At 44.3% G+C, this 63,380-nt stretch overlaps 1 protein-coding gene across 1 annotated transcript; it reads right to left on the minus strand.

Annotated features, from left to right (window-relative positions):
- Positions 1-14,108: 14,108 nt before the first annotated feature.
- HAPLN4 (hyaluronan and proteoglycan link protein 4) lies at positions 14,109-55,652 on the minus strand. Its single transcript, XM_070732483.1, has 4 exons — positions 55,547-55,652; positions 49,090-49,452; positions 33,245-33,547; positions 14,109-14,458 (listed from the first exon to the last, which is right to left on the minus strand). The coding sequence occupies exons 1-4, from the start codon at positions 55,650-55,652 to the stop codon at positions 14,109-14,111; spliced, it is 1,122 nt and encodes a 373-aa protein (XP_070588584.1).
- Between the last annotated feature and the right edge of the window lie 7,728 nt (positions 55,653-63,380).

The raw sequence follows: 63,380 nt of genomic DNA on the forward strand, positions 1-63,380 counted from the left end.
TTCTAAATTCCTCCTCCGCTGTATTCCAGAGATGGGCTCATATTTTACACGAAAGTGAAGCTATTTAAAATTAAAAAGTGCACAATGTTTTTATGGGCACCCCGTCTGGAAGTTTCCTTTGCCACAAATTATACTAGCACAAGATAAGATTTTTCCAAGAGGAGTGCAGATGGTTTTCAACTTAACAACCACAACTGGGACTGCAGCTTCCATCACCTGGAAATACAGTCGTTCAGTGAGCCAGACTCATTTATACGTCATTGTATGCCGTGGTTGTTAAACGAATCACCATAGTTGTCGTTAAGCAAACCCAGCTCATGGACTACTTGTTGAAAGCCCCCTGGGAAATTCGCAAAGCACAGTCACATCTACGCCGAGACTATTGTTAAAAACATGGCAGTTGCCAAGCTCCCAAATTCTGATCACGTGATTGTAGGATGGTCTGGTGGTTGTAAGTGTGAGGACTGGTTGTAAGTCGCTTTTTTTCAGTGTAACTTAATTTAGTCATTAAATGGTTTGTAGGTGTAGAACTAGGACTTTCTGTACTCCTTGTATCCAGCTATATTGATTTCAGTGGGACTTCGAAGGCAGTGGTTCTCAACCTGGGGATTGGGACCCCTTTGAGGGTCAAACGACCGTTTCACAGGGGTCACCAAAGACCATGAAAAAAGACAAATTTCCCACAGTGGGAGGAACTAAAGCTTCTATTCTGACCCCTTGGGACATATTTTTACAATCCGACCAATCAGGCGTTTACAGTGGGGGTGTCCCTCTAACCTTCCTGCCAATCAGCTTAAAGCTCTGTTGGGAGAATTGGCGCTTGACTTATGGTTGGGGGTCACCACAACATGAGGAACTGTTTTAAGAGGTCGCGGCATTAGAAAGGTTGAGAACCACTGTTTTAAGGCAAGGCCTAAAGCAGAAGTGGGGAGTGATGGACCTTTAATAATAATAATAATAATAATAATAATAATAATTTATTAGATTTGTATGCCGCCCATCTCCGAAGACTTCAACTCCCAGAATTCCCTATGCTGGCTCAAGAATTCTGGGAATTGATGTCCACAAATCATAAAAGGGCCATCATTCCCCACCCTTGGCCTAAAAAATTAATGTAAAAGATCATTGGTGGCAGCTGCTGGGAAGAAGGGGTCAAAATGGTGGCTACACATGGTTATGCCCTGAAGCCATTTCTGCCATCTTAATTTTTCTGACCACAGGGATGCCCTTGGAAGGGAGAACAAGAGGAAATCTTTTTATTTGTCTCAGTAATTTTTTTCCCAGTCCCCTCATTGAAAAAAGCAGAGTTCTTAAAGCGGTGGACTTGTTTTGGTTGGTGGCTTTCAAAAAACAGACTGTACAACAGTGATAGCGAATCTTTTTTGGGGTGTGCCAAAAGAGCGGGGATGAGCACTATCCCGCATGCGCGAGTGCCCACACCCATAATTCAATACCTGGAGAGGGGCAAAACAGCTTCCCCGCACCCTGGAGGCCCTCTGGAGGCTGGAAACGGCCTGTTTCCCAACTTCTGGTGGCCCAGTAGGTTTATGTTTCGCCCTCTCCAGGCTCCAAAGGCTTCCCTGGAGCGAGGGGAGGGTAAAAACGCCTTCCCCCATCCCCTTGGAAGCTCTCTGGGAGCCAAAAACGCCTTTCCAGAGCTTCCATGTGAGTCAAAAATCAGCTGGCCGGCGCACACATGCACATTGGAGCTGAGCTAGGGCAACGGCTCGCATGCCAGCAAATATGACTCCATGTGCCCCCTGTGGCACTCGTACCATAGGTCACTATCACTGCCTTAGAATTACTGAGTGGTCATCCTGGAGGACCTGTTTTCCACCCCTGGCAGAAGGCTAGACTAGTTGACCCAACAATATTAGAAAGAGGAACAGCCCAGGAACGGGTGATGGGAAATCGAATCCCATCCCCTCAAATGATCTTGCCGAAAGCTTCTGGTGGGTTGTTTTCTATTCCTGAGGTCATCTGCGCAACCCAGAAAGCATCTGTGCCAGCCACATCCTTTTCTGCAAATGCAATCGCTTATGAAATGTTTTTTTCCGCCTGCACATCAAAATACATCACATCTGAAGCTGGGTTCGACTCGTGGGTGTGCGTACAAGTGTGGATGTGTTTGTATGTGTGGATGCGGGACATGCAGACACAAAAGTGTGCGTATGGTGTGTGCCGTCGGCATCTTTCCAACTTCTGCTGTTTCAAGTGTCCAGTCCTCCTATGTATGTAACCCCTCCCTCCTGCCCCTTGGGTGGTTCCCCCCTCCCCAAAAAGGGGGGGAAGTGGGGGGAGAGAAAACAAGGCTCCTTGCGGTTTCTGTACTGCTGGACATTTTAATAAATTTTTTTAACAGTTCCTAAGACCGCCGTCTGCTTTCTTCCATCGTCATCCTCGCTATCTCTTCCAGAAGATTTGAATCCGGGTTAAAAGCGGTGGTTGTGTGAATCGTGCACATAAGCTGGATTTCCTGCAGAAAAGTGTCAGGGTCGTGGACTTAAAACATATAGGACCCTATCCGTCTGCCAGACACAGCTGGCAACGAAACCCGTTTTACCCACCAATGTCCCTTTTAAAGTGTAATAAATGACAAAGAATGAGAAAACAGCAATGCAGCCTGTAAATCATTTTTACGTGGAATTTGAATTAGGGTGACCAATGCAAACGTTACTTGGCATAATGCAGTCCCAGGGATTGGGAGAAGTGAAATGAAATTTTATAATTTTATAATAAGGGTTTTTTAGTTGTTTATATTAATTGGATTGTTCGTGTTGTTTTACCACTGTTGTTAGCCGCCCCGAGTCTGTGGAGAGGGGCGGCATACAAATCCAATAAATAATAATAATAATAAAATTCAAAAGATTGATTAGCAAAAAACTTGGGGAAAATCCATTGAGCTCAAAAATTGATTGATGGGCGGGGAGGGGAAGAATCTGAAATCTACTGAAATCCTCTTTCATAATAATAATAATAACAACAACAGAGTTTGAAGGGACCTTGGAGGTCTTCTAGTCCAACCCCTACACTACTTCAGACAGATGGTTATCTGTTCTGCCGGGCTCTCTGGTAGATTCAAGGGTACAAATTTCAGACACACACACGTTTGAAAATTCAAAACAATGTTCTTTATCCCAAAATTCAAAATAAACTAAGCACTCTTTATGTATTGCAAAGAGCACTCGTCCCAAAACAACCAGGTAGTCTGTACAATTTCCCTTAAGCAGTCATTAAGTACTTAGCTAGCAGCTGTGAAGAAACTTCATACCCCTTCTTCTTCCAACGAAGTGAGACACACACACACACACGTTGCTCTGCTTTGTTTTCAAAGGCGTGAAAAATCAACAAACTCCAGAAACCAGCAACACTGGATTCCTGACGAACTGCAATCAGATACTCTTCCACAACGGCCAAACCCACACGCTGCTATTTATAGCAGCAGCCCTAATTACTGGAGCCCCACCCAAACACAGGTGGCCGCTCTTATCTCCTGTAATATGTCCTTACTTGGTCTCTTCTATGCATAATTCTGCGCTTGCGTGGATCCAAAACGTCTTCATCCGAATCAATGGAAGATAAGGGAGATTGACTGCCTGGGCTGTGTGCCAAGCCCCCCTCTGCCGAGTCACTCCCACCTTCTTCTTTGTCCGAGGAAACTAAACTCTGAACTGACTCTGTCGGCAATAACACAGGCCTGTGACATGTTGAAGTTTCCCCTGCATCCAGCTCCACATTCCCTGGGGCAGGAGCTGGGCCAGAGCCGACCACAACAGTTATCCAACATCTGCTTAAAAACTTCCAGTGTTGGGGCATTCACAACTTATTGAAGCAAGCTGTTCCACTGATTAATTGCTCCAACTATTAGGAAATTTCTCCTTAGTTCTAAGTTTTATTTATTATTTTATTTATTTATTTATTTATTTATTGGATTTGTATGCCGCCCCTCTCCGCAGACTCGGGGCGACTAACAACAACAATAAAACAGTATATAACAAAATCCAATACTAAAAATAATTAAAAGCCCATTATATAAAAATCAATCATACATACAGACATACTTCTCTCCTTGATTAGTTTCCACCCATTGCTTCTTGTTCTGCCCTCAGGAGCTTTGGAGAATAGCCTGACTCCTTCTTCTTTGTGACAACCCCTGAGATACTGGAACACTGCTGTCTTTCTAAGGATCCACAAACGTGAACCAGTTTTTGAGCCTTCCATCACAAGAAGAGGAGAGTGCAAATGCTGGCTTGAAACTCAACATTTAAAAAAACTAAGATTGTGGCATTTGGCAAATAGAAAGGGAAGGAATGAAAGCGGGGACAGATCTTATTTTCTTGGGCTTTAAGATCACTGCAGACCACAGTCATGAAATTAAAAGATGTTTGCTCCTTGGGAAGAAAGCTGTGGGACACCGAGGCAGCATATTAAAAAGCAGAGACATCACCTTGTTGACATAGTCAAAGCTGTGGTTTTGTATGGCTGCAAGAGCTGGGTTCATAAAAAAAAGCTGAGCGCCCAAGAATGAATTGTGCTTTTGAATTGTAGGGTTGGAGAAAACTGTTGGGAGAGTCCCATTATTATGCCAGCCTTCAGTTTATCAAAAGAAAAATATTGTACACATGCACTTTAATCAGCCAAAGTGCTTTCCCACAAACCACAAGCCTGAAATGCTGTGAAAAGGAAAAACAAAAGCAGAGCAGATAAAGGCAGCTGTGAAGATGTCACAGCCACCCCGCTTCAAGAGTCCTCAAGCTGTACTTAACTGTGAAATATTCAAAAAGTCTTTGTAAATCCTGAAGCAGTCCAAAATCAAACAACACTTGTCTCTCTCCAAACAGGTAATCTCCCACGCACGCTCTCAGCGACACTGGCAATTTATCAGCAGCCCCATTAGCCTAATTGCCCCAGCCACAGGTGTTCTCCCTTATCTTCTATAATACTTGTGCAGTTGTTCCCTTCTCGTCATAAACCTGCACCTGCGAACATCTATGAATCCCTCTTCCTCTGAATCTAATGATGATTCACTAATGGGGTCATTAGCTAATGGGCTGCCTGTAACTACCTCATCATCCGATCCTGCTTCACTCCTAGTATATGCCCTTGACACAGAATCCTCACTGTCCGAAGCTGTTGGCTGCAAAACTGGTCTAAAGTGAGGATTCTCCCAAACCAACACCCACAGTCCTCGGAGCAGGAACTGGCCCACAGCCAACCACAACACCCATGAACTGCAAGGAGATGAAACCAATCGATCCTAAAGGAAACTAACTGGGAGGTTCTGAGGGACTTGGTGTTAGAACATTGTTGTGAGTGGTCCACATCCGGCTCAGCTGGTCATGGATTTTGAGCACCAGGAGATGGAGGAATACTTGCATCACAGGTCAGTGTCCTTGCCATCTGAGTCTGAGAGGGAGAGTGAAAGAGAATTGGAGACTGGGGGATCACCAGAGACAGTAGAGCCTAATAATAATAATTAGTAGTAGTAGTAGTAGTAGTAGTAGTAGTAGTAGTAGTAGTAGTAGTATCATAACTGTTGTGGTTAACTCTGGCCCAGCACCTGCCCCAAGGACTGTGGATGTGGGGGAGACATCTACATGCTGCAGGCCTGTTTTGCCCCCGGTGGAATCTGCTGATGAAGAAGACATGAGTGACAGGGAGGAGGAGAGTGGGGCAGACAGCTCAGAAGGAGATCAATTATCTAGCTCCTCCTTGGATTCAAAACAAGAGTTAATGATACAGCCACGCATGCGGAGAGCGATGCATAGGCAGCAACAACTGAGAGATTATTATCAAAGAAAATGAGGCCACCTGTGGTTGGGTGGGGCTGTGGTAATTAGTGAGGCTGCTATAAATAGCAGCCTGTGGGTTTGGCCATTGTGGAGGATTAGCTGATCGTTGTGTTTCATGACTGCTTTACTGACTTTGACCTTTTGTGTGCTGATTTTTCCCCACTTTGAAACTAAACCGGAGCAAAGTGTGTTTCACTTTGTGAAAGAAGAAAGAAGACTGTGAATTACCTCACAGCTGCAAGCTAAGTATCACAGAACTGATAAGGGACTTGTACAAATTACCAGTTTGTTTGGAGACGAGTGCTCTTTGCTATAACAAAAGAGGGCTTAGTTTAAGTGAATTTTCATTATAAAGGACATTGTTTTGAATTTTCAAACGTGTGTGTGTCTGAAATTTGTACCTGTGAATTTTTGGGAGGAGTCTACCAGAGAGCTCGACAGAACAATAACACACCAGACATCCTGATTGTGGAGAGAAAGAAAGTATGGATCATCGACATCGCAATCCCAGGAGACAGAAGAATTGAGGAGAAGCAGCTAGAGAAATTAGTGAAATATGAATATCTAAAAATCGAGCTGCAACGACTCTGGCATAAGCCAGTGAAAGTGGTCCCAGTGGTACTTGGCACGCTGGGCGCAGTGCCAAAGGATCTCAGCGGACATTTGAAAACCATCGGAATTGACAAAATCTCCATCTGTCAATTGCAAAAGGCCGCTTTACTGGGATCGGCAAACATAATTCGCCTCTACATCACGCAGTCCTAGGTGCTTGGGAAGTGCCCGACTGGTGATGAAATACGAAATACAGCAATAATAATAATAATAATATATTAGATTTGTATGCCGCTCCTCTGATCCTGGGCTGCATTGACAGTGGTATATAATTTTGAAATCATGGGACTCTCCCAGAACAGAGTCCAACTTTAGTCACTATGCTACAAGAAGGATGTTGAGGAAATGGAATTATTCTCTGGATCCAAGGATAATTTAAGAATTAACAGACGGGAGCTTGATAGAAGGATAATTTAAACTCCTGGTCTATAAGGGAGAATTTCCTGACTGAGCTACTGGAGGTTTTCAAGCATAAATTCAGCAGGCATTGGTCTGTATTCCTCCCAGGGCAGGGCTGGAAGGTTGAAAGACCTTTATAGTACCTTCCAGAGTCCCATTATACTATTGTCCCATTATACCCATAATACTATTGTTCTCCGATTGTTGCTGGGACTAATCAGGTTTGGAGTCTCATGGAGCCATGAAGAAAGTCCCTGGGTTCAGGAAAATGTGAGGAAGCAGCCATTTCGACATTAGACCTGGAGGAGAACTGATGCATACCTGGTCCCAGGTTGTTGGCTGTTTTCAACTGCTTCATTTCATTTTCATGGGAGGAGCTGAACATTTGGATGTTCACACAGGCATACCAGAATAGAATAACTTAGCGTACCGCTTGAAGGTTAATAAAAGCTACAAGCACCTTTTCCAACACGTTTTATTCAAGAGCATCGGCTTTTGTGAGCTGCAAACTATAATAAAACGTGCTAGTTGGAAAAGTTGCAACCAAACCCATTTCTGGGATTGTTTGATAATAGAGATCATGTGGTCTCAACCTTTTTTTTTTTTTTAGCTGTGGAAGTTGTTAAAAATATTCTTGGAATCTCTAATTAAGTAGCATGTGCTTAGAAATTGATTGTGTAAAAACAGTAAAGTACTTTTTTTTACCATATGAGGAATTGGAATAATTATTTTCTGGTCCAGATGTTAAATTGTAAGGAGGTGGCATTGGTTAATCTGTGTATAGCGAAATTGTAAAAATGATATACTGTAAATTAATTTGAAATTAATGGTATCCTTTTTACTGTACACGTGACTGGAGAAGAAAAATTAAAAAAAATTCACACACACCCCAAAAAAAGAAATTGATTGTGTTTGGGAGGTGGATGGAGAGAGGGTATTCCCTCCGTGCCTTAAAAGACAGCGATTGATTGACTAATGTAGAAAGTTAGCACCCACCACTCTCCTAAAAGAATGAAATATTTTGAGAAATATTTAAAAACAGACAGGAAAAATATTTTTTCCTAAAGAGAAATAAAAATCTTATGGGAAACAGACACTCCAATCCTCAGCTCCCTGCCCCCCAAGTAGATACTAAGCTGAGGCAGCTTTCAGAAATGCAGATTTGGTAATAGAAACATAGAAACATAGAAAATTGACGGCAGAAAAAGACCTCATGGCCCATCTAGTCTTCCCTTGTACTATTTCCTGTATTTTATCTTAGGATGGATCTATGTTTGTCCCAGGCATGTTTAAATTCAGTTACCTCTACCTAAGAACGCCTCTACTTACGAATTTTTCTAGATAAGAACCGGGTGTTCAATATTTTTTTTGCCTCTTCTCAAGAACCCTTTTCCACTTACAAACCCGAACCTCCAAAACTGTAACTGGAAAAGGCAGGGAGAAGCCTCCGTGGGGCCTCTCTAGGAATCTCCTGGGAGGAAAGAGGGCCAGAAAAGGCAGGGAGAAGCCTCCGTGGGGCCTCTCTAGGAATCTCCTGGGAGGAAAGAGGGCCAGAAAAGGCATGGAGAAGCCTCCGTGTGGCCTCTCTAGGAATCTCCTGGGAGGAAACAAGGCCTCCACCCTCCCTGTGGTTTCCCCAATCGCACGCATTATTTGCTTTTACATTGATTCCTATGGGAAAAATTGTTTCTTCTTACAAACTTTTCTACTTAAGAACCTGGTCGTGGAACGAATTAAGTTCGTAAGTAGAGGTACCACTGTACATGTTCTTCCCCAGGAACAGGAAGTTCAAGTGCGAAGGCCAAGAGAAGGCATAAAAAGACACCTGACTCTCAACTGCAGGTGATCAGTTAGCCAGAGCCACAAACCCACCCTGTGGTTCAGCTTCATCATTAAACCATCTTTCCAATCAGCCTCCAACGTTTCCAGTGTCGTTATCTCAGCTTGGAACTGAACCAGATGGATGTTTCTTCCAACAGTAACAACAGTGCAGGCGAGAAGCAGACGCTGGGAAAGGGAGTGCATGAAAACCTCTCTCCTCCTCTACCTGTGGCCACTTGCCCAACATGTAGATACAAAAGGATGGCACAAAAAGAAGAGGGGGGGAAACAGGGAAGCAGGAGGGAGAGGAATAAAAGGGAAACAAGGAGCTAGGTCAGTGATGGCAAACCTTCCTTCCTTCCTTCCTTCCTTCCTTCCTTCCTCCCTTCCAATCCTTTCCTTTCTCCTTTTCTTTCTTTCTTTCTTTCTCCCTTCCTTTCCTTTCCTTTCTCACTTCCTTCCTCTATCACTTTCTCTTTCTTTCTTTCTTTCTTTCTTTCTTTCTTTCTTCCTTTCCTTTCTTTTCTTTCCTTCCTCCTTTCCTTTCCTTTCTCCCTTTCTTTCTTTCTTTCACTCTTTCTTTCTTTCTTTCTTTCTCCCTTCTCTCCTCTATCACTCCTTCCTTCCTTCCTTTCTTCCTTCCTTCCTTCCTTTCTTTCCTTTCCTTTCTTTTCTTTCCTTCCTCCTTTCCTTTCCTTTCCTTTCTCCCTTTCTTTCTTTCATTCTTTCATTCTTTCATTCTTTCTCCCTTCACTCCTCTATCACTCCTTCCTTCCTTCCTTCCTTTCCTTTCCTTTCCTTTCTTTCCTTCCTCCTTTCCTTTCCTTTCCTTTCTCCTTTCTTTTCCTTTATCCCTCCCTCTCCTGAGCACAACCTAGAAAGAGAGAGCCATATGCCCACACCCATATTTCCATGCACACACACACCCCATACATGCGTGCATGACCCGCCCTGCTCCTGGCACACAATGACTTGCTTTCCTCAGGCTTCAGCACCTTTCTAGGAGCCTAGGGAGGGCAAAAATGGCCCATTTCCCAACTTCCAGAATAATAATAATAATAATAATAATAATAATAATAATAATATTACTACTACTACTACTACTATTACTATTACTATTATTACTACTACTACTATTACTATTACTATTATTACTACCACTCTATAGAGTGGCCCACACTGGGAGCAGCCCATTCCTGGAAAGAGGAAAAGAAAAGGGAGAGTGGAGAAGGGAGAAAGGGAGAGAAAGAGGGAGAGAGAGACTGCAGAAGAGAGGCAGAAGGAGGTGAAGAGATACGATAGGAAGGGGACGGAAAGAGAGGGAGAGGAGAGCTGTCTCCCAAGCCAAGTTGGACCACGATCGGCTTTGCTCCCTGCCTCTTCCAGAGTTCAGTGAACTTCCCACCGTAGTTCTTCAGAGAAGCCTGCTAATGATGCTCAGCTGTCAAAGAGGTTGCTGGATGTTTTATAGGGATGGCCGTTAACCAAGCTGGGCTCATTATGCCGTGGCATCCTCCGAGCAGGAGGCAGCTTTCCTGGTGCATTAATGAACTCGCCCGCTACCAGCCTGCATAAAACATACTCAGCTGCTCCGGCACGTGGGATGAATCTTGCCAACCCTTAGAATGTGACATTAGCCCTTTTTCTCAGCAAAAGAAAAGAAAATTTCCCTGGAATAGACATCGTTAATTGGCCCATCACTCTCTGGTCAGGGTGGGTTTTGGGTTTGTTTGTTTTTTTGCAATCTCTTTAAATTAAGGTTGCACATTTATTACAACTCTGCTGCATCAAAGGGCCAAGATTGGACTAGCCAATACAGGGAGGCGGTTACCCTTTAAGATTTAGCTGTTTGTTTTCTGTGAAAATTTATAGCTATGGGGCTCCTGAAAGTAATTAATCTTAGGGTAAGGCCGTTGAACTCAGCTTGAAGAAATCCTGCAATTGCTAATCTTCATATCTTGGTGTCTGCTGCCTTCTTTTCTGCCACAGAAAAGAGAGGGGTGGGTGGGAAACACTACTAAAAACAATATAGAAACATAGAAGTCTGACGGCAGAAAAAGACCTCATGGTCCATCTAGTCTGCCCTTATACTATTTTCTGTATTTTATCTTAGGATGGACATATGTTTATCCCAGGCATGTTTAAATTCAGTTACTGTGGATTTATCTACCACATCAACAAAAATCTCAAAAAGTGTGGCACTGGCTTCATCAATCAATTGAAAAATGTCTTCTTTTCTTTCATCTAAAAGCAAGGCTCTAGCCCTAAAGTTATCTTAGCTTCTACTTAATGATTCTTAGTCTTTTTGTAATGAACATTTTGTAAACTCCCTTTTCTGCCCTTAGAAACAATTACCATATTTTTCGGACTATAAGATGCACCCCTGTATAAGACATGCCAAGATTTAGTAGTAGTAGTAGTAGTAGCAGTAGTAGTAGTAGTAATAATAGTAGTAGTATTAGTAGTAGTAATAGTAGTAATAAATAATAATTAATAATAATAATAATAATAATAATAACAACAACAACAACAACAACAACAACAACAACAACTGGAACTTGTGCCGGAACTACCATTTGCCAGTGGCAAAGAACTGGTGGGATCATAAGCCTGAAAAAGTGGTCGAAAATGAGCAAGCAAAACTACTGTGGGACTTCCGACTTCCGACTGACCGAATTCTGAAGCATAACACACCAGACATCCTGATTGTGGAGAAAAAGAAAGTATGGATCATCGACATCGCAATCCCAGGGGACAGCAGAATTGAGGAGAAGCAGCTAGAGAAATTAGTGAAATACGAAGATCTAAAAATCGAGCTGCAACGACTCTGGCATAAGCCCATGAAAGTAGTCCCAGTGGTACTTGGCACGCTGGGCGCAGTGCCACAGGATCTCAGCGGACATTTGAAAACCATCGGAATTCACAAAATCTCCATCTGTCAATTGCAAAAGGCCGCTTTACTGGGATCGGCAAACATAATTTGCCGCTACATCACGCAGTCCTAGGTGCTTGGGAAGCGCCCAACTGGTGATGAAATATGAAATCCAGCATAGTGATCTTGTTTGCTGTGTTGTACTGACATAATAATAATAATAATAATAATAATAATAATAATAATAATAATAATAATAATAATAATAATATCAGTAGCAGCAACAACAACAGCAACAGCAACAGAGTTGGAAGGGACTTTGGAGGCCTTCTAGTCCAACGCCCTGCTTAGGCAGGAAATCCTACACCACTTCAGACAAATGATTATCCAACATCTTCTGAAAAACTTCTAGTGTTGGAACATTCACACCGTCTGGGGGCAAGCTGTTCCCAGCCCCTAGGAGCAAATGGGGGGTTTCCTCATTTTCTTGCAAAACCAGAGGAATTTTCGCTTTTGCCCAGCCCCCTGGAGCAGACTGCAATCCTTCCAAACTCTCCACGCACCGCATTTTTGCGAAAAATTGTCCCATTTTTGCGAAAAATTGCCCCATTTTTCACAAAAATGGGATGTGGGGTGTGTTGTGGTTAGCTCTGGCCCAGCTCCTGTCCCAAGGACTGTGGATGTGGGGGAAACATCCACATGCCGCAGGCCTGTTTTGCTCCCAGTGGAATCTGATGATGAAGGCTTATCTGACCAAGAAGACAAGAGTGACAGGGAGGAGGAGAGTGTGGCAAAAAGCTCAGAAGGAGATCAATTATCTAGCTCCTCCTTGGATTCGGAACAAGAGTTAATGATACAGCCACGCATGCGGAGAGCGATGCATAGGCAGCAACAACTGAGAGATTATTATCAAAGAAAATGAGGCCACCTGTGGTTGGGTGGGGCTGTGGTAATTAGTGAGGCTGCTATAAATAGCAGCCTGTGGGTTTGGCCATTGTGGAGGATTATCTGATCGTTGTGTTTCGTGCCTGCCTTGCTGACTTCGACCTTTGTCTGCTGATTTTTCCCCGCTTTGAAACTAAACCAGAGCAAAGTGTGTTTCACTTTGTGAAAGAAGAAGGACTGTGAATTGCCTCACAGCTGCAAGCTAAGTATCTCAGAACTGATAAGGGACGTGTACAAATTACCAGTTTGTTTGGAGACGAGTGCTCTTTGCTATACCAAAAGAGTGCTTAGTTTATTTGAATTTTCGGTATAAAAACATTGTTTTGAATTTTCAAACGTGTGTGTGTGTGAAATTTGTATCTGTGAATTTTCGGGAGGATTCTACCAGAGCCCGACAGAACAGGGCAGAGGGGCTTCGGGAGGAAAAAAATAGCTGTATTCAGTGTACAACATGCACCAACCTTTCCACTCTCTTTTATGGGGGGAAAGGGTACATCTTATACTGCAAAAAACTCGGTAAGTAGTTAGAGAAGCAAATACCACTTCAGAATGTTCATCCCAACACATTACACATAGGTTTTATTTCAGAGCACCAGCGGAGTACAGGATGGCTTACGGAGTGGACGCAAGCAAAGCAAACATAGCAATAGAGGGGTTGGGGCAAGTCTTTATGGTCCAGTTCCACAACCAACCGCTGATGGGGGAGTCAGCTCACCCCGCAAGATTTCAGCATTGTGGCTCGAAACAAGGCAGTCTTGAAGGGCTTTCAACCAAGAGCTGGTGGTGGCAACGACGACATGAGACAGCGGGGTGACGGACAACTTAGGAGGTGGGGAGAGCGAAGGAGATAAATCTGGCTCCTCTGCTGAAGTCAATGCCTTCAGGATGAAAACTTACAGATATAGATTAAGAGAGTTGAAAGGGACCTTGCAGGTCATCTAGTCCAACCCGCGGCCTAAGCAGACCTTATTTGACAGATGGCAGTTCAAGTCTCTCCTTGAAAGCTTCCAATGATGATGTTCCCATCCTAATGAAGCTCAGGATGATGTTGCCGGAGAGGAGAAGTAGGGTTGGTGGTGGAGGTCCTGCTTTTCTGGATTTTTCAACTCGCTTTTGGGACACACCACAGCCGCCCAATATCGTGCAAAAGAAACCAAGAGAATTCTCAGTCTCCTCCAAAGACGTGGCTCAGGGGAACATCAGATGAGTTGCGAAATGCAGCCCTTCGCCCGTCCACTCTGCTCCAAATAACCCAGGGTCTCCTTGACCCCCACCCATGACAATCCCCCAAAGCATCAGCAGCAGCAATGTAGCAGCGAATGTGAAAGGTTAAAGCGACACTAATCTTCTTCCATGGATGCTGAAGAAGAGTCCGATGAGTGGGCAGGGGTCAGCTCCAGCCGGGCAGTTGATGCAGCACATGCCAAAATTTCCAAGGTTTCCAAAACAATTCTGGACGTTCCCACTAAATTGCTGTAGAAGCGAGTGTCCTTCCCTTTCAGTTGAGGACTACGCAACCAAACCGCCACCCTTTTTATTATTATTTTTTTATTTTTGGACACAAATAACAATTCCCTAAAAGAGGAGACGGAGACCCATCAGGTCTCCGTGGCTCCAACAGCAAATACAACAGAGGTGGTGAACTTTTTGGCTCCCCCCGCTTTTATTTATACGTGGAAAGCTTTCCATTTCCCTGGAGCATCCTTGCCCTTTTTCGGGGACTTCTCCCCGCTGGCCTCTTTGAAGCAATAGACCCCAAAGAGTTTGTATTTCTTGTCAGGGAAGCCCAGGTTGCGAACGCCGGGTTCCCGGCCACCACAGCGAGACCTGGGGTTGACGATAGGATAGCGGACGCTTCCATCCCCGACCCAGCCGGCTTCACATTTGTCCAGCAGCTGGATCTTCCAGGCGGCGTAGAGTTGGCCGACTTTGGCCACCATAGCTCCGCTTCGCTTGCAGGCCAAGACGGCTTCGGGGAAGCTGAGTTTGCGGTAGGTTTTGAGGAAGAAGACTTTGCCTGAAAGAAATCAGGAGGAGAAAGCATCAGGAAAAAAGGTGATCGACGAGGTCAGATGTCTTCAAATTTGGCAACTTTAAGACTAGTGGACTTCAACTCCCAAAATTCTCCAGCCAACTGAAGAATTCTGGGAGTTGAAGTCCACAAGTCTTAAAGTTGCAAAGTTTGGGAACCTCTGGATTAGGCCTTTCCTGTCCTACAATCTACAGCATATATGTGGACCTTTTACAAGTAGTCCTTCACTTATAATCATTGGATGGTTCAGGGTGGGAAATTTGTGATAGGTGGGGCATTTTTTAATTATTATTATGTGTGTTGGGCAATGATAACAATAATAATAACTACAACAACAACAATGACAGCAGCAGCAGTAGCTGCAACAGTGTTTGTTTGTTTGTTTGTTTGTTTGTTTGTTTGTTTGTTTGTTTGTTTGTTTGTTTGTTTATTAGATTTGTATGCCGTCCCCTCTCCGAAGACTCGGGGCGGCTAACAACAGTATAAAAAGACAATGTAAACAAATCTAATATTAAAAATAATCTTAAAAACCCCAATTTAAAGAACCACTCATACATACAAGCATACCATGTATAAATTCTGTAAGTGTTGAAAGTGTGACTACACATACAATGACAATAAGGTATTTATTTATAATATTGATTTGTTTAGTAACTGTTCAAAGTTTCGACAGCACTGAAAAAAATGGCACGACCATTTTTCACACCTAGATCAATGGATGCTTGTCAACTGGTCCATATTTATGATGGCTCCAATGTCCGGGTGGTGGTGGTGTCACATGATCACCTTTCGTAATCTTCTGACAAGCAAAATCAAAAGGGGAAGCCAGATTCATTTAATAACTGTGTTGCTAACTTTAACAACTGTAGTAATTCACTTAGCAACTGTGGCAGGAAAGATCTATAAACTAATCCTAGGACCTGCATGCAATAGGAAATGAACTTCCACTTTCTGGTGCAAGCATGCACACCAGCCAGCTAGTCTTCCGGTTACTGGCACGTATGCACACCAAGAAAGGGGTCCCTGTCGCCACCACTACCGGTGCAGTGGAATGCGCAGCTTTGCCTGACAAGAGGGCAGGCGCCCATGTCCGCATGAGATTTGGCTTCTGTGTATGTGTAGGAAGCCAAATGTCACGTGGGGACCATAGTTCCCTCTAAGCTGAGCAGTGAGCAATCGCTCACTTAAAAATCATCATCAACTCAGAGTTTTCCAAACCTGCCCAGAAGCCGAGAGGGAAAGAGTGAGAGGGAAGGAGAGAGAGAGGAAGAGAGAGAAACAGAGAGAAAAAAGAGAGGAAGGAAAAGAGAAAGAAAAAGAATGGGAGTAAGGAAGAGAGAAAGAAAATCAAAATCTAGTTTGAAACTAGCTCAACTATTTAAGTGGCATTTTGATATTGATAGAGTTGCCCTATTATGAGCTCACTGTTATAGACACACAGTACAGTACTTTATTTTGAAATTCTCTGAGGCAAAACAGGGTGGGTTTTTTGTTTGTTTGTTTGTTTGTTTTGTTTGTTTGTTTATTATTTATTTATTTATTTATTTATTTATTTATTTATTTATTTATTTATTTATTTATTTATTTATTTATTTATTATTTCTGTGCCGCCCAGTCCCGAAGGGACTGCCACTCAGACACTATACTTTTCCGCCCACCCCCCCAAAAAATGAGAGGGAACACTGGTGACAATCCAATAATAAAACAACTAAAAACCCTTATTATAAAACCAAACATACACACAAACATACCATGCATAACTTGTAATGGCCTAGGGGGGAGGAATATCTCAACTCCCCCATGCCTGGCGGTATAATTGAGTCTTGAGTAGTTTACGAAAGACAGGGAGGGTGGGGGCAATTCTAATCTCCGGGGGGAGTTGGTTACAGAGGGCCGGAGCCACCACAGAGAAGGCTCTTCCCCTGGGGCCCGCCAAACGACATTGTTTAGTCGACGGGACCCGGAGAAGGCCAACTTATTTAAGTGGCATTTTGATATTGATAGAGTTGCCCTATTATGAGCTCACTGTTATAGACACACAGTACAGTATTTTATTTTGAAATTCTCTGAGGCAAAACAGGGTGGGTTTTTTGTTTGTTCTTTTGTTTGTTTGTTTATTTATTTATTATTTCTGTGCTGCCCAGTCCCGAAGGGACTGCCGCTCAGACACTACACTTTTCCGCCCCCCCCAAAAAAAAAATTAGAGGGAACACTGGTGGGGACACTCACTTGTGCGAGATTTCAGTGATTTTCAGTGGTTTCTTTGCTTCTGTGCATGCACAGAAATAGAAAAACACACAAATTGGCAAAATCTCATACGCAACAGAATCCTCGCTTCTTATCTTTCCCCCAACTAACATCAGATTGTGCCTCCTTGTTCTTCTGTTCACTTTCCTATTGAAAACACTTCCCTCGTGGACCTTATTTAACCCTTTAACATATTTAAATGTTTCGATCATGTCCCCCCTTTTCCTTCTGTCCTCCAGACTATACAGATTGAGTTCATGAAGTCTTTCCTGATACGTTTTATGCTTAAGACCTTCCACCATTCTTGAAGTCCGTCTTTGGACCCGTTCAATTTTATCCATATCTTTTTGTAGGTGAGGTCTCCAGAACTGAACACAGTATTCCAAATGGGGTCTCACCAGTGTTCTATACAGCAGGATCACAATCTCCCTCTTCCTGCTTGTTATACCTCTAGCTATGCAGCCAAGCATCCTACTTGCTTTCCCTGCCGCCTGACTGCACTGTTCACCCATTTTGAGACTGTCAGAAATCACTACCCCTAAATCCTCCTCTTCTGAAGTTTTTGCTAACACAGAACTGCCAATACAATACTCAGATTGAGGATTCCTTTTCCCCAAGTGCATTACTTTACATTTGGAAACATTAAACTGTAGTTTCCATTGCTTTGAACCATTGTTTTTTTGCCTGAATACAGCATTTTCTTCTGATTTGGGACAAAAATGAAATTGCTTCAAAGCAGGTCATAAATTGGGTTGGTTATGTTGGCTTTATGGACATCATGACTTATGACCATAATGAGAAGGCTTCAATACAGCCATAAGTTGAGGACTAACTCTAAGGAGTACAGTCAAGCGAAGATTCTCAGAAACAAAGAATATCTTTCCCCCAAGCTTATTATAATTTATGTTTGGTATGTATGTGCTGTTTGGTTTTTAATTGATAGGGTTTTTAGTTTTTTTCTTAACATTAGATTTGTGCCTGTACAATATTGTTTTATCACTTGTTGTGAGCCGCCCCGAGTCTTCGGAGAGGGGCGGCATACAAATCTAATAAATTATTATTAATTATTATTTATTATCTCCGAGACCGCCTTCTGCCGCACGAATCCCAGCGACCGATTAGGTCCCACAGAGTGGGCCTTCTCCGGGTCCCGTCAACTAAACAATGTCGGTTGGCGGGCCCCAGGGGAAGAGCCTTCTCTGTGGTGGCCCTGACTCTCTGGAACCAGCTCCCCCCCAGAGATTAGAACTGTCCTTACCCTCCTTGCCTTTCGTAAACTCCTTAAAACCCACCTTTGTCGTCAGGCATGGGGGAACTGAGATATCTCTCCCGGGCCTATACAATTTATGTATGGTATGCTTGTATGCATATCTGTTTAATAATGGGGTTTTTAAATATTTTAAATTGTAAATTATTAGATTTGTCATGAACTGTTTTATTGTGTTGTGAGCCGCCCCGAGTCTACGGAAAGGGGCAGCATACAAATCTAATAAATAAATAAATAAATAAACCCAAGGTGAAGAAAGCACGGAGGGAGAAAGTTATCAGGGATAATGACGAGGAACAAAGACATCTGGAGCTGTTCCGATTTTTGTCTTTAGAAGAAAAATCTGTCATTTGCTTGGGGAAAAGTTTAAATTTGGCAAAGCGGCACTATCGAGCCTGGGCATGCATCCAACACACAGGGGAAGATCTCAGCCGTTAAACCTTGCGGGTGTGATCCAAACGGCCAAGATGCGAGATGAGCCTGCAGCATCCCCAGGGATCGAGTGTGAAGCTGCGAGTTGGATCAGGAATGACAGGAAAGGTGAAAATTGAAATTCCACACCCTTAAAGAGCTGCATCTGTTTCTCACAAACCCTCCACACCCCACATCCCAACCAGGAATTAGTGCAGTGTTTCATAACCTTGGCAACTTTAAGACGGGAGGACCAATCAGCAGTTGATTATTATTATTATTGCTGTTGTTGTTGTTGTTATTATTATTATTATTATTATTATTATTTATTAGATTTGTATGCCGCCCCTCTCCGAAGACTCGGGGCGGCTCACAACAATGATAAAAAACAGTATTATAATGAAACAAATCTAATATTAAAAAGAAAATATATAAAACCCTATCATATTAAAACCAGACAACACATACATACCAAACATAAAATATAAAGAGCCTGGTTGCTACTGGTACGGCCTGGTTCTTACGAACTGGTAGCAAAGGCAGTTGGAGGCTCCGCCCACTTACCCTGGATGCTTCTGCACATGTGCAGAAACTTCTGCAGATGCACAGAAGTGTCGTGCGTGCATGAACCAGTAGCGATGGGATTTAGGACCCATCACTGACTTCAATTCCCAGAATTCCCTAGCCAGACTGGGTGAAGTCCACCGTCTTTAAAGTTGCTAAAGTTGAGAATCAATAATCTAATGCCACGACTCCTTAATACAGTGGTACTTCCATCTACAAACACCTCTACTTATGAACTTTTCTAGATAAAAACCAGGTGTTCAAGATTTTTTGGCTTCTTCTCAAGAACCATTTTCCAGTTACAAACCTGAGCCTCTGAAACAGTAACTGGAAAAATCAGGCAGAAGCCTCCGTGGGGCCTCTCTAGGAATCTCGTGGGAGGAAACAGGGCTGCAAAAGTCAGGTAGAAGCCTCCGTGGGGCCTCTCTAGGAATCTCCTGGGAGGAAACAGGGCTGGAAAAGGCAGACAGAAGCCTCCTTGGGGCCTCTCTAGGAATCTCCTGGGAGGAAACAGGGCAGAAAAGATGGGGAGAAGCCTTTTTGGGGGCCTCTCTAGGAATCTCCTGGGAGGAAGCAGGGCCAGAAAAGATAGAGATAAGCCTCCATGGGGCCTCTCTAGGAATCTCCTGGGAGGAAACAGGGCCAGAAAATATGGGGAGAAGTCACCGTGGGGCCTCTCTAGGAATCTGCTGGGAGGAAACAGGGCCAGAAAAGATGGGGACAAGCCTCTGTGGGGCCTCTCTAGGAATCTGCTGGGAGGAAACATGCTGGAAAAGCAGAGAGGAGCCTCCATGGGGCCTCTCTAGGTATCTCCTGGGAGGAAACAGGGCAAGAAAAGGCAGGGAGAAGCCTCTGTGGGGCCTCTCTAGGAATCTCCTGGGAGGAAACAGGGCCTCCACCCTCCCTGTGATTTTCCCAATCGCACGCATTATTTGCTTTTACTTTGATTCCTATGGGAAAAATTGCTTCTTCTTTCAAACTTTTCTACTTAAGAACCTGGTCACGGAACGAATTAAGTTCGTAAGTAGAGGTACCGCTGTAGTTCGAAAAATGTGGTATCTCATTCTTTCTCACCCACCCACCCACACTCACACACATATGCAAACACACACACACACACACAGAGAGACAGAGTTTCCTTCCCCTAATCAAGGCGAACAACAGGAGATTAAATGCCTCCCATGCAAAGATGGATTGAATTGATGGAGGCATTTCAAGGCTGATGTGCTGCTACTTAGCTGGCCTCTGATTACAGTAATGAAACCTCCTGCCCGCATCCCCCCGAGATAATGTAATTTACACTCTTCGGGACAAATCCCATCAGAGTCTTACATCATATTGCCATCTCCAAGCATAATTACCACCTTTTTTTATTTATTTTAACATCCCTCGTGGGACTCGAAGCCCAAAGGTGCAAGCTCATAAACTGCCAGAGATGGGCCGAGCTTTCTCTTAAATGTGTTGCTATGATTTGTGGGAACTGGCTGTTTCGTTTTTTCTTGCATCGGCTCGTAAATTAACTTTCCCCGTGCTGCTTCGTCTGGACCACTCAAAATGGACCATCCATTAAAAGCTCTGGGAAACATAAACCAGCCAGCGCTGTAGAAAATGGTGGCGCACACACATTGATTAATTATCTCCATCAAGTCAATCTTGATTCTTTAAGAACCACAATAGATTAGATTCTCTCTTGGATGCTCCGTCCCTAAAGTGGTCCTTCGGCTGTTCTAAGAGTGGGTGCATCCATCACTACTGTAACTGAGTCTATCTATTTTATTTTATTTTATTTATTTATTTATTTGCTTTGTCCAATACACAATGAGAGTTTTACTGGGTATATATCTATATACACATAGTAAAATGCATGATGAAGGTTATAGAGGAGATACTCATAGTAAAATATATCTAAGAAATAATAGAAAAGAAGATATAGTAATAGAACATATCAATGAAAGAATAGAAGAAGAGATATAGGAATAGAAGAAAGGAATAGGAGATATAGGAGAGCAATAGGACAGGGGACGGAAGGCACTCTAGTGCACTTGTACTCGCCCCTTACTGACCTCTTAGGAATCTGGATAGGTCAACCGTAGATAATCTAAGGGTAAAGTGTTGGGGGTTTGGGGATGACACTATGGAGTCCAGTAATGAGTTCCATGCTTCGACAACTCGGTTACTGAAGTCATATTTTTTACAGTCAAGCTTGGAGCGGTTAATATTAAGTTTAAATATGTTGTGTCCTTTACTTTATTAAGTTTAAATCTATCTGCTTTACTGCAGTTGTCTTTGACTTCTCATTCCTTCCAACTTTCCCAGTGTTGTGGCAGGATTGAGGGGTGGGATGGGGTGGCTCAAGATTGCCATCTGTTAAAAACTCGAATCCTATGGCAGTGATGGTGAACGTTTTTTTCCCCTTCAGGTGCCAAAAGCACATGTGCGTGGACTATAAGAACATAAGAAAATAAGAAGAGCCATGCTGAATCAGGCCAAAGCCCACCGAGTCCAGCATTCTGTGTCCCACAATGGCCCACCAATTGTCCATGGGGATTTTGAGCAGAAAGAGAAGGCAAGACCCTCCCTTTCCCTTGGCCCCCAACAAATGGGACCCAAAGGAACCCTGCCTGCCTCAACCAACATAGAGGCGGCACATGGACATCTGTTTCAATAACCACCGATACACTTGGCATCCATGAACCTGCCTTGAAGCTATCCTGGCTGACAGCTGTCTGGACCTCTTCTGGAAGGGAATTCCATAAACCAAGGACCCTCTGGGTGAAGAAATATTTCCCTTGATTTGTCCTCACTTTCTTACCTATGAGCTTTAGGAAGTGCCCCCTTGTCCTAGTATATTTTGCCATACTAATATGCTGACTAGTGTACATCCATGAGTGCCCACACCCATAAAAAACATAGAAACATAGAACCTAAAAACCTAAGAAGAGCCATGCTGAATCAGGACAAAGCCCATCAAGTCCACCAATTGTCCATGGGGATCTTGAGCGGAAAGAGAAGGCAAAACCCTCCCTTTCCCTCGACCCCCAACAAATGGGACTCAAGGGAACCCTGCCTGCCTCAACCAAAATAGAGGCGGCACATAGAAACACAGAAGATTGACGGCAGAAAAAGACCTCCTGGTCCATCTAGTCGGCCCTTATACTATTTCCTGTATTTTATCTTAGGATAGATATAAGTTTAACCCAGGCATGCTTAATATCAGTTACTGGAGATTTACCAACCACGTCAGCTGGAAGTTTATTCCAAGCATCTACTACTCTTTCAGTAAAATAATATTTTCTCACATTGCTTCTGATCTTTCCCCCAACTAACCTCAGATTGTGCCCCGTAGTTCTTGTGTTCACTTTCCTATTAAAAACACTTCCCTCTTGAACCCATAATTCAATGTCTGAGAAAGGCAAAAACGGCTTCCCCTGGCCTCCGCAGAGGCCCTCTGGAGGACGGAAATGGACCCCGTTTCCTGACTTCTGGTGGGCCTAGGAGGCCTGTTTTTTGCCCTCCCCAGGCTCCATAGGCCTCCCCAGAGCCTGTGGAGAGCGAAAATGCCCTCCCCCGCCCCTGGAGGCCTTCTGGAAGCCAAAAACACCTTCCCAGGCCCTATGCATGCGCCGAAAATCAGGTGGCTGGCATGAACATTCGCGCTGGAGCTAAGGCAAGGCAATGGTTCGTGTGCCAGCAGATATGGCTCTGTGTGCCACACATGCCATCGGTTCGCCGTCACTGTCGTATGGCATCTCAGGTCCCCTTCATGATTGGATAACTGCATTCTTGTCAAACAGACAACACGTGGTTAAAATAGGGAGTGCCTGAAGAAATTCTGCCCCTGTCAACAGGGATGACCCTCAAGGCAGCGTTCTAGGACCACAACTATTCATACCTTTGTGACCATATTACAAGCAACTGCGTCCTCTTTGCTGACATGATTAAATGATTTAATACCACTGACAATAGTGCTACCCTTCAAAAAGACTTTGACGATGTGTCAGAATGGTCAAACAACTGGCAACTTCAAATAGAAGTTATTCTATTCTCTCTCCCCACTTTTATTCCTACCATCTACCTACCTACTTCTATCATCACTCTGTCACTCTATCTACCTACCTCTACCGTCTCTCTCTCTCTCCATTCATCCATGATCCATCCATCCATTCACCATCTAACTACACTGCTCAAAAAAGTGGACAGTTTGATTTCACAGAAGTTTGATTGACTTGGAGTTATATTGTGTTGTTTAAATGTTCCCTTTATTTTTTTGAGCAGTGTATTTCTATCCCATATGCCCCTTAGCTACTATGGTTTTTTATGTATGGTTTGTTAGGTTGTGTGATTGTTTTTTATAATAAGGGTTTTAAATTGTTCTTTTAACATTAGATTTGTACATTATGTATTGTTGTTGTGAGCCGCTCTGAGTCCTCAGAGAGGGGTGGCATACAAATCTAATAAATTATTATCATTATCATTATCATTATCATTATCATTATCATTATCATTATCATTATCATTATCATTATCATTATCATTATCATTATCATTATCATTATCATTATCATTATCATTATCATTATCATTATCATTATCATTATCATTATCATTTGTGGTTAGCTCTGTCCCAGCTCCTGCCCAAGGAATGTGGAGGTGGATGTGGGGGAGACATCCACATGCCGCAGGCCTGTTTTGCTCCCAATGGAACCTGCCGACAAAGCCTCCTCTGACCAAGGAAGCGTGAGTGACAGGGAAGAGGGGAGTTTGGCAGACAGCCCAGGAGGAGATCAATCATCTCTATTATCCCTGGATTCTGAACAAGAATTAATGACACATCCACGCATGCGTAGAGTGATGCATAGGAGACAACAACTGAAGGATTATTACAAGAGAAAATGAGGTCACCTGTGGTTGCGTGGGGCTGCTGTAATTAGTACTACAGATAAAAGTGCAACCTGGTGTTTTAGCCTCATGGCAGTTTATCTGATTCATTGTTTCATCAAGATCGTGGTTTTTGTGCTGTTCAAGATTGTGTGTGGACTCTCTGGACTTTAGAATTGGACTCAATTTCCCAGTTATTGGGTGAACAATTGGATTGCATTTAACCTGTGCCTTGTGTGTACCAGAAAATCCCTTTGACATTTAAAAAGGGAGCTGTTTCTGTTTTTCTGTTGATAAAAACTTTTGGGTTTTCCTTTTATTGTGTGTTGTGTGTCTTCCTGGACTAATTACCCTGTAATTACAGGCAGTTGAAACACGCCAGCAGAACACAACGGAACTGCAAAGAGCAAAATTTTCAGTTGGATCCTTGTTCTACTCTACTTCTATTCCTAATCTCTTTGTCTCAACTCTGCTGGAGAGGACGGTTCTAATAAGTTTAATGAAATAAATAAAATGGCTGTTTCCTACAGTTTTTCAGAGGGTCTTCCAGTCTTGTAAATAGGAGAACATGGCTGCAAAAAGATGATAATCCAGCTTAGAGCAGTGTTTTTTAAACTTGGCAACTTGAAGATGTCTCTGAACTTCAACTCCCAGAATTCCTCAGCCAGCTGGCTAGGGAATTCTGGGAATTGAAGTCCAGAAATGTTCAGGTTGCCACGGTTGAGAAATACTGCCTTAAAGGGACACAATTCTTCCAAGTTCCAATTGATTAACAGAGCCTTGTGGGATATGAACTGTGGTCAAACTGATTCTAACTTTTCCTACAGTTTCCCACCCAGGCTAAGGTGCATCCTTCATCCCCACACCCTCAAGTTTATCACGTGGACCACTCCGGTTCTCTGAATGTCCACAGTCTTCCCCTGTACTGGCTGATGCAGAACAAAGGATGACCTTGAAGCTTCTGGAAATAATTTATTCAAATTAGGCCATAGAGATTGTACATAGTTCACATTATAATACAGACTTGTCGCGCAGTCGCCTGTTTTTTGTGAGTTTTAACTTTTTATGTCTATGTTACATTTGTAATACAGTGATACCTCGTCTTACGAACTTAATTGGTTCCAGGATGAGGTTTGTAAGGTGAAAAGTTTGTAAGACGAAACAATGTTTCCCATCGGAATCAATGGAAAAGCGATTAATGCATGCAAGCCCAAAACTCACCCCTTTTGCCAGCCGAAGCACCCGTTTTTGCGCTGCTGGGATTTCCCTGAGGCTCCCCTCCATGGGAAACCCCACCTCCAGACTTCCGTGTTTTTGTGATGCTGCAGGGGAATCCAGCAGGGGAATCCCAGCAGCGCAAAAACGGGCACTTCGCTGGCAACAGAAACATAGAAACATAGAAGTCTGATGGCAGAAAAAGACCTCATGGTCCATCTAGTCTGCCCTTAGACTATTTTCTGTATTTTATCTTACAATGGATATATGTTTATCCCAGGCATGTTTAAATTCAGTTACTGTGGATTTATCTACCACGTCTGCTGGAAGTTTGTTCCAAGGATCTACTACTCTTTCAGTAAAATAATATTTTCTCATGTTGCTTTTGATCTTTCCCCCAACTAACTTCAGATTGTGTCCCCTTGTTCTTGTGTTCACTTTCCTATTAAAAACACTTCCCTCCTGGACCTTATTTAACCCTTTAACATATTTAAATGTTTCGATCATGTCCCCCACTTTTCCTTCTGTCCTCCAGACTATACAGATTGAGTTCATGAAGTCTTTCCTGATACGTTTTATGCTTAAGACCTTCCACCATTCTTGTAGCCCGTCTTTGGACCCATTCAATTTTGTCAATATCTTTTTGTAGGTGAGGTCTCCAGAACTGAACACAGTATTCCAAATGTGGTCTCACCAGCACTCTATATAGCGGGATCATAATCTCCCTCTTCCTGCTTGTTATACCTCTAGCTATGCAGCCAAGCATCCTACTTGCTTTCCCTACTGCCTGAAGTCCAGAGGCGGGGCATCCCAGTGGCGGCAGCTTGGGTTTGTAAGGTGAAAATAGTTTGGAAGAAGAGGCAAAAAAACCCCGGGTTTGTATCTCAATAAGTTTGTATGACGAGGGGTTTGTAAGACGAGGTATCACTGTATATGTATGTAAATAAAAATTTCTAATTAAAAATTAAAAAAGAAGCTTCTGGAACTAATTTGTGGTAGCTAGTATCTTTCCCCCTCATGCGACCACCCTTCCCCGATTCCCACAGTACTATTTATGGCAAGTACTTGTACTTGTGTACAAGTAATACTTGTCTACAAGTATTGTACTTGTGGCAAGCCAAAGTCTCTAACTCAAAACGATGGCTTCGGCCTGACAAAATACTTTCTCCAAGCACCAAACCATCATTAAAACAGCCCCATCTATTATGGATTATAGGCATATAGAGACCACATCCCATTTTCTTATGAACTAGCACAGGCAAGCTGTGGCTCGCTGCTTTCCCACGGCTAAAATCAAGAAGGCTTTCCCTCACGCTCTCCCCTTCACTTCTAATTACAGTTTTTATGGCTCAGACAGCTTGATTCATAGCTGCTCAAGTGCGGCTTGCTCTAAAAATCCAACCGGCCATATGGTTCCACCGGCGAGAGAATAGCTGCCCGCAAACGATCCAAGATTCCCACGGTAGAGTTCGGAGATCAGGGCAGGGAGCAATAAACGTCCAGACCAGAAGGGTGGAAGCATTTATCCATGTGGCGGAGAGGTTTTGCTCCATAGCAGAAGCCACCGGGATCTCTTCATAATCCATTTGGCAAGCCAAGAGGGGTTTCGTGACCTGTATCAATTATGCAAAGGGAGGACGGCGTAGAAATCTTCCCTTGCATAACTTATTATATATATATATAATAAGCAAAAAAAACATGTGACACATACAGATAGAATTGTCGGCTATCAATAAAATTAACTGCCTTGGAAATGGCCCTGGGTTGGGCCGAGAGGCAAATAAGGAGCTGTGATGTTCCTTCAATACACCAGGGTGATTCGACACAAAAATATGTAACCCTTCCCTGGTGCAGAGCTGAAGGGATTGGATACTGTAGCCCAGAGGATAATTCTCTGCCTTACAAGGCAAAGGTTGCAGGTTCAAATCCCAGTGGGTATGGCTAGCTGATGAGGCCAAAATAAGGCCGAAATAGATCTATCCTAGTCTCCCTTAATTTTCAATTTCAGCAAAAAAACATGTGACATATACATATATATACAGTGGTACCTCAAGATACGAACCCCTCGTCTTACGAACAACCCGAGATACGAACCCGGGGTTCAGAAAAATTTTGCCTCTTCTTACGAACTTTTTTCGTGTTACGAACGGCAAACCTGAACTTCCGGGTTTGGCGGTTCGGGAGGCTGCTGGGAAGCCCCGCAGCCCGGCTGTCACCTTTTAAAACAGCCAGGGGGCTTCCCAGTTGCCTCCCGGAGCCAAACCCGGAAGTTCGGGTTTGGCGTTCGGCTTGGAGAGGCTGCTGGGAAGCCACCCGGTTGTTTTAAAATGTGACAGCCAGGCTGCGGGGCTTCTCGGCGGCAGCGGCAGGTACGTAAGACGAAAACGTTCAGGAGGCCACTTTGGGTTTTTGGCTGGGAGGGAGGGCAGGAGGTCCGACGCTGGGGGAGGGAGTCAGGAAGGTCCTCTTGCTCCCCCCCTCAGCGAAAAACACAAAGACGGTCTGCCATCGCATGACAGGCAGGGCGGAGCAGCGTGGAGCAAAGGGAGTCTGAAACCGCCAGCAGCTTCAGTTTCCCATTGCTCCGCGGGCGGCGGCAGACCGCCTTTGTATTTTTGGCTGGGGGGGAAAGCAGGAGGCGCAGGATCAGGCCGGCGGCGGGCACGGGAGAGGCAGCAGGTCTGCATCCTGGGCGGGTGGGCGGGCCGCGGGCGAGGAGGCGCAACCGAGCGGGCCGGCTCAGGCTCTGGCTAGGATGGGGCGGGCAGCGGCTGGGCGCGGCAGCGAGGGTGCGTCTGACTCGGGGCTGGCGGCGCCTGACGCAGCGGGGAACAACAGCGTGGGAGGCAGGAGAGGACCAGGCAACCGGAGCAGCGTTGCCGCTGCTCCCGGCTTGGCTTCCCTGGCCGCCTTGGCTTCCCTGGCCGCCTGGCGCTGCGATCTTCCAATCTTCCCTTGGCGATCTTCTGATCTTCCCTGGCTTCCCTGGCCGCCAGGGAAGCGGCCAGGGAAGCCAAGGGAACATCGGAAGATCGCAGCGCTAGGCGGCCAGGGAAGCCAAGGGAAGATCGCCAAGGAAAATGCCCAGCCCAGCCGCCCCCCCCCCCCCGAGGCGTTTTCCTGGAAAGAATGCCATCCACCACCGAGCTTTTCGTAATCTGTTTAAATTTCCTTCACTCCCCCCCCAACATTCCCCGCCTTGCCTCGCTTGACTGGCCAGAGGACATGACATTCACCGCCTCCCGTGCCTCCTTTGGCTTTGCGATTGGACGCGCCTCCCGCCGCTCTGCCCAATCGCAAAGCCAAAGGAGGCACGGGAGGCGGTGAATGTCATGTCCTCTGGCCAGTCACGGGAGGCAAGGCGGGGAATGTTGGGGGAGTGAAGGAAATTTAAACAGATTACGAAAAGCTCGGTGGTGGTGATTGCACTCCTTTTAGAAAAACGCCTCCACGGGGGCTGGGCTGGGCATTTTCCTGGAAGGAATGCCATCCACCACCGAGCTTTTCGTAATCTGTTTAAATTTCCTTCACTCCCCCAACATTCCCCGCCTTGCCTCCCGTGACTGGCCAGAGGACATGACATTCACCGCCTCCCGTGCCTCCTTTGGCTTTGCGATTGGACGCGCCTCCCGCCGCTCTGCCCAATCGCAAAGCCAAAGGAGGCACGGGAGGCGGTGAATGTCATGTCCTCTGGCCAGTCACGGGAGGCAAGGCGGGGAATGTTGGGGGAGTGAAGGAAATTTAAACAGATTACGAAAAGCTCGGTGGTGGTGATTGCACTCCTTTTAGAAAAACGCCTCCACGGGGGCTGAGCTGGGCATTTTCCTGGAAGGAATGCCATCCACCACCGAGCTTTTCGTAATCTGTTTAAATTTCCTTCACTCCCCCCCCCAACATTCCCCGCCTTGCCTCCCGTGACTGGCCAGAGGACATGACATTCACCGCCTCCCGTGCCTCCTTTGGCTTTGCGATTGGGCAGAGCGGCGGGAGGCGCGTCCATAGGCTTGGTCGGGTCGCCGCAGCACCCTCCCTTCGCCAACCCTTTGGCGGTTACCGGTGGGCTTAGGGTGCCTCGGCACCGACTTCGCTGCCCCTTCCCGAGCCCAACCCCGTGACATTCGCTTTCCTCCCGCCCGCAGCCGAGACTGATCGTGGGCTCCTTCGCAACTTCGGAGAGCTTCCAGGGCATGAAAGCTCACGAAAACCAGGAAGCTCTCCGAGGTTGCGAAGGAGCCCACGATCAGTCGGCTGTGGGTGGGAGGAAGGCGAATCCCCCGTGGGCTCCGTTACATCTTCCGCTGCCAGCCAGGCCATGCTGGCGGCAGCGGAACAATCGCCTTCCTCCCGCCCGCAGCCGACTGACCGTGGGCTCCTTCCCGAGCTCCCTTCCTGAGCCTCCCGTTCTCTCTCCCCCCCCCCCTCGCCCCTTCGCCTCCCTGTGTTCCTAGGAGAAGTGCTGGGGATTGAGGCAAGACAGACCTTCTGCTCCTCACCAGCACTTCTCCTAGGAACACAGGGGGGCGAAGGGGCGAGGGGGCGGAGAGAGAACGGGAAGCTCAGCATTCCGTCAGCCGCAGCGCTGGCTGTCAACTTTTCTTTTTAAAACTGGGCAGGAGCTGAGTTGCCTCCCCATTGCTAAAAAGAAAAGTTGACAGCCAGCGCTGCGACTGACGGAATGCTGAGCCTCCCGTTCTCCCCCCCCCCCCACCTTGCCCCTTCCGGTTTCGGCGTTCGGGAGACCGCTGGGTTCCCAGCTGTCTCCGAACGCCAAACACCAAAGCCGAACTTCCGCCTTCAGGAGACAGCTGGGAAGCGGCGCGGCTCTTTTAAAAGATGACAGCCGGCCTGGGGGGCTTCCCAGCACCCCCGAACCCTGTGCTGGCAAGCCCCCCAGGCCGGCTGTCACCTTTTAAAAGAGCCGCGCCGCTTCCCAGCAGTCGCGGAAAGCCGTTTTTTTGCGGGGGGGTTTTGGTTGCACGGATTAATTGACTTTACATTGTTTCCTATGGGAAACAATGTTTCGTCTTACGAACCTTTCGTCTTACGAACCTCCCCCCGGCACCAATTAAGTTCGTATCTTAAGGTACCACTGTATATATGTATATATATACATATACCAGGGTGATTCGACACAAAATGTAACCCTTCCCTGGTACAGAGCTGAAGGGATTGGATACTGTAGCCTAGAGGATAATTCTCTGCCTTACAAGGCAAAGGTTGCAGGTTCAAGTCCCAGTGGGTATGACTAGCTGATGAGGCCAAAATAAGGCCGAAATAGATCTATCCTGGTCTCCCTTAATTTTCAAATTCAGCTTAAACATACACATACAGTGGTACCTCTACCTACGAACGCCTCTACTTAAGAACTTTTCTAGATAAGAACCGGGTGTTCAAGATTTTTTTGCCTCTTCTTAAGAACCATTTTCTACTTAAGAACCCAAGTCCAGAAAACTTTCCCAGGAAATTTGAGAGCAGCACGAAGGCCCAGGCCAGTTTCCTGCCATTCCCCGTGGGTTTCTCTCTCGGGCGCAATATTTGAGAGGCAGCCTCGCGCTGGGTGTATGGAAGGCGAATGCTTCCTCCTCGCCACCTCAAAGTCCCTCTTTTTTAAAAAAAGACCTAAAGTTTTGGATTATTTTGATTCCCCTCCCCTTCTTCCTTCAGCAGCGACTGTCCTCCTCCTCTTCTTCTTCCTCCTCCTCCTCCTCCCACCCAAATTCCGAGCTTTTATTTCTTTCCTAATGGGTTTGCCTGCATTATTTGCTTTTACATTGATTCCTATGGGAAAAATTGCTTCTACTTACAAACGTTTCTACATAAGAACCTGGTCACGGAACGAATTAAATTCTTAAGTAGAGGCACCACTGTATTTACTTCTTTCGCAGCAAACGTACACTAAATATTTACAATGTAGCTATTTCTCTAGCAGTTACTATACAAAGTACTCACAATTCTCTGTCTGCTACTCTCAGTTACAATATTCATCCACCACAAGCCACACTAATTCACAAGCCACTCCAAACCATACTAAGCCGCAATATCTTCAAGCCAATTCACAAGACACGCTAAACCAGTGATGGCAAACCTTTTTTTCCTCCGGTGCCGAAAGCACATGGGCACATGCTATTGTGCATGTGCAAGTGCCCACACCCATAATTCAATGCCAAGGGAGGGTGAAAACAGCTTCCCCCGACCCCCGGAGGCTCTCTGGAGGCCAGAAACGGCCTGTTTCCCAACTTCTGGTAGTTCCAGTAAACTCATGTTTTGCCCTCCCCAAGCTCCAAAGGCTTCCCTGGAGCTGGGGGAGGGTAAAAACGCCCTCCCCATCCTCCCAGAAGCTCTCTGGAAGCCAAAATACCCTCCCAGAGCCTCTGTGCAAGCCAAAAATCAGATGGCTGGCACATTGGAGCTGAGCTAGGGCAACTGCTCGCCTGCCAGCCGATATGGCTCTGCGTGCCACCAGTGGCACCTGTGCCATAGGTTGACAATCACTGCTCTAAACCATACTAAGCCTTAAATAACCTTAAAGGGTTAGATAAGGTTCAGGAGGGAAGTGTTTTCAATAGGAAAGTGAACACAAGAAGAAGGGGGCAAAATCTGAGGTTAGTTGGGGGAAAGATTAGAAGTAATGTGAGAAAATATTATTTTACTGAAAGAGTCATAGATGCTTGGAACAAACTTCCAGCAGACGTGGTCGGTAAATCCACAGTAACTGAATTTAAACATGCCTGGGATAAATATAAATATATATAAATATATAAAAATATATTTATATATAAATTATATATACATATATATATAATATTTATATTTATATATAAATATAAATATATATAAATGAGTACAAGTGCACTAGAGTGCCTTCTGTCCCTTGTCCTATTGCACTCCTGTATCTCCTATACCTTTCTTCTATTCCTATATCTCTTCTTCTATTCTTTCATTGATATGTTCTATTCCGATATCTTCTCTTCTATTCTTTCTTAGATATATTTTACGATGAGTATATCCTCTATAACCTTCATCATGTATTCTACTATGTGTATACCCACTAAAACCCTCATTGTGTATTGGACAAAATCAATCAATAAATAAATAAAAAATAAAAATAAAATAAAATATATATCCATCCTAAGATAAAATAAAATAAATAGAATAAGGGCAGACTAGATGGACCATGAGGTCTTTTTCTGCCATCAATCTTCTATGTTTCAAGCCAAGCCATAAGCCACACCTATGCAAAGGTGCATTATGTTTGTCAGCCAATCAGATTACATTACAATCTGCCTATTCACCGTGTCTAAGCCGTTTTACATTGTTAAAGTTATTTAACAATCATGGGCTTCCCTAAGTATGCCCATGTTACACCAACACTCTGCAGTCTGCATTGCTTGCCGATCAGTTTCCGGTCACAATTCAAAGTGTTGGTCATGACCTATAAAGCCCTTCATGGCGTCGGACCAGAATATCTCCGGGACTGCCTTCTGCCGCACGAATCCCAGCGACCAGTTAGGTCCCACAGAGTTGGCCTTCTCTGAGTCCCGTCGACTAAACAGTGTCGTCTGGCAGGACCCAGGAGAAGAGCCTTCTCTGTGGTGGCCCCGACCCTCTGGAACCAGCTCCCCCCGGAGATCAGAATTGCCCCCACCCTCCTCGCCTTTCGTAAGCTTCTTAAAACCCACCTCTGCCGTCAGGCATGGGGGAATTGAGATATACCTTTCCCCCCAGGCCTATACAATGTATGCATGTTATGTTTGTATGTATGTTTGGCTTTTAACAAGGGTTTTTAGCTATTTTAAATATTAGATTTGTCATACGTTGTTTTATTATTGTTGTTAGCCGCCCTGAGTCTACGGAGAGGGGCAGCATACAAATCTAATAAATAACTAACTAAATAACTAAATAACTAACTAAATAACTAAGTAACTGACTAACTAAATAACTAAATAAATAAATAACTAACTAACTAAATAATTAACTAACTAACTAACTAACTAACTAACTAACTAAATAATTAAATAACTAAATAACTAACTAAATAAATAACTAAATAACTAAATAACTAACTAACTAACTAACTAACTAACTAAATAAATAAATAAATAAATAAATAAATAAATAAATAAATTCTACTCTCTGCAGTTTGGAATATTGCCTCAGGTAGGGCCCCAGTCCTGACAATCTGGCCTTACCGTTCAGATTTGAAGTAAAGCAGAAGGCATCGTAACGCTCGCGGTCTTTGTGCCGGTAGCCGTAGTTCCTCACTCCAACTGGAGTGTCTTTTCGTCCACATTCATCCCGGGCCTTGGAAATGGGATACTGGACCGAGCCATCTTCCAGCCACCCAGCGTTGCACCAGTCCAGCCCGTCCAGCCAGGCTTCGTGCAACTGGTCGTAGGAGGCCAGGATGCCGTCTTGCTCCAGACAGGCCTTCTGTGCTTCGTGGAAGTTCAGTGCGTAGCGCCCCAAGCGAGGGTGGTAGGGGAAGATCACACCTGAGACAAGACAGGGAGAGGAAGCGCGGCAGTTCAGGTTTACCACACTTGATGCCTTCCCAAAGGATTGTGCGATGTGTAATGTAAACACATAGCCATCTCTCTAGCAGTTACTATACAAAGTACTCCCAACTCTCTGTTTATTATTCGCAGTTACAATACTCAGCTACAAGTCTTCAACCACTACAAGCTATGAGAAGAGAGAAGAGAAACTAACCGGGACATTACAGAATACCCTACGAAAATAGACTAACAATCCTGGGCCTAGAAAGCTTAGAACTACGGCGCCTAAAACACGATTTAAGTATTGCCCACAAGATCATATGCTGCAACGTTCTACCGGTCAATGGCTACTTCAGCTTCAACCGCAACAACACAAGAGCACACAACAGATTCAAACTTAATATTAACCGCTCCAAAGTTGACTGTAAAAAATATGACTTTAACAATCGAGTTGTCGAAGTGTGGAAGTTATTACCAGACTCAGTAATGTCAACCCCTAACCCCCAACATTTCTCCCTTAGACTATTCACGATTGACCTCTCCAGGTTCCTAAGAGGTCAGTAAGGGGCGTACATAACTGCATTAGTGTGCCTTTTGTCCCCTGTCCAATTGTCTTTCCTTTATCTCATATCTCATATATCTTTTCTTCCTTTCATATATCTTCTCCTCTATTTTTACATATTATCTTTATATATATATTACTTCATGTCTATTCTCTTCCATATGTATTGTGTATTGGACAAATGAATAAAATAAAATAAATAAATAAATAATAGATTGGATTTCCAAGAGGACAAAATACACTGAAGATGTTGCCTAGATGGGTAATGAGATGTCTGTAAGAAAGCAACCAGGTTTAGAGAGTGCCAAGGATCTCTTGTTTCAACGTTGAGCTAGAAATATTCCATTGGGACAAAACTAATGTCTTACAGAGGGATGCCCAGATGGAAATTGAGGGCTACACCAGTTTAGCCACTCCGGAAAGTTTGAAAGGGTGTCAATAGAATCAGACAATGCTGGACTTTTTTAAGGGAACCTAAGTCCTCAAATCCTAACCTCGTTATTGTCTTCATCACCACCAACACCATTATAATTTGTATGCTGCCTGACTCCCAATGCCTCTGGGCACCTGACAAGGAAGGAGGGAAGGAGAAAAGGAGGGAAGGGTGAGAGAGGAGGGAGGGAAGGAGAGAAGGAAGGAGAGAAGGAAGAGGGAGGGAAGGAGGAAAGGGAAGGGTGGGAGTGGAGGAAGGGAGGGAAGGAAGGAGGGAAAGAGGAGGGGAGGTTGGGAGGGAGCGAGGGAAGGAAGGAGGGAAGGAGAGAAGGGAAGGGTGGGAGGGAGGGAAGTAAGGAGGAAAGGAGGGAAGGGAAGGGAGGGGAGGGGAGGAAGGAAGGAAGGAAGGGAGGGAGGGAGGGAGGAAGGAGGGAAAGAGGAGGGGAGGTTGGGAGGGAGCGAGGGAAGGAAGGAGGAAAGGAGGGAGGGAAGGGTGAGAGGGAGGGAGGAAAGGAAAGAGGGAAAGAGAGAAGGAAGGGAGGGAAGGAAGGAAGGAGGGAAAGAGGAGGGAAGGGTGGGAGGGAGCGAGGGAAGGAGGGAAGGAAGGAGGGAGGGAGGGCTGGGAGGGAGGGAAGGAAGGAAGGATTTCAAAATAACTCTGCCTTGATTCTCCTTGGTATAAAGGGGATAGAAATAAACGTCAGGTTTTCAAGATGGTCTTATCATATTCAGCAACAAACCCCTCCTTCCCTCCCTCCCTCCCTCCATCCCTCCCTCTCTCCCTTCCCATATGTATAAATCTAATTTTCACCAAGAAACCTCCCTGGGCTGAATCCCTCCTTGCATACATGAATCCTACTTATATAAATCCATCAAAGGAAACAGATGGGCAACGCTGCAGTTGTGAGGCTCGGCCGGGCCCACCACTGATGCAGAGAAGCAATGGAAACTCTCTGATGGGAACCTTGTCTGAATGAATTGAATTGAACAATCCAACTGAACTCTGGGGAGCCTGATTTCAGTAACACCTGCACCCACCGCAGAAGGCGAGGACCGGGAGGAGGGAGTTAATTTGTGGTTGCAATGCTAAATAGGCACCTTCCTCGGTAGAGGTGCTTTCCTTAACTCGGGGGGTCTCCAACCCACCTGGGCCCTGGTCCACTACTGTATTTGTATTTGTATTTATTAGATTTGTATGCCGCCCCTCTCCAAAGACTCGGGACGGCTAACAACAATAAAAAAGACAATGTGAACAAATCTAATATTAAAAATAATCTTAAAAACCCCAATTTAAAGAACCACTCATACATACAAGCATAGTTCCCTCTAAGCTGAGCAGTGAGCAATCGCTCACTTAAAAATCATCATCAACTCAGAGTTTTCCAAACCTGCCCAGAAGCCGAGAGGGAAAGAGTGAGAGGGAAGGAGAGAGGAAGAGAGGAAGAGAGAGAAACAGATAGAAAAAAGAAAGGAAGGAAAAGAGAAAGAAAAAGAATGGGAGTAAGGAAGAGAGAAAGAAAATCAAAATCTAGTTTGAAACTAGCTCAACTATTTAAGTGGCATTTTGATATTGATAGAGTTGCCCTATTATGAGCTCACTGTTATAGACACACAGTACAGTATTTTATTTTGAAATTCTCTGAGGCAAAACAGGGTGGGTTTTTTGTTTGTTTGTTTGTTTGTTTGTTTGTTTGTTTGTTTATTTATTTATTATTTCTGTGCCGCCCAGTCCCGAAGGGACTGCCGCTCAGACACTATACTTTTCCGCCCCCCCCCCAAAAAAAAAATTAGAGGGAACACTGCATACAAGCATACCATGTATAAATTCTATAAGCCTAGGGGGAAGGGAAAATTTCAATTCTCCCACGCCTGACGACAGAGGTGGGTTTTAAGGAGCTTGCGAAAGCCAAGGAGGGTGGGGGCAACTCTGATATCTGGGGGGAGCTGGTTCCAGAGGGTCGGGGCCGCCACAGAGAAGGCTCTTCTCCTGGGTCCCGCCAAACGACATTGTTTAGTCGACGGGACCCGGAGAAGGCCCACTCTGTGGGACCTAACTGGTCGCTGTGATTCGTGCGGCAGAAGACGGTCCTGGAGATATTCTGGTCCGGTGCCATGAAGGGGTTTATAGGTCATAACCAACACTTTGAATTGTGACTGGAAATTGATCGGCAACCAATGCAGACTGCGGAGTGTTGGTGTAACATGGGCATACCTAGGGAAGCCCATGATTGCTCTCGCAGCTGCATTCTGCACGATCTGAAGTTTCCGAACACTTTTCAAAGGTAGCCCCATGTAGAGAGCATTACAGTAGTCGAACCTACTGGGCCTTGATCCATTCAAAACCAGGCCACAGAAGTGGTGTGTGAGCACATGAACACGTCCCCACACCCGTGAGCAGCAAGCAAATGCGGGTACACACGCGTGCCTGCCATTTGCAAAGGTCACCCCCTGCTGACCAGTCCACAAAGCCAGAAAAGATTGAGGTATTTTGCCCTTAGCTGAACCATGTTTCCCCTCCAGCGAAGTTAGTACTTCCAACAGATTACACCTGTTTGATTGCATCAAAACACCCACTTCGCTTCTCCATCATCCCACCCTAACTCAATCTCATCTCAGACTTCAGCCGAACGTATATTTTCAGCGAAATGAGATATTGATTTAACGCGGCGGCAAAAAGTCAGAGAAAGTGTTTGGCGGGGGAAGGGGTTCTCTAAGCATCGAAGGCTCCGTCTGAAATGTTTCATAGGTCACTAAAGCTCCGGCCCTCTAATAAAATGACTGTAATTTTTCGGAGCATAAGATGCACAGAGTATAACAGTGTTTCCCAACCTTGGCAACTTGAAAGTACTTGGACTTCAACTCCCAGAATTAAGATATCCCTTCCCCCTAGGCCATTACAAGTTATGCATGGTATGTTTGTGTGTATGTTTGGTTTTATAATAAGGGTTTTTAGTTGTTTTATTAATTGGATTGTTACATGCTGTTTTTATCATTGTTGCTAGCCGCCCCGAGTCTACAGAGAGGGGCGGCATTCAAATAAATGAATGAATGAATGAATGAATGAATGAATGAATGAATGAATGAATGAATAATATTCCTGAACTTTGTTTTATGATTGATCTGATGGTTACTGTGAAATTGAGTGAATGCATCAATGCAGCACATGTTATCTCAGCCTGCAAAGCTTGGGATTCGCTGAATGAGTTTACCACAAATGTAAATATTGCAGAATATACTGCCTCATGCTGCACAACTAAGCTCCATTTCATGCTGAATAAACTGAATTATTAATGTACCATAAATAGAAAACTATCTTTAGATAGATTTTATTTTACTCCAAAAGCATTTTATTAAAAATAAATCTGATAAAAAAGTTAAAAATCCAATTTAAATTTTAAAAAGTCTGATTCTTATCCACCCTGCCTTTGGGTGATGTGTAAGAAAGCTGTATGGAATTCTATAATGTCACTGGGGAATTTAGCTCCCCACAAGGGAGATTTTAATGTTACTGTTAATCTTTGAAGCCCTAAATCGACTTTCACTTTTATGATGTTCTAAAGGTGAATCAGAACCCAACTCATTCATCACTCCGGACTGAGCTGTCTTGGGGCACAAGGATGGACATAAATGCTTTCAGCTCATGTTATAAAAAGAGTGGACACATTGCTATAGTATAGGTCAGGGATCCTCGAAGTTGGCAACTTTAAGATGTGTGGACTTCAACTCCCAGAATTCTCCAGTCACTTTAGCTGGCTGGAGAATTCTGGGAGTTGAAGTCCACACGTCTTAAAGTTGCCAAGTTTGAAGGCCTCTGAGGTAAATGATAAGCGAGGGTCATGGCTGGCTGGAGAATTCTGGGAGTTGAAATCCATACGTCTTAAAGTTGCCAACTTTGAATAATTCTGAGGTAAATGATAAACAGGATCATGGCGGGCTGGAGAATTCTGGGAGTTGAAATCCATACGTCTTAAAGTTGCCAACTTTGAATAATTCTGAGGTAAATGATAAGCAGGGTCATGGCGGGCTGGAGAATTCTGGGAGTTGAAATCCATACGTCTTAAAGTTGCCAATTTTGAATAATTCTGAGGTAAATGATAAGCGAGGGTCATAGCGGGCTGGAGAATTCTGGGAGTTGAAATCCATACGTCTTAAAGTTGCCAACTTTGAATAATTCTGAGGTAAATGATAAGCAGGGTCATGGGGGGCTGGAGAATTCTGGGAATTGAAGTCCATATGTTGCCAACTTTGAAGACTTCTGAGGTAAACGATAAGCGAGGATCATGGCTGGCTGGAGAATTCTGGGAGTTGAAGTCCACACATCTTAAAGTTGCCAACTTTGAAGACCTCTGAGGTAAATAATAAGCGAGGATCATGGCTGGTTGAGGAATTCTGGGAGTTGAAGTCCACAAGTCTTAATATTGCCAAGTTTGAAGACCTCTGCTATAGGTAGTCTTAAAGTTTAATGACCCTTTGAACTTAACAACAGTGCAGCCAAGGCCTGCCGTCTTTGGCGCTACGGTGTGCCCTCTGAGCCGTCACGGGCATGCGTATGTCCGGTGGGCAGGTGCGCCCCCATCGGCAAGAGATTTGGCTTCTACACATGCGCAGCGAGTGAAATCTTGTGCAAGGATGCTCACATGAGAGAGATTTCAGCAATTTTCGTCAATACTTTTGCTTCCGCGCCTGCGTAAAAGCAAAAAATCTGCGAAAATCCCCAAAATCTCACTTGCACCTAGCATCTTAATGCGAGATTTTGGTTGCTGTGCATGCGCAGAAGCTAAATCTCATGCAGGCGCATGTGGGTAAGCATTATGGGCATAGTTCCCTCTAAGCTGAGCAGTGAGCCATGGCGCACTTAAAAATCATCACCAACTCAGAGTTTTTCAAACCTGCCCAGAAGCCGATCGCCAACCTTTTGCAAAAGCAGATTGCCTATCTTTTGCAAAAGGTTCTCCCACCAGATCTTCCACTAGCACCCTGTAAACAGGCTCAAGCAGCGGGGTGCTGAAAGAGGAGGCGGTGGAGGCGAGGGCCTTACAGCTGCCCCCACGCAGCACAATGGAGAGAGAGAGAAATTCAAAGGAAAGGAGGCAGAGAAAGAGAGGGAAAGAGTGAGAGGGAAGGAGAGAGAGAGGAAGAGAGAGAAACAGATAGAAAAAAGAGAGGAAGGAAAAGAGAAAGAAAAAGAATGGGAGTAAGGAAGAGAGAAAGAAAATCAAAATCTAGTTTGAAACTAGCTCAACTATTTAAGTGGCATTTTGATATTGATAGAGTTTAGGTTTATGGTTTAGGTTTATTGGATTTATATGCCGCCCCTCTCCGCAAACTCGGGGCGGCTCACAACAATAATAAAAAACAGTACAGTACACAATACCAAATCCAATGCCCACCCATCCAGTTCCAATTGAAATTAATAATCTCATAAAAAGCAGTATATATAAAAAACAGGCACACAGTCAATCAATCAACAAAACAACATGGGCAAGGGGGAGGTGTTTTAGTTCCCCCATGCCTGACGGCAAAGGTGGGTCTTAAGGAGTTTACGAAAGGCAGGGAGGGTGGGGGCAATCCTAATCTCAGGGGGGAGCTGGTTCCAGAGGGTCGGGGCCCCCACAGAGAAGGCTCTTCCCCTGGGTCCCGCCAGACGACATTGTTTAGTCGACGGGACCCGGAGAAGGCCAACTCTGTGGGACCTAACCGGTCGCTGGGATTCGTGCGGCAGGAGGCGGTCCCGAAGATATTCTGGTCCGGTGCCATGAAGGGCTTTATAGGTCATAACCAACACTTTGAATTGTGACCGGAAACTGATCGGCAGCCAATGCAGACTGCGGAGTGTTGGAGTGATATGGGCATACTTGGAGAAGCCCATAATTGCTCTCGCAGCTGCATTCTGCACGATCTGAAGTTTCCGAACACTTTTCAAAGGTAGCCCCATGTAGAGAGCGTTACAGTAGTCGAGCCTCGAGGTGATGAGGGCATGAGTGACTGTGAGCAATGACTCCCGGTCCAAATAGGGCCGCAACTGGCGCACCAGGCGAACCTGGGCAAACGCCCCCCTCGCCACAGCTGAAAGGTGTTTTTCTAATGTGAGCTGTGGATCGAGGAGGACGCCCAAGTTGCGGACCCTCTCTGAGGGGGTCAATAATTCCCCCCCCAGGGTAATGGACGGACAGATAGAATTGTCCTTGGGAGGCAAGACCCACAGCCACTCTGTCTTGTCTGGGTTGAGTTTGAGTTTGTTGACACCCATCCAGGCCCCAACAGCCTCCAGGCACCGGCACATCACTTCCACTGCTTCGTTGACTGGACATGGGGTGGAGATGTACAACTGGGTATCATCGGCATATTGATGATACCTCACCCCATGCCCTTGGATGATCTCACCCAGCGGTTTCATGTAGATATTAAATAGCAGGGGGGAGAGGACCGACCCCTGAGGCACCCCACAAGGGAGAAACCTCGGGGTCGACCTCTGACCCCCCACTAACACCGACTGCGACCGACCGGAGAGGTAGGAGGAGAACCACTGAAGAACAGTGCCTCCCACTCCCAACCCCTCCAGCCGGCGCAGAAGGATACCATGGTCGATGGTATCAAAAGCCGCTGAGAGGTCAAGGAGCACCAGGATAGAGGACAAGCCCCTGTCCCGGGCCCGCCAGAGATCATCCATCAACGCGACCAAAGCAGTTTCCGTGCTGTAGCCGGGCCTGAATCCAGACTGCTGAGGACCTAGATAATAGGCTTCATCCAAGGACCGCTGGAGTTGAAGTGCCACCACCTTCTCGACAACCTTCCCCATGAAGGGAAGGTTGGAGACTGGACGGTAGTTATTAAGCACGGCTGGGTCCAGGGAAGGCTTCTTGAGGAGGGGGCGCACAACCGCCTCCTTATAAAGTGGCGGAAAGGACCCCCTCCCCAAGGAGGCGTTGACAATCTCCTGGACCCAGCTCCGTGTCACCCCTCGACTGCCCTATTATGAGCTCACTGTTATAGACACACAGCACAGTATTTTATTTTGAAATTTTCTGAGGCAAAACAGGGTGGGTTTTTTTATTTATTCATTCATTAATTCATTCATTCATTCATTCATTCATTCATTTATTTAATTTATTTATTTATTTATTTATTTATTTATTTATTTATTAATTATTTCTGTGCCGCTCAGACACTATACTTTTCCGCCCACCCACCAAAAAAATTAGAGGGAACACTGATTATGGGTGCACATATCCTGAATATTGCTGCCAAAACATAGCACCTTACTGTTCCAGTAACAGGCCATCACTGAACAGCGTCTGAAAAACTGAATTATGACAGTTGCAGCCTCCGCATGATCATGTGATCAAAATTCGGGCACTTGGAAACTGACATGTATTTATGACTGTCCCAGGGTTATGTGATCACCATATAATCTTCCCAACCAGCTTCTGATCTAATTTAATCTAAAAATCAAGGAAATCCAGTTCCCCCCTGAAAAAGCAATTTTGGGACAACCCTGACCCGTATAACTGAGAACCTGCATAAACTGCCACCGGAGCGCATGGTTTTTACGCAGTGGTGACCGCAGGTAATGGTCAAATAAGGCAATATGGCAGCCACAACATTGTGACTGAAGCTCCCCCTGTACCATCAATACCTCCATTCTGACTTTTTGGACACCTCCTGTAGACATCAGTGGTAGGTTGCTCCCGGATGTCACCAGTTCAGCGGTAGGGGCAGTGGTGAGAGGCTCCGGCCACCCGCCCGGACGTCATCAAAAATGCTCTGCACATGCACAGAAGCGTTGCGTGTGCTCCTGTCCCTGAACCAATAGCATAGGTAAGTTTCCAGTCACAATTCAAAGTGTTGGTTATGACCTATAAAGCCCTACAGGGCTACAAGAATGGTGGAAGGTCTTAAGCATAAAACCTATCAGGAAAGACTTCATGAACTCAGTCTGTATAGTCTGGAGCAGCGTTTCCCAACCGGTGTGCCGCGGCACACTAGTGTGCCGCGAGACATCGTCAGGTGTGCCGCGGCGAGAGGCGGCGGAGGAGAGTGGGCGGATCGGGCGGGCAATTGGGCAGGGCGGAGAAGCCAGGGGCGCGTTTGGCCGGAGGCACCTACTGCCGCACCTCCCTGCCCCTGCCTCCCCACGGTGCCTCCGGCCAAACGCGCCCCTGGCTTCTCCGCCCTGCCCCATTGCCCGCCCGATCCGCCCACTCTCCTCCGCCGCCGCCTCCTGCCTTGGGGCGAGCAATCCGGGAGTCCGGGACTGTGTGGCTTTGCGCCATGAAGAGAAAACGGCCGACTTTTCCCTGCTGCCGTTTTCTCTTCATGGTGCAAAGCCACACAGTCCCGGACTCCCGGATCGCTCGCTTCTCCGGTCAGCAAAACCATCTGCCCAGGAAAGCGCCGCGCTGGCCGGAGAAGCGAGCGATCCGGGAGTCCGGGACTGTGTGGCTTTCGGCCGGGCTAACGGGAGGCGGTGTGAGGCCGGGCGCTGGGGACGTCTGGGAGGGCGAGGAGGCTGATGGCTGCTGCGCACTCCACTCTCTCTCCGGCTCTCTCTCGCTCTTTCTTTTTCTCTCTGTTGCTGGCGTGGTGAACGAGAGAGAAAGAGAGAGAGAGAGAAAGGAGGGGAGAGAGAATGAGAGAAAGAAAGCAAGAGAAAGAGAGGGAAAGAAAGCAAGAGAGAGAGAGAAAGAAAGGGGGGAAGGAGGGAGAGGGAAAGACATAGAGGGAGGGAAGGAGGGAGAGAGAAAGAGAGCAAAAAAGAGAGGAAGAAAGAAAGAAAGAGGGATGGAGAGAAAGAAGGGAAGGAAGGAAGAGAGAGAAAGAGGGAGGGAGAAATAGAGTGAAATGGAGGAAGATATTTTTTTTTTGTCCAAACTTTTCTTTAGCCCCCCCGCCCCCCCCCCTTCAGTGTTCCCCAGAATTTTGAAAACATGAATAATGTGCCGCGGCTCAAAAAAGGTTGGGAAACACTGGTCTGGAGGACCAGAAGGGAAAGAGGGGACATGATCGAAACATTTAAATATGTTAAAGGGTTAAATAAGGTCCAGGAGGGAAGTGTTTTTAATAGGAAAGTGAACACAAGTACAAGGGGACACAATCTGAAGTTAGTTGGGAGAAAGATCAAAAGCAACATGAGAAAATATTATTTTACTGAAAGAGTAGTAGATCCTTGAAACAAACTTCCAGCAGACGTGGTAGATAAATCCACAGTAACTGAATTTAAACATGTCTGGGATAAACATATCCATCCTAAGATAAAATACAGAAAATAGTATAAGGGCCGACTAGATGGACCATGAGGTCTTTTTCTGCCGTCAGTCTTCTATGTTTCTATGTTTCTACATGGCATCGGACCAGAATATCTCCGAGACCACCTCCTGCTGCACGAATCCCAGAGGCCGATTAGGTCCCACAGAGTTGGCCTTCTCCGGGTCCCGTCGACCAAACAATGTCATCTGGCAGTACCCAGGGGAAGAGCCTTCTCTGTGGTGGCCCCGGCCCTCTGGAATCAACTCCCTCCAGAGATTCGAATAGCCCCCACTCTCCTCGCCTTCCGTAAAATGCTGAAGACCCACTTTTTTCACCAGGCGTGAGGATAATTACCATCTTTCCCCCTTTTTTATTATGTTTTTGACCTTACTGTATGATAGATTAGGTTTGAATGTGTATGACTGCATAGTTAGGGGTTTTATTATGTTATTAATGCCTTCTTAAATGGATTTAATTTTTATCATTAGATTTGTAATGTATTGTATTACTGTTATGCTGTGAGTCACCCCGAGTCTTCGAGGAGGGGCGGCATACAAATCTAATAAACTATAAACTATAACTCTAAGTGGAACCAGGGGTGGGCTGCTGCCCAGATAGGGTGGTGGGAATGCCTGGGGGATGTCCACCCCGGAGCACCCAGTTTGCACTGAAAGAAGTTGAAAGAAAATGCAGGGCATCCTGCATAAACCACGGCCACAGTGTGGCAGTAAAAATTTTGGTAGCCCTTCACTGAGTAGAACCCACTACTGGCAGAAAATTGAACGAGTCCAAAGACGGGCTACAAGAATGGTGGAAGGTCTTAAGCATAAAACGTATCAGGAAAGACTTCATGAACTCAATCTGTATAGTCTGGAGGACAGAAGGAAAAGTGGGGACATGATCGAAACATTTAAATATGTTGAAGGGTTAAATAAGGTCCAGGAGGGAAGTGTTTTTAATAGGAAAGTGAACACAAGAACAAGGGGACACAATCTGAGGTTAGTTGGGGGAAAGATCAAAAGCAATATGAGAAAATATTATTTAATGAAAGAGTAGTAGACCCTTGGAACAAACTTCCAGCAGACGTGGTTGGTAAATCCACAGTAACTGAATTTAAACATGCCTGGGATAAACATAGATCCATCCTAAGATAAAATACAGGAAATAGTATAAGGGCAGACTAGATGGACCATGAGGTCTTTTTCTGCCGTCAGTCTTCTCTGTTTCTATGACTCTCCTATACCTATGTTTCTCAGGCACAAAGGTAGCACTCAGCAATAGATTCGTGTTTCTCTGCACTGCTCATTTGCTATAGATATCGCCTTCATTTGGTTTTAGATGAGTTTTAAAGGTCATTTATATTACGATGTCCCATCTATTATTACGGGAAATAATGAGCTGGCCCTTTTCTAAATTGGCCGTTGATATCTGTTGTAAATTTTCGTTTGCACTGATTTAACTTAGACATTGCCGGTTGTTGCTTTTTTATATTTTAAGGCTTGACAGTTGTTGGGTTTAAATACTCAACCAAATACTCAGAAATATTTCACAAGAAGAGTCCTTCATTCCTCTTCTCACAACAAAATACCTTACTCTACCAGACTTGAAATTCTTGGTTTAGACAACTTACAACTCCGTCGTCTCCGTTCCGACTTAATTATAGTTCATAAAATCATATACCAAAATGTCCTACCAGATACAGATACATAGGAAGAAAAATAGACATGTGATAATATAAAAGAGGGTGAAAGTGAACTTAGAGGAGAGGATATATGAAAGGAAGAGAATATATAAGATAGGTGAAAGAAAGGAAAGACAATTGGACAGGGGACGAAAGGCACACCAGTGCACTTATGTATGCCCCTTACTGACCTCTTAGGAACCTGGAGAGGTCAATCATGGAGAGTCTACGGGAGAAGTGTTGGGGGTTAGGGGTTGACACAATTGAGTACAAAGGCAATTCCAGGCTCTATTACTGTTGTAAGTTAAGAACTATCTGTAATACCTGCTCTTTGGGACTTTGCAACTGCCTCCATTATAATCTCACTCCTGGAGAAGGATTATTTTATTTTTAATGCCCAAGACAACTAGACACAAGAACAGTTTTTTCCCGAAACTCCATCACTCTACTAAACAAATAATTCCCTCAACACTGTCAGACTTTTTACTAAATCTGCACCTTTATTTCTACTAGTTTTTCTCATCATTCCTATCATCCTTTTCCTCCCACTTAGGACTGTATGACTGTAACTTGTTGCTTGTATCCTAAGATTTTTATTAATATTGATTGTTTCTTCATTGCTTATTTGACCCCTATGACAATCGTTAAGTGTTGTACCACATGATTCTTGACAAATGTCTCTTTTTCTTTTACGTATGCTGAGAGCATCTGCACCAAGACAAATTCCTTGTGTGTCCAATCACACTTGGCCAATAAAATTCTATTCTATTTTGTCTTGATTTTTTTAATGAATTGGTTTCATTGTGTAACTCAGAGTTTTATCCCTCCCCCCTTCCCCTTTGCACATTCATGTTTTCATGTGTCTTTTGCCATATTGATTTAATTCTCACCTCACATCTCTGATAGACTTAAATTTATGATTTCAATTATCTGGTTCCTGGGGAGCTGAGGACTCTCGGTTCCCAGAGAGAAATAATAAGTAACACTGCACACAATTATATTAACCCAGTGTTTCTCAATTATTTTCTGTTACCACCCCACCCCCAGGAAGACGTAAACATTTTGCGCCCCCTCAAGTCTCTGCCAGGAGGGTTGTTTGTAATATTCAGCATATTTTCGCTGAAAAAACTCAAACTGTTTATCAGTGATTGGAGTGTAATAAGTGCACCAGAGTGCCTTCCATCCCCTGTCCTAATGTTTCTCTTTTACTAGTATTTACTAGCCCTTCATGGCATCGGACCAGAATATCTCCCGGACCGCCTTCTGCCGCACGAATCCCAGTGACCGGTTAGGTCCCACAGAGTTGGCCTTCTCCGGGTCCCGTCGATGAAACAATGTCATCTGGTGGGACCCAGGGGAAGAGCCTTCTCTGTAGCGGCCCTGACCCTCTGGTATTTATTTATTTATTTGTTTGTTTGTTTGTTTGTTTGTTTGTTTATTGGATTTGTATGCCGCCCCTCTCCGTAGACTCTGGGCGGCTAACAACAATGATAAAAAACAGCATGTAACAATCCAATAATAAAACAACTAAAAACCCTTATTATAAAACCAAACATACACACAAACATACCATGCATAACTTGTAATGGCCTAGGGGGAAGGAATATCTCAACTTCCCCATGCCTGGCGGCATAAGTGAGTCTTGAGTAGTTTACAAAGGACAGGGAGGGTGGGGGCAGTTTTAATCTCTGGGGGGAGTTGGTTCCAGAGGGCCAGGGCCACCCCAGAGAAGGCTCTTCCCCTGGGGCTCGCCAAACGACATTGTTTAGTCGACGGGACCCGGAGAAGGCCAACTCTGTGGGACCTTATCGGTCGCTGGGATTCGTGCGGTAGCAATTGGTTAGGGAGGTAATCTGGTCCAATGCCATGTAAGGCTTTAAAGGTCATGACCAACACTTTGAATTGTGACCGGAAACTGATCGGCAGCCAATGCAAGCGACAGAGTTTTGAGGAAACGTGAACGAATCTTGGAAGCCCCACGATGGCTCTTGCGGCTGCGTTCTGCACGATCTGAAGTTTCCGAACACTTTTCAAAGGTAGCCCCATGTAGAGAGCATTACAGTAGTCGAGCCTCGAGATGATGAGGGCATGAGTGACTTTGAGCAATGACTTCCTGTCCAAATAGGTCCGCAACTGGTGCACCAGGCGAACCTGGTCAAACGCCCCCCTCGCCACAGCCGAAATATGATGTTCCAATGTCAGCTGTGGATCGAGGAGGACGCCCAAGTTCCGAACCCTCTCTGAGGGGGTCAATAACCCCCCCCCCAGGGTAATGGACGGACAGATGGAATTGTCCTTGGGAGCCAAGACCCACAGCCACTCCGTCTTGTCTTGGTTGAGTTTGAGTTTGTTGACACCCATCCAGGCCCCAACAGCCTCCAGGCACCGGCACATCACTTCCACTACTTCGTTGACTGGACTCAACTCCCCCCGGAGATTAGGACTGCCCCCACCCTCCTTGCCTTTCGCAAACTCCCCTGGGCCATTTCCACTTTATGTATGGTCTGCATGAGATGTATGATTGTTTTTATGTCAAAGGGTTTTAAACTCTTTTTAAAATATTGGATTTGTACTGGGGTTTTTTCTTATTAGCGGCGTACAAATCTAATTATTATTGTGTGAGCACAAGAACAAGGGGACACAATCTGAAGTTAGAAACATAGAAACATAGAAGTCTGACGGCAGAAAAAGACCTCCTGGTCCATCTAGTCTGCCCTTGTACTATTTTCTGTATTTTATCTTAGGATGGATATATGTTTATCCCAGGCATGTTTAAATTCAGTTACTGTGGATTTATCTACCACGTCTGCTGGAAGTTTGTTCCAAGGATCTACTACTCTTTCATTAAAATAATATTTTCTCATGTTGCTTTTGATCTTTCCCCCAACTAACTTTAGATTGTGTCCCCTTGTTCTTGTGTTCACTTTCCTTTTAAAAACACTTCCCTCCAGGACCTTATTTAACCCTTTAATATATTTAAATGTTTCGATCATGTCCCCCCTTTTCCTTCTGTCCTCCAGACTATACAGATTGAGTTCATTAAGTCTTTCCTGATACGTTTTATGCTTAAGACCTTCCACCATTCTTGTAGCCCGTCTTTGGACCCGTTCAATTTTGTCAATATCTTTTTGTAGGGGAGGTCTCCAGAACTGAACACAGTATTCCAAATGTGGTCTCACCAGCATTCTATATAGTTGGGGGAATGATCAAAGGCAACATGAGAAAATATTATTTTACTGAAAGAGTAGTAGATCCTTGGAACAAACTTCCAGCAGACGTGGTTGGTAAATGCACAGTAACTGAATTTAAACATGCCTGGGATAAACATATATCCATTGTAAGATAAAATACAGGAAATAGTATAAGGGCAGACTAGATGGACCATGAGGTCTTTTTCTGCCGTCAATCTTCTGTTTCTATGTTTCTATGTTTCTATGTTTCTATGTTTCTATTATTATTATTATTATTATTAATAATAATAATGTATATAAATATTATTATATCTTGGTATACCACCAATACCTACTTAACAAAACAAACAAACCGATATTTAAGTGACGCCTTAATTTTGTCCACCCATTATTGACTGTGCCCATCACCCAATCCACCTCCACCAACCTTCCAGGTCCAGTTTCACCATTCCAGCATCATCTTCTAGCTCGTTGGTCACCTCGCACTCGTAGCGCCCATAATCCTGAAGAGTGACATTCCGGATGATGAGGGAGGCGTCACTGGATCCGTCCTCCTGCAGGGTGGTTCTGCCCCGGAAGTTACCAAAGGCTCTGCGCTCCTTCCCCATGGCTACAAAGACGTCCTCAAATGACAGGGGCTCCACCACTTTGGTCCACTTTAAGCGGATCTCCTCAGGGTCGTGGGCTGACAGGTCGTAGTGGAAGCGGCAAGGCAAGATGATCGTGCCCCCACGGTGGGTGACCACTTTCCCAGGGGCCGTCTGAACCACGACGGCACCGCTGTCGTCCTCTGCAAAGAAGAACAGAGGCCTTGGACATCATTTCAAATCCAGGATGCGAAGGGTCACTAAATACACAACTCCTACCCTCAAAACATTGCTACAGAGCACTGCACACCAAGACAACTAGACACAAGAACAGTTTTTCTGAACGCCATCACTCTGCTAAACAAATAATTCCCTCAGCACTGTCAAACTGCATGCGTTAAAAAGAGGGCTGTGAAAATATTTACTGACCTCTCGCATCCTGGACATAAATACCGGTAAACAATTTATGTCCAGGATGCGAAGGGTCACTAAATACACAACTCCTACCCTCAAAACATTGCTACAGAGCACTGCACACCAAGACAACTAGACACAAGAACAGTTTTTTCTGAACTCTGCTAAACAAATAATTCCCTCAACACTGTCAAACTATTCACTAAGGCTGCCTTACTATTCCTATTAGCCTTCTCATCATTCTTATCACTCCACAGTCTGCATTGGTTGCCGATCAGTTTCCGGTCACAATTCAAAGTGTTGGTTATGACCTATAAAGCCCTTAATGGCACCGGACCAGATTACCTCAGGGACCGCCTTCTGCTGCACGAATCCCAGCGACCAGTTAGGTCCCACAGAGTGGATCTTCTCTGGGTCCCGTCAACTAAGCAATGTCGCCTGGCGGGACCCAGGGGAAGAGCCTTCTCTGTGGCGGCCCCGGCCCTCTGGAACCAACTCCCCCCAGAGATTAGAACTGCCCCCACCCTCCTTGCCTTTCGTAAACAACTTAAAACCCACCTCTGCCACCAGGCATGGGGGAATTGAGATCCTCTTTCCCCCTAGGCCTTTACAATTCTATGCATGGTATGTATGTATGTATGCATGTTTGGTTTTTATATTAATGGATTTTTAATCATTTCTAATACCAAATTACTATTGTACACTGCATGCGTTGTTAGCCGCCCCGAGTCTCCGGAGAGGGGCGGCATACAAATCCAATAAATAAATAAATCTCCTCCCACTGATGACTGTATGACTGTAACTTGTTGCTTGTATCCTTAAGATTTTTATTGATTGTTTCCTAATTGCTTATTTGACACCTATGACAATCATTAAGTGTTGTACCTCATGATTCTAAACAAACATATATTTTCTTTTATGCACACTGAGAGCATAAGCATCAATGACAAATTCCTTGTGGGCCAATAAAGAATTCTATTCTATTCTATTCTATTCTTATTTATTTCTTATTTATTTATTATTTGGATTTGTATGCCGCCCCTCTCCGAAGACTCGGGGCGGCTCACAACACGTGGTACAAATCATAAATAGTCTGGCAAATTTAAAATATTTAAAGATTTTTTTTAAAAAAAACCCATATACTAACAGACACACACACAAGCATACCATATATAAATTAAAAATGCCCAGGGGGAGGTGTTTCAGTTCCCCCATGCCTGACGGCAAAGGTGGGTTTTAAGGAGTTTACGGAAGGCAGGAAGAGTAGGGGCAGTTCTAATCTCCGGGGGGAGTTGGTTCCAGAGGGCAGGTGCCGCCGCCGAGAAGGCTCTTCCCCTGGGGCCCGCCAACCGACATTGTTTAGTTGACGGGACCCGGAGAAGGCCCACTCTGTGGGACCTAATCAGTCGCTGGGATTCGTGCGGCAGGAGGCGGTCTCGGAGATATTCTGGTCCAGTGCCATGAAGGGCTTTAAAGGTCATAACCAACACTTTGAATTGTGACCGGAAACTGATCGGCAGCCAATGCAGACTGCGGAGTGCTGGTGAAACATGGGCATACCTAGGTAAGCCCATGACTGCTCTCGCAGCTGCATTCTGCACGATCTGAAGTTTCCGAACACTTTTCAAAGGTAGCCCCATGTAGAGAGCATTACAGTAGTCGAACCTCAAGGTGATGAGGGCATGAGTGACTGTGAGCAATGAGTCCCGGTCCAAATAGGGCCGCAACTGGTGCACCAGGCGAACCTGGGCAAACGCCCCCCTCGCCACAGCTGAGAGATGGTTTTCTAATGTGAGCTGTGGATCGAGGAGGACGCCCAAGTTGCGGACCCTCTCTGAGGGGGTCAATAATTCCCCCCCCCAGGGTAATGGACGGACAGATGGAATTGTCCTTGGGAGGCAAAACCCACAGCCACTCCGTCTTATCCGGGTTGAGCTTGAGTCTGTTGACACCCATCCAGGCCCCAACAGCTTCCAGGCACCGGCACATCACTTCCACCGCTTCGTTGACTGGACAAGGGGTGGAGATGTAAAGCTTATGCCACCAACTGAGTCCTATTGGGAGTGGGTGGCATAGAAGTCGAATTAATAAATTAATAAATAATATATAAACTTAGGCCAACATTTCTGTGCTAAATGAGACAGTTGTTAAGTGAGCTTGGCTTCACAGTATGACCTCTCTTGCCACAGTGGTTAAGGCAAGGCTGTCAAACTCCATTTCATTGAGGGCCGCATCAGATTGTGTTTGATTTTGGGGGGCTTGTGGCCGGAATGGGTGGGGCCACCTCAATGTCACTCATGTCAGGGGCACCTGTGGCAGCCCAAGCACCCTGTCAGAGAAAACGGAGCTTTAGAGGGCTACATGCGGAGCTAGATTAGATTAGATTAGATTAGATTAGATTTATTGGATTTATATGCCGCCCCTCTCCGCAAACTCGGGGCGGCTCACAACAACAATAAAACAGTACATAATAACAAATCCAATGCCCACCAATCTAATTACAGTTTAAAATTAATAAATTTATAAAACAATCCCAATGTATATAAAAACAGACACACAGTCAATCAATCAATGGCAAAACAACATGGGCAAGGGGGAGATGTTTAGTTCCCCCATGCCTGACGGCAGAGGTGGGTCTTAAGGAGTTTACGAAAGGCAGGGAAGGTGGGGGCAATCCTAATCTCAGGGGGGAGCTGGTTCCAGAGGGTCGGGGCCCCCACAGAGAAGGCTCTTCCCCTGGGTCCCGCCAGACGGCATTGTTTGGTCGACGGGACCCAGAGAAGGCCGACTCTGTGGGACCTAACCGGTCGCTGGGATTCGTGCGGCAGGAGGCGGTCCCGAAGATATTCTGGTCCGGTGCCATGAAGGGCTTTATAGGTCATAACCAACACTTTGAATTGTGACCGGAAACTGATCGGCAACCAATGCAGACTGCGGAGTGTTGGAGTGATATGGGCATACTTAGAGACGCCCATAATTGCTCTCGCAGCTGCATTCTGCACGATCTGAAGTTTTCGAACACTTTTCAAAGGTAGCCCCATGTAGAGAGCGTTACAGTAGTCGAGCCTCGAGGTGATGAGGGCATGAGTGACTGTGAGCAATGACTCCCGGTCCAAATAGGGCCGCAACTGTCGCACCAGGCGAACCTGGGCAAACGCCCCCCTCGCCACAGCTGAAAGATGTTTCTCTAATGAGAGCTGTGGATCGAGGAGGACGCCCAAGTTGCGGACCCTCTCTGAGGGGGTCAATAATTCCCCCCCAGGGTAATGGACGGACAGATAGAATTGTCCTTGGGAGGCAAAACCCATAGCCACTCCGTCTTGTCTGGGTTCAGTTTGAGTTTGTTGACACCCATCCAGGCCCCAACAGCCTCCAGGCACCGGCACATCACTATTTCCATGGGCCAGATCTAAGCACCCCGCGGGCCCGATTAGCCCCCGATTAGCCCGCAGGCCTTTGAATTTGACATCCCTGGGTTAAGGAATCACTGCAGTTATTAAATTAGTAAACCTCTGTTAAGGGAATCTGATTTCATCTTTGACTTTGCCAGAAAGCCGCAAAAGGGGGTCACATGACTACGAGATGCTGGAACCGTCATAAACAGATGCTAGCTGACAAGCGTTCAAATTTTGACACCTGACCATAAGGGTGAAAAACAGTGTAAGTCACTTTTTCTCAGTGCCGTTCAGTGATGGCCTGCTACCAGAATGGAAAGGTGCTACGTTCCGGTAGCAATTTTTGGGATGCGCATGGATCTGCGTGTCCCCGACACATGCCTATGTGCGCCGTAATGAGATTTGGCTTCCCAAAATCAGGAAATTATGGAATATTATTCACAATTGGCTAACAGAAATTATAAAAGAAGGTATCGATTTCACTCCAGAAGGAATGCTATTAGCATCTTCGGAGAGGGACAGCATACAAATCTAATAAATTATTATTATTATTATTATTATTATTATTATTATTATTATTATTATTATTAATTTGGAAAAAGAAATATAGTAACCAGACACTTCATCTAGTGACACACATTACAACAGCAGTCAGAATATCAGTAGCCTAAATGTGGAAGAAAGAAACAATTCCAACAGAGAGTAATATCATCAAAAAAAATTATAAATGTTTAGAAATGGATGAGATGACAAGAGAAATTAAGGGAATTAAAAATGAAGAAATGGAAAAGGTATGGAATAGATGGTATGATGGTTTGCACAGGTTCTCTTGGTACACCAGTTGTGACCCTATTTGGACAGGGAGTCATTACTCACAATCGCTCATGCCCTCATCACCTCAAGGTTCAACTACTGCAACGCTCTCTACATGGGGCTGCCTTTGAAGAGTGTTAGGAAACTCCAGATCATGCAGAATGCGGCCGCGAGAGCTATCTTGGGGCTACCTAGATTTGCCCATGTTTCTCCAACACTCCGCAGCTTGCACTGGCTGCCAATCAGTTTCCCGTCACAATTCAAAGTGTTGGTAATGACCTATAAAGCCCTAAATGGCATCGGACCAGAATACCTTCGGGACCGTCTTCTGCCGCACGAATCCCAGCGACTGATAAGGTCCCACAGAGTTGACCTTCTCCAGGTCCCGTCGACTAAACAATGTCTGGCGGGCCCCAAGGGAAGAGCCTTCTCTGTGGCGGCCCCGGCCCTCTGGAATCAACTCCCCCCAGAGATTAGAACCGCCCCCACCCTCCTTGCCTTTCCTAAGTAACTAAAGACCCACCTATGTTGCCAGGCATGGGGGAACTGAGATACCCCCCAGGCTTATTCAGTTTATGCATAGTATGATTGTGTTGTATGGTTCCAATGTTGGTTTTATAATGTTTTTAATATTAGATTTGCTACACTGTCACGATTTTGTTGTGAGCCGCCCCAAGTCTCCAGAGAGAGCCTAATAAATTAAATTAAATTAAATTAAATTAAATTAAATTAAATTAAATTAAATTAAATTAAATTAAATTAAATTAAATTAAATTACATTACATTACATTACATTACATTACATTAAATTAAATTAAATTAAATTAAATTAAATTAAATTAAATTAAATTAAATTAAATTAAATTAAATTAAATTAAATTAAATTAAATTAAATTAAATTAAATTAAATTAAATTAAATTAAATTAAATTAAATTAAATTAAATTAAATTAAATTAAATTAAATTAAATTAAATTATTAAATTGAAATAGATAGAATATAAACTGTAAATGTATACAAAAATAACAAATACTGTATATAGTAATATGATAATTAAATTCTTTTTCTCTTCTCTATCCTTCGGATATATAACAAACAAATAAATATATATATATATATTAATGATATGATATATTACACTGAAAATATTTGTAATATAATTACAAAAGACATCGGACACAGGTGTTGATTTGTACATGGTTTTTTTAATGCTTTTCTGTTTTAGAAAATTGATAAATAAACTTGGAGAAAAAAAGATATTTGGCTTCTGCGCATGCGCAGCACATGAAATCATGTGTGAAGATGCTTGCGCTAGCGACATTTTGGCAATTTTGACCAATTTTATGCTTCTGCGCATGCACGGAAGTAAAAATATCACTGAAAATCACCAAAATCCTACTCACGCACAGGTCCTCATGCGAGATTTCGCTTGCTGCCCATGCGCAGAAGCCAAATATTTTGCCGGCTGGCATGCCCGCAACAGCCTCAAAGGGTGAAGCAGTAGCACCGAAGACGGCAGGCCATTGTAACTTCAAACAGCCATTAGATGAAAGGTTGTAATTCGAGGACTACCTGTATCTGGGATTTGACAGATAGGAACAACGACGGCCAGTGAAGCTGATCAGATTCCCACCCAGATCAGGCCTCAAGAGATGCCAAAGGGACTTCTCACGTACCAGACACATGTACCACTTTCTTCCGATCTTTCTGGGCCAACGCAGGCTGGCAGCAAAGCATCAGGAGATGGAAAAGACAAGCGGAGAAGCATCGTCCCAGGAGCATCTGGCAGAGAGATAAAAAGAGAATAAATATACTGCTCAAAAAAATAAAGGGAACACTCAAATAACACATCCTAGATAATAATAATAATAATAATAATAATAATAATAATAATAATCAACAGACGATCCAAAGTGCAGACTCTGTAAAGAAACAGATGAAACAATCGATCACATACTCAGCTGCTGCAAAAAGATCGCACAGACTGACTACAAGCATAGACACGATGCTGTGGCACAGATGATCCACTGGAACTTGTGCCGGAACTACCGTTTACTAATGGCAAAGAACTGGTGGGATCATAAGCTCGAAAAAGTGGTCGAAAATGAGCAAGCAAAACTACTGTGGGACTTCCAACTTCAGACTGACCAAATTCTGAAGCATAGCACACCAAACTTCCTGATTGTGGAGAAAAAGAAAGTATGGATCATCGACATTGCAATCCCAGGGGACAGCAGAATTGAGGAGAAGTAGCTAGAGAAATTAGTGAAATACGAAGATCTAAAAATGGAGCTGCAACGACTCTGGCATAAGCCAGTGAAAGTGGTCCCAGTGGTCCTTGGCACGCTGGGCACAGTGCCAAAGGATCTCAGCGGACATTTGAAAACCATCGGAATTGACAAAATCTCCATCTGTCAATTGCAAAAGGCCGCTTTACTGGGATCGGCAAACATAATTTGCCATTACATCACGCAGTCTTAGGTGCTTGGGAAGCGCCCGCCTGGTGATGAAATACGAAATCCAGCATAGTGATCTCGTTTGCTGTGTTGTATTGACATAATAATAATAATAAATAATAATTTATTAGATTTGTATGCCACCCCTCTCCGAAGATCTGAATGAATGAAATATTCTCATTGAATATTTCATTTGCACAACTACCGGTATTCCATTTGCACAACAGCATGCGAAACTGATAGAAACATAGGAACATAGAAGATTGGCGGCAGAAAAAGACCTCCTGGTCCATCTAGTCTGCCCTTATACTCTTTCCTGTATTTTATCTTAGGATGTTTAAATTCAGTTATTGTGGATTTACCAACCATGTCTGCTGGAAGTTTGTTCCAAGCATCTACTACTCTTTCAGTAAAATAATATTTCCTCACGTTACTTCTTGTCAATCAGTGTTGCTTACTAGGTGGACAGTTTGATTTCACAGGAGTTTGTTTTACTTGGAGTTATATTCTGTTGTTTAAGTGTTCCCTTTAGATTGGGCTAAAATTCCTTTGGAAACAATTCACAATTTGTATGAATCAATACCTCAGAGAATTGAGGCTGTATTTGCCGCAAAAGGTGGACCAACACCATATTAAAAGATATTTTGATGATTTTTCAAGGTGTTTCTGGGTTTTTTTTGTCCACCTCCTGTAATTGGGGGATTTTAGACTAGTTTACTTAGTTTTAATTAATTGGATTTAGCCTACTGTATTCGATTGTTTCTTTTTATATGTTGTAAGCCTACCCCCCCCCCCCCGAGTCCTCAGAGACAAACACTTGTCCAATCTCTTCTTTGAAAAACTCCAGTGTTAGAGTGACCACAACTTATGGAGGCAAATCATTCCACTGATTTAATTGTTCTAACTCGGCATTTTTCCATAGTTCTCGGTTGGTTCTCACCTTGATTAATTTCTAGCCATTGCCTTTAGGTCAGTAGTGGGTTCTAGAACCATTTACTACCGAATTAACGCGAGCTCGCCTGCACACACACAACACTTCTGCGCATATGCAGAAGTATCCTGGACAATGTTGTGTTTGGGCCTGGGCTGGCTGATGCTCCCACGTATGTGAGAGATGCGTCACAGAGCGATTGTGAAAGCCTGGCTGACAGCCAGGAAAACTTGGCCGACAGCACAGAGGAACTGGCAGGCAGCCCATCGGATATCCTCTCTTCTCTGGATTCGAATTTATTTTTTTATTTTTTTATTTTTTTATTTTTTTATTTTTTTATTTTTTTATTTTTTTATTTTTTTATTTTTTTATTTTTTTATTTTTTTATTTTTTTATTTTTTTATTTTTTTATTTTTTTATTTTTTTATTTTTTTATTTTTTTATTTTTTTATTTTTTTATTTTTTTATTTTTTTATTTTTTTATTTTTTTATTTTTTTATTTTTTTATTTTTTTATTTTTTTATTTTTTTATTTTTTTATTTTTTTATTTTTTTATTTTTTTATTTTTTTATTTTTTTATTTTTTTATTTTTTTATTTTTTTATTTTTTTATTTTTTTATTTTTTTTTATTTTTTTATTTTTTTATTTTTTTATTTTTTATTTTTTTATTTTTTTATTTTTTTATTTTTTATTTTTTTATTTTTTTATTTTTTATTTTTTTATTTTTTTATTTTTTTATTTTTTTTAATTTTTTTATTTTTTTTATTTTTTATTTTTTTATTTATTTACTTACTTACTTACTTGTTTACTTATTTATTTACTTATTTATTTATTTGTTTGTTTGTTTGTTTGTTTGTTTGTTTATTAGATTTGTATGCCGCTCCTTTCCGTAGCCTCGGGGCGGCTCACAACACAATAAAAACAGTTCATGACAAATCTAGTAATTTACAATTTAAATTTTAAAAATAGTTAAAACCCCCATTTTTAAGCAGACATACCTACAAACATACCATACATAAATTATATAGGCCCGGGGGAGATCAATTCCCCCATGCCTGACGACAAAGGTGGGTTTTGAGGAGTTTACGAAAGGCAAGGAGGGTAGGGGCAGTTCTAATCTCTGGGGGGAGCTGGTTCCAGAGAGTCGGGGCCGCCACAGAGAAGGCTCTTCCCCTGGGGCCCGCCAACCGACATTGTTTAGTTGACGGGACCCGGAGAAGGCCGAATGCCGAACAGATAATCAATATGCGTAGCCGTAGAGCAATGCAAGGTAGGGCGCAATTAAGGGATTGTCAATGGTGATTATGGTGTCACCTGTGCTTGGGTGTGGTCCACAGAATGAGGGCTGGGTGTGGTCCAGTTACAAAAAGGAATGGAGGCAAAGGCAAACCGTGGACGTTTATCTGTGTGGTTTGTGTGGCTTTGCTGTTCCCTGCTTTGAGATCTTTGCTCTGTGCTTTTGGATTCAACCCAGCATTGTCAGGCAAGTGGGCCTTGGGAAACCTGTGAATTATGGCTTCTCTCATGCCTCGTGAATTCGGAGAACCCCTGAAACATTCCTGCTACGTGAACTTTGTATTTGGTTGCCTTTTCGCTCCACACGCACTTTGTATCTACCTGAACTTTCGCTTAGAACTGTGTTTTACTCCTGAAGAATAAGGATGTTTTGTTTAGTTTTTCCTTTTGTGTTTAATACAATTGTGCTGTTTATCACTGCCCGTGTGTATGTGACCTTCTTTCCTGGACCCTTAATTACCGCCTGAGCCCCGTCAGGCAGAACAGACAAGAGATTGAAGACTCCAGAAGAGAATTATAAAGATGGTAAAATCTTGCTTGGCAGCCAGGGGGCAGCACTAGCAGTACCAATGAACGCTGAAGACAAGAGATTGACAACATGACCATCAGTCAATTGCAAAAAGCAGCTTTATTCCCAACCTCTTACTTCCTGCAATGATACTTTTAATTATCCTTTTCACTAAACCTTTTAGCGTCAGGATGACTTTTGAATTTCAGGTGCTTGGTGTCTTTTTGTTGTGTTTACAGCGGGCCCTGTGAATCTTTCCACTAAATTCCACTTGCTTATTAATAAATTGCTTATTAATAAATATAAAATTGCTTATTAATGCTGTGGTTAGCTCTGGCCCAGCTCCTGCCCCAAGGACTGTGGATGTGGGGGAGACATGCACATGCTGCAGGCCTGTTTTGCCCCCGGTGGAATCTGCTGATGAAGGCTCCTCTGACCAAGAAGACATGAGTGACAGGGAGGAGGAGAGTGTGGTAGACAGCTCAGAAGGAGATCAATTATCTAGCTCCTCCTTGGATTCAGAACAAGAGTTAATGATACAGCCACGCATGCGGAGAGCGATGCATAGGCAGCAACAACTGAGAGATTATTATCAAAGAAAATGAGGCCACCTGTGGTTGGGTGGGGCTGTGGTAATTAGTGAGGCTGCTATAAATAGCAGCCTGTAGGTTTGGCCATTGTGGAGGATTATCTGATCATTGTGTTTCGTGACTGCTTTACTGACTTTGACTTTTTGTGTGCTGATTTTTCCCCCGTTTTAAAACTAAACCAGAGCAAAGTGTGTTTCACTTTGTGAAAGAAGAAGGACTGTGAATTACCTCACATCTGCAAGCTAAGTATCACAGAACTGATAAGGGACTTGTACAAATTACCAGTTTGGTTGGAGACGAGTGCTCTTTGCTATACCAAAAGAGTGCTTAGTTTATTTGGATTTTCAGTATAAATAACATTGTTTTGAATTTTCAAACGTGTGTATGTCTGAAATTTGTACCTGTGAATTTTTGGGAGGATTCTGCCAGAGAGCCCGACAGAACAATTAATAAATATATAATTAAGGTTGACTTTAAATTCCTCCCCCCACCCCACCAATTTCTCCTCCATTAGGTGATAGCAGTGATGGAGAACCTTTTTTGGTTCGCGTACCAAAAGGGTGTGTGTGAGTGTGCTAGCACATGCACACATGCTCACACCCATTCCCTCCCACACACACGTGCACACCCACCCACGCTGCCCCTGCGCATGTGCACAACCCCCACCCCATCCCTATGCATGACACAGGCCTTACTAAAGCCTGGGATGGTGAAAAAATGGCCAAACAGGCAAACCAGAAGTTTGGAAAAATGGACTTCCAGTTTGCCTGTCGTGCTCTTTTTCACACTCTGGAGCTTTCAGGGAAGGTTCCTGAAGTGCTGGAGTGTGGAAAAACAGCACAACAGGCAAACCCAAGGTCCATTTTCCAAAATGGGCTGTTTTGGGGTTGGGGGGCTGGTTTTTTGCCCTCGGGGGCTTCAAGAAGCTCGTGCAACAGGCAGGAATTGAACTCCAGGGAAGCAGAAGAAGTCTCTCAGTTCTGTTGTGGTTGGCTTCAGGCCAGCTGTTGTAGCTGGGGATTTTGATGTAGAAGGATCTTGGGAAGGTGAGAACAGCTGCGCAAGCGTAGAAACAAATGATAGACTACAGCTGTTAAGAGTTAATGACGCTGCTGAAACCCTGATAAAAAAGGGAGGGTTGCAGTACTTGGCGTGGGTGTTTATCATTGGCGTTTGGAAGAAAGAAAACATTGTTGCAGCGTGTTTGCATTTTGGTTTGGATTTCTGGAAATTCTCTGACACTCAAGCAGGAAAGGGTGTACGGATTTGAGTGTGGAATTCTGATTTTATGAACTCATTAATCACTATTACTTTGGCACAAGCCTAAACTTTAAGTGAGTAACTGTGACCTTCTGGACTCGTAAATCAGTATTGGTCTTGCATTCAAGCAGGCGTTTAGCCTTTGTACATAAAAGAGACTTTCTTGTTTTATTGCTCTCCTGTCGTGTGTTTGACTTATTTCGGTGTTCATGGGTGGCTAGCAGTAGCCAGGCAGAACAAGTTCTGAGGCACCCTCCTCCATGATGGAGAACATAGTTTGCCACACCCCCTTTCCCATCAGCCTGTCCTTATATACTGCCAAGGTGTGGCCAAATGTCCCACAGATCTATTTAAAACCAAGATCTTGTGAGATATTCATGCTTAGATCTCATTCTCGTTATCCTTGCATCTAACAGCGGGTCCTGATCCTCAAATTCCCCATCATCCAGTGAATCAGACAATAAATGAGGGTTCTACTACAGTCTCTGGTGGTTCCCCAGTCTCCAACTCCCCTTCACTCTCACTCTTTGACTTGGGTGACAAGAGCACTAGCCTGCGATGCCAGTACTCATCCGTCTCCAGGGCCTCGAAATCTGCGACCCGCTGAGCTGGAGGTGGACCACTCACAACATCTTCCTTGTAAGGTTCCTGCAAGACTCAGATCATAGAAACATAGAAGTCTGATGGCAGAAAAAGACCTCCTGGTCCATCTAGTCTGCCCTTATACTATTTTCTGTATTTTATCTTAGGATGGATATATGTTTATCCCAGGCATGTTTAAATTCAGTTACTGTGGATTTATCTACCACGTCTGCTGGAAGTTTGTTCCAAGGATCTACTACTCTTTCAGTAAAATAATATTTTCTCATGTTGCTTTTGATCTTTCCCCCAACTAACTTCAGATTGTGTCCCCTTGTTCTTGTGTTCACTTTCCTATTAAAAACACTTCCCTCTGAACCTTATTTAACCCTTTAACATATTTAAATGTTTCGATCATGTCCCCCTTTTCCTTCTGTCCTCCAGACTATACAGATTGAGTTCATGAAGTCTTTCCTGATACTTTTTATGTTTAAGACCTTCCACCATTCTTGTAGCCCATCTTTGGACCCGTTCAATTTTGTCAATATCTTTTTGTAGGTGAGGTCTCCAGAACTGAACACAGTATTCCAAATGTGGTCTCACCAGCGCTCTATATAAGGGGATCACAATCTCCCTCTTCCTGCTCGTTATACTTCTAGCTATGCAGCCAAGCATCCTACTTGCTTTTCCTACTGCCCGACCACACTGCTCACCCATTTTGAGACTGTCAGAAATCACTACCCCTAAATCCTTCTCTTCTGAAGTTTTTGCTAACACAGAACTGCCAATACAATACTCAGATTGAGGATTCCTTTTCCCCAAGTGCATTATTTTACATTTGGAAACATTAAACTGCAGTTTCCATTGCTTTGACCATTTATCCAGTAAAGCTAAATCATTTACCATATTACAGACGCCTCCAGGAATATCAACCCGTTTTGTGCCACCCCACCTAAACTGCTCTGATTTGGGCATGTTTGCTGATTTGCAAGAAGCAGCATTTTTAATTTACTTTGACTTTTCAGTCCTGCAGATGGAGAAGCATTCATCACAGCCGTAACCTTTCTTTTGCAACTGAGGAGTGAGGTGGCCACGGCTATAATTCGGCAGATTATGCATATCGCATATGCATGTAGAACCACGCTGAAGTTCTCAAGGTCACGCTCCAGCTTCGGGTCTCGTTCAGTTCGGAAGTGAAGAATTTTCTCTGCGGAGGCTTTGAAGCATCCTAGCACACAACGCCGGCTAAAATCCCAAATAGTTGCAAAGCACAAAGATTCTCTTTCTTTGTCTTTTACCAAATTTAGTTCCGTGGCATTTTTGCATGCATCAAATTACAGGCTCAATCCTGGGCTATTTTTTTCACTTAAAAAAAAAAAAAAGAACCAGCAAGTGATGGGGAAGTCATCCCCACCCCCACTCCAAAAGCCATTATAAAGTCAGAATATGTAGCATTAGCGCTAGAGAAATGAAGGGCTTCAACCAACCAACCTTTTATTCAGAATCATGAGGACTAGGATCTTGCTTTATTCTAAGGGGCAGTAACACAGCACCGTGGCTGAAGCTCCCTTTCCACTCAAAGGAAATAAGAAGATGGGAAAGTGATGCTGCTGCCAACCAGATTAAGCAATCTGGGGCTAGTTGAATAGGGCATGAGTCAGACAACAAGGAGTTAAAACGAAAACCAACCAAGCACTTCCTTTCGCAGAGATTTGCAAAGTTCTCCAGCTCTCTGGAGATTATAGATCTGCCCCCACCACAAGCAGCCCCCCCCATCAAACAACAGGAAGATAAATGCTCTATCTTTGCCCCCCACACATACACACACTTTTTTTCTTCATTTTCACAGATTTAATATCTAACCTGCAGAATTGGGAACTCAAAGAAACA

This window comes from Erythrolamprus reginae, chromosome 1 (genome assembly GCF_031021105.1).
Source record: "Erythrolamprus reginae isolate rEryReg1 chromosome 1, rEryReg1.hap1, whole genome shotgun sequence".
Taxonomy (NCBI): Eukaryota; Metazoa; Chordata; class Lepidosauria; order Squamata; family Dipsadidae; genus Erythrolamprus; species Erythrolamprus reginae.

Excerpts from the sequence above, each read along its gene's own strand:
- HAPLN4 (XM_070732483.1), bottom strand. The coding sequence starts at position 55,652 with ATGCTCCTGGGACGATGCTTCTCCGCTTGTCTTTTCCATCTCCTGATG. Across the intron at positions 49,453-55,546 it reads GAAAGTGGTACATGTGTCTG|AGGACGACAGCGGTGCCGTC; the intron begins GTACGTGAGAAG and ends TCTTCTTTGCAG. Across the intron at positions 33,548-49,089 it reads GGTGAAACTGGACCTGGAAG|GTGTGATCTTCCCCTACCAC; the intron begins GTTGGTGGAGGT and ends GTCTTGTCTCAG.